The sequence below is a fragment of the Telmatherina bonti genome, assembly GCF_933228915.1.
Source record: "Telmatherina bonti genome assembly, chromosome: 15".
In the NCBI taxonomy this organism is placed as follows: Eukaryota; Metazoa; Chordata; class Actinopteri; order Atheriniformes; family Telmatherinidae; genus Telmatherina; species Telmatherina bonti.
The window spans coordinates 31,484,526-31,545,473 of record NC_136613.1 but is presented as its reverse complement, the minus strand read 5'-3'; the positions used below and the strand labels follow the sequence as shown (position 1 = coordinate 31,545,473).

The window sequence follows — 60,948 nt, the reverse complement described above, 5'->3', positions numbered from 1 at the left end:
TCTCGCGCTCCATCCTTCCCTCACTCCCCAAGATATTTAAACTTCTCCACTCAAGGCAGGACCTGACTCCTGACCCGGAGAGGGCAGTCCACCCTATTCCGGCTGAGGACCATGGTCTCAGATTTGGAGGTGCTGATTCTTATCTCAGCCGCTTCACACTCGGCCGCAAATCGCTCAAGTGAGAGCTGGAGAGATGAAGCCAACATGTTGTAGCTCTTTTTAAAGGAGAGAAATAACTGCCCAAACACAGATTTACTTAGAAAAAGAAAGTTAAAATCTTCCAAACAACCCATCGCAGGATAATTTCCTCAATGGCACTAAGCAGGGAGCAGAAACAACCTGAAGCCTTCCCTAAGAGGAAACCACAGACTGCGGTGAGTCTGTGGGAAGCTGCATTCTCCCCAATAAACCACACTTTGATTATGTAAAGCATTCCCACGAGTCTGAGTGTGGCGAATGGGAGCTGCTGGACCATCCTGCGCCGTGGAGAGTCCAGGTCCTCAGCTGAAGCGCGATGTGACGTCACAGGAAGCAGTGGGTTGACTTTCAACGTCATCCTGACAGCCGCTTCAGCTGCGCTCACTGAGAGCTGGAGGTCCGCCGTGGTCGGTTCGTCTGAGCCAAAGCCGAACACTGAAACACCTATTTTCCCTTCCTGTTTGGAGGTTTCTGTCAGAGAAACGCGTCTGGACCCGCTGCGCTGCTGCCGGACCGGACCGGACTTTGGTTGGACCCGCCGAGCTGCTACCGGACCGGACTCTGGTAGGTTGTATTTCTCCCCGTTTCCCCTCCTTTACCCCACGGAAATGTAGTGCTGGGTGGTGTAGAGCATGTTTAATGCCACAGGGCACCCGGGGCTTGTTTATCGAGGTCAGCTGGATCTGCAGGGATTATCCAGCCGTGGGATGCGGTCCACGATCCATCAGAACCTGATCCAGTTCATCTGCATTCAGTCCAGAGTCTGATGTCGGTTTCTTCTTTGGGTTTGAACCCCATTGAACTGTCCAAGTGCTTAGTTTCCTGACAAAAAGACAGACTCGGCTCATTTGCAGACTGGCGGTGGTCGGCTCGCCACGCACGCTTTATTGTAAAGCTGGAAATCACCTCCGGAGGTTAAACACGCAGACTGGTCTTCCTCAGTATTACACTGATATAATTCTACATGCACTGCTGACTCAGCTGTGCTCCTGCACAAGCCACACTTGTCATCCTCCCCATACATTGATAAACTGCTGATATTAGAAGAGCTGAAACGCAGCCAGGTTTCCACATTGATTAAAGTGGAGAGCAGCGGGGCGTTCAGCTTCAAGTAAAGCTCTGAAACGGTGCTCACTGGTTGCTAAATCATCTGCAGCGTTACATAAGCAGCAGATTAGGACATGTTGGAAGTTTGTGGGCTTGCCAGTGGAAAAGGAAAAGGAAGATGATGAAGCTAAATGATGGTGATAGGGATGGTTATGAGTTGGGAAGGTATATGGTGATTGGCAGAGAAGAGTGGGCTCAGGAAAGGTTGACTGGAGTTACAGTGAGGGGGGTGGCAGAGCAGAAATGACTCCCAGTCCACATAGAAAGGACTGACTGGTTAGTAGGATGAGTTTGGACGTGAGGGGACTCTCTCTGCCATGCTTCAGATGTTTTCCATTCCAGACTTAAAGCAACAAGAAAGAGCCGAAGCGGTTGTGCAAATGATTTACATTTGCTGCTTTGTCTTGATATACTTTGCATTTACCCAACAAGAAACATCCATTTTCTTTTCATAAATTTTCCTGTCAACTAAAGACAAAGTGACAGAATTAGACACTTTGGGAATGAGAGCAAGATAAATGGGATTTACATTGTTTCAAGCACACCTCAATGGTTCAGGATGTTTTTGTTCAGTTTACTTCAAACATCACACAGTTGCTGCACAGACAGTGAACTCATCGTCATGATGGAGATGATGTGAGCTTTGTGACATGGTGCATCATCCTGCTGGAAGTTTCCATCAGAAGATGCTACACTGTGCTCAGAAAGGGATGGACATGGTCAGCAGCAGGACTCAGGTAGGCTGTGCTGGTTAAACCATGTCATGTTGGTACTAAGAGGCCCGTTACATCAAGCAGCAGTCTGAACCATTGATACAAGACAGGATGGATCCATCCGGTCATGTTTTTCACTAAATTCTTACCTTACCATCTCAATGTGGAGCTCAAATGGAGACTCATCAGACCAGCAACATTTTTCTTTCCTCTATTGAGGTGATGTTCTGCATGTCTTGGTTGGAACTAGTGTTTCTTTGACATCCTGTTGTCTTTCTATCATCTCCAACCAGTCTGTTTATTCTCCTCTGACATCAACAAGACATTCTGGTCCATACAACTACTCCTCTTCTTCAGATCATCTCTGTAAACCCTGGAGATGGTTGTTTGTGAAAATCCCAGTAGATCAGCAGTGTGTGAAGTACTCAGACCAACAACCATGTTACGCTCAGTGACTGAAATGTAAATGAAATGAAAATTTTGTATCCCAGAGGGAAATATCAGCTCAAAATGTTTGATTCAAAGTCACTTAAATCTCCTTCTATCCTCATTCTGATGCTCCGTTTGAACTTCAGCAAATCGTCTTCACCATATCGACATGACAAAGTGCTCTGACTTGCTGCAATGTGATTGGAAGTTTAGTTCCGTTAAACAATTGAACACGTAAACCAAATGATGTGGCAGGTGTACATGTTTTATGATGTCACGATTCAGGCTTTGCGACCTCTGATCTGTTAACAGTCTTCATCTGTCTTTTAGAGACTCAAATATTGCAGTTTTCTTCCGAAGGTTTTAATCCAAAGGAGATTCAGTGGTATTAGATAACATGCAATTAAAAAGCATTAACAGTTAACTGCTTAGTCCAATTAAGGCTCGCGGGGAAGCTGGAGTCTATCATCAGCAACCATTGGGTGAGAGGCAGAGTACACCCTGGACAGATCGCCTGTCCATTGCAGAAAATACATTTTATTTATTTTTTCTAAAACCTTTAAATAAATGTGTGCATTGCAGCAGTGTGTAGAATACCAAATGGAAAACAAAAATGGCTCCATGAAGAAATGAAGTATAAGAAAGTGGTGTTATGATTTTTGCTGGAGAAAAGCATAAATTTCCCATTTAATGTCACTTTTCCATCCCAAAAATTTATCACACGCTTTAAGTGCTTCTCAAACTTTTTAAATTAAAAGATTTATGCATAATAACAATTTCATTGGGACAGCCACGTTTAAAATCCCAGAATGATTTGGTAAATGTAGGCTATGTATTTTTTACAATTATCTGGTAACCCCCTGAGGTTATCTCACAACCCCCATGGGGGTCCCAAACTCAGTTTGAGAGCAATTGCTTTAGTTGATCATAAATATTTCAGTTTGGCCTTGGAGACCATTTTGTCTCCTGATGTACACGAGGTATTCGAGCAGTGCAGTTGTCCTGCAATCCACCACATTCAGTGCTGAAACTATTATGCTGAAAGTTTACAGCCCGTGTCAAGAAAGCAGCCATTAAATGCGAGCGAGACAAAGGTCTTGTTAGCGCTGCTCCAAAGCCTTCTCATCCTCCACAATGAAGGCGGTGGGATTTCTGCTGGGAATCACTCGGTGGTTCAGGCAGGGTAGCTTATCTGAACTCAGCCTGTACAAGCATGATATTTTTTGTTGATGTGTGTGCAAATGATGCCTTCAGGAGAATCTATATTATCAGAACTGGTGGCCTACTCTGAGTGCAAAGGCCAGTCGTAAGACTAATGATGATTCTCATGAAATCTAACCTCGCATTAATCATCAAGGCCCAGCGAGCTCCTTTGGCCTGCCCCTTATTGATTCTCCTGTTATGCTTCTTGCCCTGTTTATGACTTTGCAGAGTTCCTACGTATTGCAGCCAATTTCAGAAAGATCCAGCATCCTCGTTTTAAACCTACATCTTCCCAGGTTAAATCTGCAACCCTTGTTCTGCTCACCTCGGGCTGAGGTTATCATGTTACACAAAAGCATAGCAATGTACATATGCCGTGTTCCTCCTTTGGTGCTGGGTTCAGTTTCAGGGAACTGAAACCTGTTGAAGTCGTTTTTTTCCACTCATACATTATGAAGAGTAATTTTATTTTTTCCCTTCCGAGTTTAATTTTAGCTCAAGTCCGCCAGTGGGTTGTGGAGTGGGCTGATGTTAGTGGTGATTGGCACTTAGAGCTCCAGTTGCTTGTGAAGGATAGAGAATACTGTGTGGTTTTAAAAGCCTTGCGTGTTGCGCGAGCTAAACAAACTGTCAGTGACACACATCCTTATTTACTGTGTGGGATGGGTTTCTGTTATACAAATGAAAGGACGGTTCCTGGGAAGCTCTAAATGTTTGTCTTCTAAAGGTGAGCCTGTGTTCTGGTGTATTTGTCGCAAATGAGTATACAACCAGTTCCAGTGTAGCTGCTTTGACTGTCCCAGAAAACAAAATTAGCATATTATTTAGTAGAGTATTTGACAGAAATGGGACGTTGATGAATAATTTGTTTTACAAATGCAGTGATATCTCTTTTTCAAAAGCCCCCTTCTCCAAACACTTCAGACAGCTTTGAACCCTTCTTCCACTTTGCATTTTGTGGTGCTATGAACAAATGTCTGCGGCAGACATTTCTTTTGGATCTCCAATTAGCTGACTTACTCTACTGTGAAAGTATGACTATTATAATTGCCAGGCTCATTCTGCTGCAAGCTGTGCAGAAAATGTATCCATATTATTGCAGTTAATTGGTTTCCAGGGTCGTTAAAAGTCTCAAGTTGCTTGGTTCCCTTTTTGCTAAACAGCCCACTGTGGGAGGGGGGTGAAGCGGGGATGTGGTGAAGCTATTTTTTGTGAACGTGCACCCTGTAGTTACCAGATGAATAGCTAGTCTTTGGGTAATCTATCAAACTTGTAGATTTGTGATTTGGCTGTTTCCTCGAGCTGGTCTTCAACTCGTTGAACTTCTCCTCACAATTTTTTTTTTAGTTTGAGTTTCTTTTTTCCAACGTAAACAAACATCCTGTTAGTTAGTTAGTTAATTAGTAAAAGCCAGTATCCACACAGACTCCCAATTGGGAAAATGCTTCCACCAACCGTTTGCAAGCCAGGATGCTAATCAGCATAATGAACAGCCCAGCAACTGTGCTTGTAAATTGAATTTTATACTTTGACAAATATATCAGTCTGTTGTTTTCGGTCTCACAGAAAACCTTTGTTGCACAGTCAAAACCTGACAATATGTGTCCCCTCATAGCGGATGCTAAGTATTGGTCAAATGTTGATTAGCTGACAGCTAGCTTGATGCTGGAGGAGCCGACTCTGGTTGATAAAAAAAACAGTTTAATATCATAGATAAAATGTCATAATCAATAAGTTTCATAAAGTGAGTTCATATGATCCTGAGAAAAATATTAATTTTGTGTTATTTTATTGGTAGTAGCGAATTTTAAAGTCACATTATGTAACTTTTTGATGTTCGAAAGGGTGCTTTATTTAGATGACAGTACTATTTTCCGTGTAGGTCCTGGAGCTTTCATTGCCTGCAGCTGGGTATCAATGCACTGGCCATTTTGAACATAAACTGTGGCTGCTTCAGCAAACAAATCAAACATGACAAAAAAAGAGAGAAGGGGACTTAGCAAAAGACAAAAGACAACATCTGACTCACTGGCAAGAGCTCAGAGTGGAGGTAAGTTGCAAGATGGATACCAGTTAGCCATCTCAAGGGAGCACCTCATTAAAAAAAATAAAATAAAATAACAGCCAAAGTTCAGTAGTGCTTATTAGGAGCAAACATTGGTTTCAGTCAGAAAACTTGCCAGACTATGCTGATTTATTTTTTTCATCAAATCAATGATACATTCCCAGATAATGTAGTGGAAAGTTAAATTACTCTTGTCTGGACAATTGTTCAAATGTGCTCGGTCTACTGTCTTTACAGACTCCCACTTCCCTTTCAGGGCATTGACCTTGAAGTAACATTAAAGCACACATGAATGGTGATAATAGTTGTGAGAAGAAGAAAAGCAAAAGAAGATGACGGAGAGATAACAAGAAAGCGTAACTGCAAGGTGTAGCCTACATGCCTTTGTAAAATAAATATAGGAAACAACAACTCGTTAGCCTCATAGCGTTATTGGCTACATTATTTGTCTAACTGCACTTACGTATTGCTGATTGACTGTGATCATTGCATGTACATATTTAAAATATGACGTAGGCTGTTATACTATAAGGCTAACAATTTAGGTAACATCAACAGAGAATGGCGGGGGCCAACCTATAGTCTGCTTCCATGGATGCTATGGCTTGTTTGGAGTAGTGTAAATGCACATTCTGGTGCAAGCCAAGGAAGAAAGCTCCTTTTGACTTGAAAGCTGGTGAACTGTGTTCATTTGCATTGTAAAAAGGTAGTGTTGCCTGTAGCACCACATGTTGGCTAGCTCACTGCCTCCCTTGCATCTCATGCAAGACGGATTGTGGTTAAAATTTTAACACCATAGTAAAAACAGAAACAGATTAACAAGTAATGTAGAAAATACTAAGCTGATCATGTAAGATTATGTAAGAACTGATTATGAAAGAAATACATATAGAAATACTGTGTAAAGTGATTGTTATCAATGATAGCAAAATTTACAAAATCTCATTATGAAACATCTGTAGTTTATTTTTTTTTTAGGTCAACTTGCTCATATGATTTGGTAAAGGCATGTTTTTTCTTTTCACATGAAGGCCTGCAGAGCAACGTGAGACTTCTAAGTGATGACGACAATAGCAGTCTGTGAGGTCGCAACTCTGGTTAGCAGTCAGCATATGGAGGATAGTTCTCATCCTCCTCAGGGCCCGTTTGACCGGGCTTCAGAGTTATTTTTGTTGTGGCATAACCCACTGGGAACCACTCACACCAGTGCATGGAAAGCCTGACTTTACTGTTGACGTTGTCAGAGTTCAATAAGAGTCTGTACATAGTTCTAAGTGTTACCAAAGGAATAAAAACTGCATTATTTCCATCTTTTTTGTAAGCTGCCTTACTACAACTTGTAAATGTTGAGTCTATGTGCGCAGTGTATGTATGGATGTCCATCATAGCTTGCCTCGGGGTATTGAGAATCTTTTCATACTGCGAGAGTGGGAAATGTTCAGATGGATAGAATGACATAAAAAAACAAGAGAGGCTGGGGAGTTGGGATTAGCGAAAGTGGCTTGACTTGCTTTCAGAGAATCCCAAAGCACATCTTCCCGGGTTTATGATTTCTTCACTGTCAGAAAGACAGAGCAAAAACAGACAGCTAAAGCATTTTTGGTCAAATCCACAACTATAGCATGAAGAGCTGTTCACTCAATCCCAAAGAAAATCTGAAGGATGCATGAACAGATATTTAAAGGCCTTGGGGGGGACGTTTTGGCCTGAATATCTCCCTCTGGTTGCATGCCAGTTAAATGACTGCTAATCACTGCAGCAAACTGAGTCATGAAAGAGCTTGGCAGGACCCAGAAGGAAGCTGGTTTTCAGTCTGGTGACTTGTGAAATGTAACAGAGAATTTCTGCTCTTGGAGACATATTGTCACCAGACTGTACTGCATGACCCAACACAAGCCATGTGCACATGCTCAGAAGACCAGCCTTGCAGCTTTATAGTATCAAAACATCAACGCAAAGGAAAACTTGTAGCTATGCAGGTGCAGGCCATGATGGGGCCGGATTTATTTTTAACCTGTGTATTTTTATCTAAGTATTTGTACTATTTTTTCTTGTGCGTAGACTAGAGGCCTCATGAATTGGATCATCTTTCTATGGCAACACCTCTCATACTCATACCCAAGCCTCTTAAACTGAAGACAACTATAGTGTTTTTACCTAGGTGTTCTATAAGAAATGGGATTTCAGGATCACTGTTGCAACGCTGCAGCACATTCATGCATATGTTGATGCTTTAACTGTATGGTAGCCATTGATTTGACATTTTGGGACATATACTGGTTTGCTTTTTTGCCAGAAGTAAAGCGATGCATGATGAATACGTAACTGCAGTCAGCAGATTGATACAAGCAGCCTTGGCTTGGAGTAAATATGTTGCAACACAATCTGCCTTGAAAGCTCACCTATTGACACAAAAATTTTGATTTGCCTAGTTTGTGTACAGAACATAAAGTTGTGGTCTCATTTGTAAACTGGATTATGGGAAAACCTTTGTTTTAGGTAGCTGATCGACTGGATCATGTGAGACAGAAATTTAAAGCTGCTGATTAGATTTAATAAGATCACATTCTCATAAGAACGCGGGCATTGCCAAGCTGTGATTCTAGTTAAAGCCATTCCAACCAATCAGTGTGGGATTACTGAGGTAAAACTTAGCACAAAGGTTTTCCGTATGGTCAGTGTTTTTGTAAAGCGATCCTGCGAACTCTGGATACTTCATCACACACAAGTAGAGTTTGTGTGTGATGAATTTTAGGAAACTTTTCATCATAGATTGTAGCAACTTTGATGTGTATGATTTTTTTTTATTCAAAGAAATTCGATTCTCTACTTTCCTTTAGCTTAAAAGCAAAATGCTGCTATATTTGTTCATTTCCACTGACTTGGTTGTGCTGGTTTTATTTCTCCCAGTTAACTAGTAAAAGTATGTAAAGGTGTTTAAAAAAAAAAAAAAAGAAAATTCAAAGAATTTTGAAATATTATATAGTTGATGACTGAATAAAAAATGGTTTTAAACAATCTTTTCATTAGCAGTTTGAAGAATGATGTGACTGGAGTTAATTCTGATTAATAATACTGTTTATTAAAGATTAAATACCAATATATTTATATAAAAACACATTTATTATTGTAATGATAGTTTAACCCATTTTTGGCTATCAGTGGGATTCCAAAAGTAAAAAAAGGAGTTGTAAGTAGTCACTTTTTTGCAAACTGTCACCTCTATATTGTAAACCCTGTCAAATTCTGGATTCTTGTTTGCACATACTAATACTTTTCATTAATGATTTACTAAATATCTTACAATAGCTCAATCTTTTTATGTCAGTTTTATGCTACTAGCTTATACTATAAATTGACAATTGAGTAAAGTACAGATAATTAGGGTTTAAAAAAATATTTTACTGAATTTTGATGAACTTTTAATTTTGGATTATATCAACTTTGATGTCCATGAACTGCTTCCTCCAAGTTATTTGGCTTTCTAATTCCCGATTAGCTTAAAAAGAAAATGCTATCATGTTTGGTCATGTTAAGTTGCTACCTTGGCTATGCTAACTTTTTTATTTAGTCTACATATGTAGTAGTATCAAACTACTGTTGTGATCTAGTGGTGTTTCGTAGTTGATAGCTTAATAACATGGTGAGATTTTGTACCTTTTCATTAGCATTTGGGACAGTGAAACAGTAACGAGTTGGTAAGTTTTGATTCTCTGAAACAACATTATCGGTTATCTGTTACCCATGATGGGTATTAAATTTTGTTTTCCAACCCTATTTACCAATTTAGCTTATGAGTTTGATTTACTGTAGGTCTACATGCAAGATGTTTCAGATGGATATACAGGCAGCAGGGGCCACGGATACTGATGAATGCAGCAAAAGTTAGCAAATGTTCTCTCCTAATATCAGTGTCTATGGTATGGCAGCTGTGGATTGCAGTTTTAGTGCAGTGACAGTAAGGCTGGTTCTGTAAAATAAAAAAAGAACCAAAAAATGTAATAAATTATTGCTTTTTAAAAGGGGGAAAAAAAAACTCAGATGCAGTACACGTTCCTCCACCAACCAACACTACACATATTTATTCACTGACTCAGTATAAAAAGGACTCATGCTATGCACAGCCAATGAACGTAGGCATTGGATGAAGATAGTGACTTAGTCTTTCAATATTCCTCATTCATTGAGATACTTTGCTTCATCATCTGTCCTTTGACCATCCAGCTCCAGGGCTTGACAAAGAACAGTAAAAATCTGTATAGCATGTGACCTTTTTTTTTTTTTTACCAATATGAGACTCTACTGTCTGTCTTTTTCTTGTGAGCTATGTGCATTAGAATAAGATTACAGGTTTTTCCTCTTTTCTGCACCATCCTGTAAATGGATCCATGTGCTTGCCTTGAGGATGTTGGCATGTTTGGTGTGAATGCAATGACATGAATACTTTGGTATCTCTGTTGTTGTTTCCCTAAAAACCACAAAAACACAACCTCCCTTTTGCTTTGTAAATGCAACACACAGTCCATGCATCAGGAAGGGTGGGTTTCGTGAGACTTTGGTTCTTGTCACGGGATAGTAATAGCTTCTCCTTCATTTCGACAGGATTGCTTTTGCTTCCCCTGACATCTGGTGTTGCCCTTGGCAACCTAGAGATGTGCTCTCATGTGCTGTGCTACAAAGCATCAACAGCTGCAGTCTTAAACTCTAATGTAGCCATTTATCAGTCACTAGGGAATATGCACAGCTGAAGCCATGGGAAATGTCCATGAGTTATATGCAGTCTTGCTGATTTAGAGAGGGAGCCCCAAGAGGAATCCTGATTTCATATCAGTCTTTAATCTGTATGCTTCTGTTTCTTGTATTTGGACACTCTACAACTATTAAAGACCCTCTTCTTTCCAAGTACTCATTAGCTCCCACTGTGTTTACAGAAAGGCAGAACAGATCAGTCAAAGGCCAAGCTGGTTGGAGCCTGTTTCTTCCTCCTAGGGCACATTGCGACTAGATTGAAACAAGGTTTTTTTGGGGGTTTTTTTTTTGGCTTAAATAAAGTTCTTCTGACCCAGATGAATAGCATACAGTAGCATATCCATTTAAAAGATGAAAGCCAGACGTCACAAGGCATTTGTTTGAATGTTAACATGTTAAGATCATTAACAAAATGAACCACACAAGCAAATAGGGCTGGGCGATATGACCAAAAAGCTCATATCCCGTTAAAACTCATTTTATATCCTCATTACCACATACATAACGATAGAAAATTGTTTGTGTAATTTTGTGTCAGACATCAGTTATATGTCAGATGTGCTTGGCAACAGCAGCAGTGATCTTCTTCCATCTGGGGGAACTATGGCTGGATGACGTTTCATGGGTAAATGCCCGTTGCAGTGTTTACGTCTGGAGTTTATTATGAGCGTTCACCTTCACTTGACACTGCATTTACGGCTTTTGCTCATTGACTCTATTCTTTATTCTCTATTCTCTATTCCTGCGCAGGTGATAAAATGAGTTAGTTGTGTCAGAGTCTGTTGTTGGGACTGTGAGCTAGTCTGTTGTCGGTTCCACATCGGTCTTTTTATATCTAAACCGCATCCATGCGAAAGAAATTTCCCCTTTTTTAGGAACAAGCTCATCGGTTTGGGTAAGCTGGTCATCTTTTAGTGAATTATCCTGATTTGAAATGCATCAATACCGTCTTTCTCCATGTTCCTTAATATATTGCAGCGTGCATACCGTTAAGCACATCTTGACATAAAATACTGCGACAAAGCACCTAGAGCCTACATGAAACAATTGACAATTTCTATCGTCCAAATGAAATACATGTCATATCACCCAGCCCTACAAGCAAATACAAGGTTCAGCTGGTTGCAGGTTATAATGTTTTTTGACTTGCTGATTGATTCCACCAACACCTGCACAAACCATGTTGGTTTCCAGCAGACATATTTGATGTCAAGGTAGCTAGCAGAAGACAAAAAAGATGGGACTTGAATGTGCAACGTGTCAACAAATGTCAGTGACAGAAAAATATCATATATCATTAAAACTGTTTCCATTGGTATGTAATCACTTTATTAATAAAACAAAAAACATATTTGTATTACTTTTAGAATGAGACTTTTATATGTAATAAATGTGGGTCCACATATATGGCTGCTGCCTTATTTCCCATATTTTATGGTGTTTCTGATTGGACAAATAATGTGTGAGTTGAGAACCCCCTCATGTAGTATTTAGCTTTGTTTGAAATGCACAAGAGAAATGTTTGGTAAAAACAATGCCTTAATAGGACCATAGAAGAAGACATTATATATAAGTACCCAACATTGAAGTACTTAACCAGTAATGCAGTCATCGGTGCAACTGGATCCACTTACAGATGATAGCGTGTTTATTCTACTATACATACCAAGCTGTGCTTGGTATTTAAATTAATTTCTGTGCACATCTTACCTCTGCGATGGACTGTGTCATGGAGAGGTGGTGGTGGTGGTGTGGATCCAGACGCAGGTTGGTGAGACATAGGCAGAGGAAATGTTAGAATAGTCTTTAATAAACCAAGGGACAGAGGGAAAGGCTACAGACAACAAACTGGCAAATGGGAACTCAAACCAAGGGGACACAGGTGAAATGAATCAGTAAATCAAAGCAGGTGAGCTAATGAACAGGAAGGGCTACAATGCACAGGGGAGTTAAACTACAAAATAAAACAGGAAAGAACAAAAGGCATAAAAAGTTCAAACCATGACAGACTGGTCCAGGGTGTACCAGCCTCTCGCTCATTTATTGCTGGGAGAGGCTCCCTGTTAGACTAAATTGGACTAAGCAGTTAAGAAAATGGATGGATCTTTACCACTAGATGTCTACTTCTTACACATTATAGCTTGTAACAATAAACATTTGGCAAATAAATAAAAACTGTACTGGCTTTTGCATCATTACATGAAATAAGCAGAAAGTTAAAAGTGGTTATGATGTTTATCCTTGAACCCAAAATAAAAAAGATGTGATGGTATGGAAAACGCAAACAGCTTGGATTTTTACAAATCAAGATAACTTACTAATATATTTAGATTTGTTGTTGTGACTTTTTTACTCCGTTGTAGATTTGCTGCTGTGTTTGGGATAATTTTGTTGTATGATTCACTTTCTGCCACCAGGTTAAGCTGTCAGATACATAATTTTACATTTAACTCTAATATTCTTTGCGGTGCAGAGTTTAAACTTGACTCAATGACTCCAAGGCATCCATGCTCTGCTGCAAAACAATCTCATTGCCTCTCCACCACCGTGGAGTCCAACTGGTGTGAAGTGTTTTTGGTTTGTTTTTCCAAATATGATTCATGTAGAATATGTATAAAAGCCAAGCATCTCCTTCTTGGTCTAATTTGTCCAGAAGTAAATTTGCAAACTTCAGCCACACATCCTTATCCGGTTCAAAAGGGTTTCCCTGAAGTTTCTTATCACAAGTGAACTTTTTGTCTTTTTAATTGGTCTGTCATGAAGATTAGCTTTCAACATGCTAGCTCTGCCCTGGGGAGTGTAAAATGTAGATCTTTTATTTTGTTTTTTATTAAATCTTCACAGTCTGACCCTGTTCTCAGACTCATTGGAAAATTGGTAACTGCATTGATAATTTTCCATTTGAATAATCTTTCACACTGGAGAATAATGGATCCCAGATTGTTTGTAAATTATGTTATAACCCTCCTACGTCTATTGGGCACCAGCAGTGCCCAAAATCTAAAATCTTTATCAGACCCTTTATCTGGTAAAGTGTACTTTCTTTTTCACTGCTCTTTAAATCGAACTGCATCTGCTATTTACCTGTAAAAGTAGTTTTATTTCTAAATCCTTCCTGTCTTTGATAAGCTGATGTTATTTACCACACATATTAATTCTTCTCTGCATATCAGTTATTGGCTGAGTAATGGTTTAGAAACTAAATTGTGACATTGGAATTAAGTATTAAATGTGATTAACTAATTTCAAAAATTGCATCTGACTTAAAGTAAAGCGAATCATGACTGAAATTAACTCTGCTGTTTGGTAATTAACTGATTATAAAGCTATGATTACTAACTGTTTTGTTTCTTTAACGTGTCAAATTTATTCCACAAGCAGAAAAAAAAATCATTAAGTCATTGTGTTTGGAAATTAAAAGGTTCTTTAGAAAAAGCAAAATTTGTATTTATTTTTGCCTTCATTTATCATTTAGGAGGAAACTTTGCTTTATTAGACAGTCTATTTATTTAGTAAAACAGGATTTTTTTTTTTACTTGCATTTGTGCTGGTTCTCTTTCCTACTTCTGGAACATCTCAGCTATCAGGGGATTATAGCATGTGCAGTTTCCCATGTCATCCTGAAGAATTTAGTTTATTATATTTGTCATATGCTTCAACCCTCTGATGCCTGAAATATTGAAAAAATAAAACAATATCACATTTTTTCACATACAGTATTTTACTTCTACAGACATGTACAGAGATGCTTTTCTGTGTCTTTAATATTTGACTTTTCATTAGTTTATTTTTATAATCTATAATCTGTATTTATAAAATAATATATTGCCATATGTATATAATACGAATATTCTATAAAAATGGACTAGTGTCATATTTAAGTATCAAATTTGATACTATATTTGTTTATTCTTCAATGAGTGGTTATGTGTTGGGTGACTCTCCTTATAATGACTGAAGTGGCAAAATTGCAAATATACCATCCCTATTCATGAATATACTAGAAAACAGCCTGTAAATAGGTGTACATTGTGGTGGACAATATGCATGAAAAAAAAGGTTCAATATATACATAATATTTATTGTCCCCAGGATATGTCTCGTTGATGTTTACCTGCATTAGGAAGATACATGAAAACAGAGACAATGACATGTTTGCATGTTGATAATTATTTTTATTGCATAAAGACATTCAATCAATTTTAATAACCTTCTCTAGTCCAGTAGTCTCAAAGCCTGTTTCCTGCTCCAGAATGAGGCAGTAATGAAGTTATTGGTCTTTGCCAGCTTAATGGACATCCGAATGCCATCGGGCGGCACTTTGTGTAACTTGGAGAATGGAGGCCCAAACATCCTGTGATTGGAAGTGGATGTTTACAGCCAGCAAGAACATCTCTGCAGGGACATTGGGAGTTGATAAGTACAGGCAGGGATCTGGCACAGGGTGAGAAGACAGCAGATGTTATGCACAGGCTGTTTTCCTGGATAACTTCATGCATGCCAACAGATGTAATAGATGATGTCATCGCTTGTGTAAAGTTTACATGACTAACCACTTGAGTGAAACTCTCAGAGGTGCTACAGATAATAATGGGCCACCCACAGTTTGCACTGCTGTGTTGGATTTCAAACAGATCGATAATCAACTGTTGTACTTCTGTTGAGGCTCCTCACACAGCTTTAAACTGCATTCACCAAATAAGTAGGTAATGTTGTGATCTTACATTACTTTTGTCTTTACAAGCAATTGTATGCTAAATTGTTTTAAATTGTTTTGCCTCATGTATCTATTTTGCACTACAATAAATGCCTGTTGACTTTTCTATTAGTGCCTGTTGCTTGTTTAGCAAAGTTTAACAATGTTTTAAGTTGTGACAGATTTATAACATCTGTACAGCTTGAGCTCTGCAAGTCAGTATCTGACTTCAGACAGGAAAAAGCAACAAACGTAGAAGAACAGAAGTAGTTTTAATGATGGGCAAATTATTATTATTTTTTTTTGTTCATTTAAAACAAAAAAAAAACAAACAAAAAAAAACAAAAAAAACAAGATGCATGAAAGGTCCAGCTAGCGTTATTGATATTATGAATAATGGGAACTTCCAGGTGGCAGCTTGTGTGTGTCAACATCAGCAAAGCCAGAGATTATGGTGCACTAAAAGCGACTAATTTGGGAGTTTTAAGCAGCTGGCAGAGGCTACAGAACTATTTTTGTGGGAAATATTAGAACCTAACTAATGATGTGGCTTGTGAGAATCTCACACTGGCAATCGCGTGGCTGTTGGTGGCAAATGAAAGTGTGACCTTGTTGGTGGTGAGCCGTACAATTTGGGCTGCTAGCAAAATGATAACTTTTACTGTACATCACATGGATATTAGAATAGCGAGATTAGCATTTAACATTGGTCAGAAACCTTCTACACTATACACAACTCTGTTAGGCCAATAACAGGCCTACATTAATCTGTAACTGCTTTGGTTGTTAGCATACCAAAGCTAACTACGTTAAATGTTGAATTGACCTTTTTTTTTTCTTTTTTTTAAATATGATTATTATTATTATTTAGAGGCTGAGTGTGCGCTATAGCTGCTACCTTGTTATCATATATGGTTGTTATTTCACATTCAGTTTTGTCCCTTTAACCATACCATAAGAAGAATATTAGGCTAAGTAAATAAAAAAGCCATCCCCCTTTCTGTTCAGTCAAATAGCAAAGAGAAACAATACAGAAATCCTCTTATTTATAGAATAAATGTTGCACCCAACTGCCTCTGAATATAAATGACCATTAAATATGAATCCTCATGAATTGGTTTTAAATTAAAATGGCTTGCTTGGAGCAAAGCAACCTGCTTATTCATTTGGCTTGAGCGAGGACAAGTTCATTTCTGGGTTAATTGAGTGCAATATTTGACTAAAAACCCAACATAATTCATTTTCAGTGGTTTAATTATTAAAAAAATGTTTCCCTGTTGATATTTCCAGCATGTGTCTGTGGAGTTAAAGTAGGTCCAGTTTTTTCTTTATGCTAACAAACAGGCCGTTATAAGGCAGACAAGGTTAATATAAATACTGAACTCATTTAGAAAGTTTCCATTTAAAAGTAAAGAATGTTTTCTTGTTGTTGTTATAAGCTGCACTGTCATTTAAAGGATTTTGTAAATGGTGTTTTGTAACCAGTCACTTTGAAGTAAGAAACAAACCACAACTGCAAAGTGAGCCGCTACTAAGAAAGGCTTCTTTGACGTCTGTTTTTTTGTTGCCATCTGACATGATACATCATCTGTATTATGCATGACAACAGCTCTTGCCAGGAAACAGCTGTGGAACTTGGCGAAGCAGAACCGAGTGTCTGCATTGGAGTGTGTGGTGTGCATTTGTGCGTGTTTTGTGAGGTCCATGAAGTATAAAATAACCTGTATGAGCCTTAAAGTTTAGATTAGATTTTGCATTAATTCGCAGTGATGTTGGAACATGATGTATAACAGGCAGAAACTAAAATTAAAGAAGAAAGTATGCATCCTTCGTCGGCACTCAGTTGTTTTAATTAGGAAATAGGAACCCCAACATTTTTTTCCCAATCTAGCAGGTCTTCCATATACTGTGAGGATTTTGAACTACTAAGAGGAGCTGTTCTAGTCTATTAATCTAATTTTACTAAACAGAATACCATAAAATCTACTCTGTGGAGCACAAGGAGGTCCAATAATTAATCTTATTTAGTGGAATTTAATGCAGTGGTCGTTTTGTTTAAACAAAGAACACTGATCTGATCTGCAGCATTAGCAGCGTTGCCTATTCATGTTCTTTTCTACCCAGATTATTTATGTTAAATGATTTGTATTTTTTTCTGTAAATTTCATTAAGAAATGTTGGTTTAACTGCTGTGCTAGGATGGTGGTGGTTTTGAGGGTTCCACTCCTCTTTTTCTACTAATTCCCTTCTGCAATGTTTTGTGTTGTACCATAATGTGCCAAATTCATTCAATCTAATATTTTCTGATTGATTCAGGGGTTCATGTTTCCCCTCGCTTGCTTGTTTGCGTGTCATGCTGAAAGCACTGCTGCCACGTGAGCATCGTCCACGTTCTGTAAAAATATTGCTTGCATTGAGACCAGTGCAGAACTCTTGGCTAACGATATGCTGCTTTCATGGAAAGAAATGTCCAGTTGACTGTAAGTCTACTTGAGTAAAGACAATAGCAAATCAGTTGTTTTGCAAAGCAAATGTGTCCTACCTGAGGGATACGTTTCTATTTGAATTCTGGCTCATCTGCTATGCAGCAACCTTGAAATCTCTGTGGCCCCCAGCTTGGCTCCAAACAGCTCTGCAGGCCTCTGCTGTGCTGACATGTAAGCATAAGCTTTAAACGTGAAGCGTCTGACACAGTTTTCAAGTTTTTTTGTGACTTAGTGCGAGGATGTGTGGCTTAAAGTGGAACTATTATGTGCATTTCAGGCTAATTTATTTTTATTTCTGAGACCAGAAGGGCTGGGATTGATCGAGTTATTGTCACAAATCGCTTTATTTACTTCAGACCGACCCTCTCCGTAGGCTGTCAGATCAACCTGTGGGCAAAACGAGTGGATTGAGACTCTTCCGCATTAAGCCCCGCCTCCCGCCACTGCACTACATCGGGAGCGCGCACCGCACCTGCTTTCGCCGTCATTGTAACATCTCATAAACAGAAGGATTAGACTAATATGAACCCAATAAAAAAAAAAAATACAATGTCAACACAAAGCATACAGCCCTACATGTTGGAACCTGAATCAGAGCCTGAAAACGAAGTGGAAAACAGCAACCCACAGCAACGAATGCAGCAGGATGTCTCTCTTTGGTAAACTCACCAGCCATCGTTGGAAATAACTTTATCCCACGTTTTCCACCCGCCTGATGTATTTGTACATGCCCTTGTTAACCAGTAGAAGGTAACCAATCACCGAACCTTATCCCCCGGGACGTCACAAGGATTTCCAAGTAGAAAAAATTCTCTAAAACGACGAGTTTTTCGTCGCCGTGGAAACTGAACGGAGAGCGTGCTGGAACTCAAACTCAAACATGCGTTTAGGTGATAAAAAACAGTGTCGTCCACATGTCTGATGAGGATTCAACACTGTAACACTGTAGAAAGCTCAGAAAACTCCAAATACCATAATAGCACCCCTTTAAGCAGCAGTAAGCATGCGAGTTGTGCTCGCATGACTTTCGGCAGGAAGCTGAAGCTTCCTCGGACCGGCAGAGTTGCATTGGCCTCGTTTGAGCAGTTTGTTTCTTCAGCTGTGTTGTTCTTTAATCAGCAAGCCAATTGCATTGTGGGGGCATTTCATTTCAGACTGACCTACAGTAACACTCACATGATAGCATGCTGGGCTGTCTGTTCAGACGCATGCTGCGTTGTCACTGTTGTCCCGCAATCCAGCCTTTGATTGCCCTGAAATTTGAGCGCAGTTGTTTATCAATCATTTGGATTGATCCAGAAGTGTATTGTTGTTATGTTCAAACAGCCATGTCTGGGCTTTTTAAGCCTGGGCTTCAGTGACCTTTTAGTCTGTTACCAGGTAAAGTGACTGATGGCGAGTACAATAGCAGCGCTTCAGGAGAGATAAGTGAGATGAGATGAGTGCTGTGAAGTGACCTTTATGAGGGTTTCACTCGTTTATTTTCCATTTCAGATCTGCAGCCGCTGAACTACTTACTGGTTCTGAAATGGCAGAGAAGAAACTGGAACGCTTTGGACAGAGGTGGATGGTGGCGCTCATACTTCTGTGCAATCCAACAATGGTAGGACGAGGTTTATCTATTATTTAGTAACTTATTTGAGACTAATTTCCTGTATATTATTTCATGTCAGAAATCTATTACATAATGGAAGTTGCTTAGTGAGAGGTTGGCCGTACGTCTAGCAGACAGCAGCGTAGATTTGAAGTAAAAATTTATTTGAACATACATTTAAATTGAGAACAGGAAAAACAAAACCAAAAGAATATAGAAGAGAAAGACAATGTCTTCCCCGGCTTCTTCAGTCACCCAATATGATCAATAATAATAGCAGTGGTTAGTAATGGAATAACCAATAACCATTATGATGATGAGAGGGAGTTGATTGTTTTTTCTTTACAAATACAACAGACACACAGTTGTGAAACACACAATGTTGCAAAATAAAGACTAAAAATGTGAAAAAATGCATTTACAACAATTAAAAAAAGGTCAAACTAAGGTGCAGCCATTCGCATTGACCTTGTTCACATCGTACATAAGACCACATGCCTCAGCTTCTTCTGATGGCATGATGAAGAATAGGACTTTTTTTTAAAAATCATTTTTAAAATTTGTTTGTTTTTTCTTTTCTTGTATTTTAACAACAACCAATTTAAAGATACAATATGAAAAATAAGAAAAGAGAGAATAAAGTATAAAAGAAATTAAGAAATTAATTTATTGTTTCTTAGGTTGAGATGATGATGATGGGCTGAAGGTTCTGAGAACATTGTGCTACAGAAAAATATGTAGCTAATTATTCAGCCAAACATAAATGATTAAAACAAAAGAAAATAACTGAGATTAAGTTGCAGATGCATGACAACGGACAGTGTTTTACGCTTTCCGATAGCACCAATGTGCAGTTAAAGACAGGATACATTTATTAGATAGTTCTAATAAATTTATTACATTCATTATTAACATTATTATTAATAATAATAATAATAATAATAATAATAATAATAATAATAATAAGATTTTATTAATATATTATTAGTTATCAATAATATTAATATTATTAATATTATTTTTGTTGTTATTATTATTATTTTTGTTGTTGTTATTGTCATCATTATTACATTTATTTACACTGCTGTCAGATAATAATTATGAGCATTGTGGGACAGATATTAGTGACTCACCTGAAGTTGATGTTGTCACATTTTTATTTGTGTTGTATTTATGCAAATTTCCAGCAGCTTTTGTTTTTATCCTCAGTTGCAGTTTATGTTTTTTTGTGTACTTATGAAGTTTAGCACGACTTGAGGTCTTCGTTCTATTTGTCTTTTCTTAATCATCAGATTCATGTAGATTAATCCATGACTTTAGTCTCAGACAAACTAAAGCAAACTTAAACCGAGCCTAACAAAGTGACTGAAACGAGGTGGTTTAACTCAGGTTGAGGCCTACTCCTGGTTCACTTGAAGATCTGTCTCTGAATTGAGTAAGACGTGTAAGCATTTCTTACAAACTAGACTTCATGTATATTTCAGGTATGCTTGCTTTACTTAACTCATCTCGCAGCCTTTCTTTCTGAGTGCACACAGAATCTCTTATGCAGATGCATTTATTCATATGCATTTGCTTGCTTATTTATTTATTCTCCTCTTTGTGTGCCATGTCTTGTCAGGTTTCTCTCCTAGCTACTGGAGGTTTAATTCTTTTTGTAGAAACAGATGCTAATTTCCCCTTTTTCTTCCTTTGACTGTTGTTTTTTTTTAAGTTGTACCAAAAAAAATATTCAAACAGTGTATCTGCTCTCTGTCTGTCTTGCAGTTTCTGGTGAAAGCAAGCATAGACCACAACGAAACCCAGCAACAGCATCCAACAAATGTCTACCATGACATGGGAGTCACCAGGAACAAGATAGTAACCGCACAGTTTGAGTGCTATCAAAAGATAATGAAGGAAAATACCCACAGCAGACAAGGTAGCTTTGATGGCTGTGAATGTTAAAGCTGACTGAATGGTGGCAAGAGATAAATTAAATACAGAATATACACTGCTCAAAAAAAAAAAAGGGAACACTAAAGTAACACGTTGTAGATCTGAATGATCTGCCGCTCATCCGGGGGTCGGGTCACAGGGGCAGCAGCCTAAGCAAGGAAGCCCAGACTTCCCTCTCCCCAGCCACATTTGCCAACTCTGCGGGAAGTGGGGGGGCGGAGTTCCTCCCAGAGGGATGTGTCTGGAACACCTCACCAGGGAGGTCCAGGAGGAATCCTGACCAGATGCCCAAGCCACCTCAACTTAATCCTCTCAATGCGGAGAGCAGCAGCTCTACTGTGAGCCCCTCCCGGATGACCGAGCTCCTCACCCTATCTCTCAGGGAGAGCCCTGCCACCCTGTGGAGGAAATTCATTTAAGACACCTGTATGAAATATTTTTATTAAAAAAAAACTTTGTTCTTTCCATAGTTGAATGTGCTGACAACAAAATCACACAAAAATGATCAATGAAAATCAAATGTATCAACCCATGGAGGTCTGGATTTTGAGTTATACTCAAAATTAAAGTGGAAAAACACACTATAGGCTGATCCAACTTTGATGTAATGTCCTTTAAACAAGTCAAAATGAGGCTCAGTAGTGTGTGTAGCCCCCATGTGCCTGTATGACCTCCCTACAACTCCTGGGCATGCTCCTGATGAGGTGGCTGATGTTCTCTTGAGGGCTCTCCTCCCAGACCTGGACTAAAACATCCACCAACTCCTGGACAGTCTGTGGTGCAACTTGGCGTTGGTGGATGGACCGAGACATGATGTCCCAGATGTGTTCAGTTGGATTCAGGTCTGGGGAACGGGTTGCAGGAACTGCTGACACACTCCAGCCACATGAGGTCTAGCATTGTCTTGCACATCGAGGGCTGTGCGGCCCTCCAAAGAAATACCACCCCACACCATTACTGACCAACTGCCAAACTGGTCACGCTGAAAGATGTTGTAGGCAGCAGAATGTTCTCCACGGCGTCTCCAGACTCTGTCACGTCTGTTACATGTGCTCAGTGTGAACCTGCTTTCATCTGTAAAGAGCACAGGGCGCCAGTGGTGAATTAGCCAATCTTGGTGTTCTCTGGCAAATGCCAAATGTCCTGCACAGTGTTGGGTTGTAAGAACAACCCCCACCTGTGGACGTCGGACCCTCATACCACCCTCATGCAGTCTGTTTCTGACTGAGCAGACACATGCACATTTGTGGCCTGCTGGAGCTCATTTTGCAGGGCTCTGGCAGTGCTTCTCCTGTTCCTCCTTGCACAAAGAAGGAGGTAGCGGTCGTGCTGCTGGGTTGTTGTCCTCCCACGGCCTCCTCCATGTCTCCTGATGTACTGGCCTGTCTCCTGGTACCACTTGAGCCACTTGTGTGGGTTGTAGACTCCGTCTCATGCTACCACTAGAGTGAAAGCACCGCCAGCATTCAAAAGTGACCAAAACATCAGCCAGAAAGCATCGGAACTGAGAAGTGGTCTGTGGTTACCACCTGCAGAACCACTCCTTTATTGGGTGTGTCTTGCCAATTGCCCATAATTTCCACCTGTTGTCTACTCCATTTGCACAACCGCATGCGAAATTGATTGTCAATCAGTGTTGCTTCCTAAGTGGACAGTCCGATTTGACAGAAGTGTGGCTGACTTGGAGTTACATTGTGTTGTTTAAGTGTTCCCTTTATTTTTTTTAGCAGTGTATAATATCTGCAGGAGTACTCGACATGTACTTTGCTTTTCTATGTCCAATCAGCTAAGATTCAGACTGTTGACTCACTAAATCTGCTGTTCCTGAAATAATTTCATGTTATTTCAGAGGCCATGTGTAATCGCACTTGGGATGGCTGGCTGTGCTGGGATGACACTAAAGCTGGAGTAATATCAGAGCAGCACTGCCCGGACTACTTCCAGGATTTTGATCCTTCAGGTGGGATCTCAGCTTACACTAGCCAAACATGCTGAATAGGCAGCCTTTTTAGTATATTGGCTTTCACTCTGAATAGAGGTCAGGTTTTAATCCTTAGTTTGCTTTTTTAAAGTTCAGCTTTGCCTAGATTGAGATCACCTGATTTCCCTTGCTGAATAATACAACACTACTCATGACTAATCAAACAATTCTCACAGAATTCCTTCTAAAGTGCTTCTAAGGTTTCATACACTCCAAGGTTCTCTACAGATTGTTTTATACTCAATGTTTTATTTTTAAATTTTCAGCAAGTCATTGCCATTTTTCAATGCTAAGTAAACAAAAACATTCACTGTAGATGCAGTATTTTGTAGAAGCAGGTTTTATTCCTAAACTGTGTTTTGTTGAGTATTTTTTAATTTGTTTTATAGTATTTTTAACTAAACCTTACAAGTGACACAGAAGTGACAAAGCACTGATTTATATCATTGGCGGGCTCCATCATAACCTTGTGGCATTTTACACAATGGAAAATGTCTTCCTGCTAGGATTTTAAATGTTATTAAACGAGCAACAATCTTGGAGGCTTGAAATTGCATCATTTGATCATTTTAATGATAAGAGTTCTTATTGGAAATGAATGTTTTCTGTGGCAGATAAGTGTGCTATTAGTTGGCTTGATGATAAAGTCATTTTCATCCCTGATCTTTCAGTTTCGCCACCAACAAAATTAAATGAAATTCTGAACCTGTGTACATCACATTTGCCTCTTGCATTTTTAACTGATAACAGCTTGGATCTTTGCTATTTTGGCTTATTGTTTCTGGATGTAATAGCGCACTTTATTCAGTTAATGAAAAGATAAAACCTTTTGATTAATGCTCCTTTTATAGTCAGTTGTGGCACCCTCACCTCCCCCGCATCACTTAATTAGGTGATTGTATAAACTTCCAGATTTTTGTTAACTCCTTTATTCAGTTAACTTTTCTTCTTTTTTGGCCACTTTCATTCCTGTTGTTTATTTTGTTGCTGGTATGAAACTCTTGATTTTGTTTAGATTATCCAAATACAGTTAAATAACATGATTTAAGCTGTTTTCATGTCTATGACGGTGTTTATTTAAGTCACTTCAGTGAAATGCGACAGAAAGTAAACACCAGAAAGACTGTTAAAAAGAAATTAATACTGTGAGGAAGGTAATTTGAGTTATTTTCAAATTATTTCCTTCAGAAATTGTGACAAAGATTTGCACTGATAATGGACACTGGTTTCTGCATCCTGAGAGCAACCGGACATGGACCAATTACACCCGCTGCAATGAGCACACCAACATTGGCAGAATGGTAGGTCTTTTCATTAAACCACCACATATACGGTGGGAAGATGTGACTCTTGATTAGCACTGACCTTTAATTCAGTATCTGGACAATTACTGTACATTTGCAGTGAGAAGACAACACTTAAAGGTCATCTTGTCACTCCAAATCATGTTGCATTAAGTTCAGTAGACAGTTACTTCAAATACCCACAATATACTGAACTGCATAATCTGAACACTGATTTTATTTTTGCTCTAGATTAAATGTGCTGAAAAGATTTTGTAGTGCCGCTAAATATGTTGTTTTTGAGCACAAAGAGGCATGAACACATGGATGACCAGACTTAATCAGATTACGTCACTTCTATCTCATTTGCTTCCAGACCGCAATGAATCTTTTCTACTTAGCCCTCATCGGACATGGACTGTCGCTGACCTCGCTCTTCGTCTCCCTTGCTATATTCTTCCATTTCAAGTGAGTCTTAAGTTCCTGATGTCAGCGTGTTTCATTGATGGGAATCTTTTCATGTATTATTCAAGCTGTGAAGTAAAATCTTTTTTTTTTCTTTTCTATATCTTTTGCAGAAGTTTGAGTTGCCAAAGGATCACCCTTCACAAAAACCTCTTCTTCTCATTTGTTCTCAATTCTGTCATCACCATTATTTGGCTGACTGCAGTGGCAAACAACCAGGAGCTGGTGCAGAGGAACCCGGTTAGTTTATCAGTTGATTTTCATCTATTACTCTGGTTTTCACAGTTCTTGTCTCTTTCAGTGTGTAAACTGACTAAATCAGCTAAAAAAAACACTGCTCCAAAAGAGCCCTGCTGTTTACTGCTGCCATCTGCCTTCATTATGGGTATGTGTTTTTCTTCCTCAGACCAGCTGTAAAGTTTCCCAGTTTATTCATTTGTACCTGTTTGGCTGTAATTACTTCTGGATGCTGTGCGAGGGAATTTATCTGCACACACTCATCGTGGTGGCTGTGTTTGCAGAGAAGCAGCACCTGATGTGGTACTACCTCCTGGGTTGGGGTAAGTGAGGAATTTTGGCACATCAAACCCAATTAAAGTCTGTGCAAGCCTTCCAAGATCTCCTGCAGTCTTTAAATTAAATCCTCACTTTCATCTTTTCTTCACAGGCTTCCCTCTTATTCCAGCTTCCATACATGCCATTGCTCGGAGTTATTACTACAACGACAAGTAAGCTAACTGTCTAGCTAACAAATAAATTGCCTAAATGCAACAAGTGTAGCACTGACAGCAACCTCTCTGATGAATCCCTCTGCTGAAATGTTCTAGATTACTTTATAGGCAAACCCATCTGTGTAATAGGTTGCATGCCTCGTGATGCACCAGTAATGATGTGTAGACCTTCCTGTTTTCTTCTTCTCTTTATTGTAGCTGTTGGCTTAGCTCCAACACGTCGCTACTCTACATCATCCATGGTCCCATATGTGCTGCTCTTTTGGTAAGAGGGCTCACACTTTCTCCTGACACCAATCACTTGCAACATATTAAATCACAACATGTTTATTTAACCAAATGAAACAACCGATCCCTTCTGTGTTTCTCTTGCTACACTGTTTTTCTTGCGCAATGAGCACAATAATCTGCTTTTGTGTTCCTGTGAGTGGAGTCTGTGGGGCAGGAGGGGGGGGGATCTAGGCAGAACAGTTTCATAGCTTGTTTAATTGTGTTGTTCTTGTGAAATCTATTCATCTGCTCCTCTGAGAATCCACCTTGTGGTCCCAGGCCTGGGGTCTGTGTTAGTTTTTACCTAATCACTTCAGTGGGATGTGCTTCAGTGAAAACTGGTCCCATAAGAATCTCTTGCCTTTAAATGTTCAGGTTTTTAGAAGAACAGCTAATTATACAAGTCACTGTGGAGTTTCATTAAATCTTACCAAGTTTGTTAATAAGTTGTGCAGCAGACAAATTTCAGGGCCTTAAAGAAAATCATAATGCTGTCAAATGATGTTTTGAACATACGTGATCTCAAAAGCATTTAATTCTGTTGAAATAAACCAAAATTAAGACAGTCGATTTGGATTTTAACCGTTTTTAAAGAGTGACTGTAAGAAGCCATCACTTTTAACCTTTTGATATATTGGGCCTGCTTCGCTGTTTGCTGATCAAGTGTTTGGTTTCATCCTGCCAAAATCTACAAAGCTCTCTACAACACTGACGTACATTCATCTATCGGCAAAAGCAATTAGTCTGTTTTGACAGTTTTATACATGTCACTTAGACACAGGATGAATGGACAGGGTGTAAATTTCAACTTTAAAATGAAATGGTGGTCTCTGGACCGACAAGTCATAGAAAGCTTTGTTTGGCCACAGTGACTGTTCAGCAGAGACCAGCTTCTCATACCAGCTGTGTGGCATGAAGGTGGAAGTGTTATGATGTGGGACTCTTTCACTGAATTGCGGCATGGGCAGTGTGTAGGCTTTTATTAAATTATTAATGTAGCACCTTAGCAAGAAGTGTTCTAAAAATTAGTTTAATTTCTGAAAGAAAAACTCACAATGATCCCAGAAATAACGTGATTGTGACAAAAGTAATAATACATACAAATTCTAATAAATTTAACCAGTGAAAGTCAGACGTTGCTTTTCAACCATGCTTTAACAGAATTCCATAAAAAAATAAACTCCTGAAACAGGGCTCATAGAAGGCCACTTTAGAATAGTCCAATGTTTTCCTCTTGGCCATTCTTGGGAGTTTTTAGCTGTGTGTTTTGGCTCATGGTCCTGTTGCAAAACCCATGTCCTGAAAGACCAAGCTTTCTGGCACTGGCCAGCATATTTCTCCCTACAATCCCTTGATACGATTTCATATTACCCTGCACAAATTCAAAACACCCTTTGCCAGATGCAGCAAAGCAGCCCCAGAGCATAACAGAACCTCCTCCATGTTTCACAGTAGTGTTCTTTTCTTTGTGATCATAGAGCTGATTGTTATGATGGAGTGGAGATGTGGACCCAAACGCAGAGATGAGTGAAGCAGGGGTGTAGGTTCCAGAAGGTTTATTTAAATCAAAACAAGGAGCTCAGAGAACGAACTACCAGGCACAAATAAAGGGCAACAAAATGATCCAACAAACACAACTGAAACAGAGGGGTATAAATACACTGAAACAAAATGAGACACAGGTGAAACAAATGAACCCAGGTGAAACCAATGAACAGAAAATCAATTAAGCTAAACAAGAACCAAGAGAACTAAACAGGAAAAACTACAAAATAAAACAGGAAACTAGAAACTAAGGCACTGAATGAAACCACCACATCATAACAGAAACCACCACATCATAACACTGATGTGGTGAAAAGTTCCATTTTTTCTCATCTGTCCATCTGTCTTATTCTCCCAGAGTTTCTTGGCTTGTCAACATGTAGTTTGGCAAATTCCAATCTGGCTTTTTGATTTGTTATCAACAACAGTGTCTTCCTTGGTCGTCTCCTATTAAGTCCACGTTGGCTCAAACAACAACGGAAGATGCAATCTGACACTGATGTTGCTTGAGCTTGGAGTTCACCTTTAATCTCTTTAGAAGTCTTTCTGGGATCTTTTGTCACCATTCGTATTATCTGTCTCTTTGATTTGTCATCGGTTTTCCTCAAGTGACCACATTCAGGGAGATCGGCTACAGTCCCATGGATCTTAGATTTCGGAATAATATGTACAGCTGTAGTCACAGGAACATCAAGTTGCTTAAAGATGGTCTTATAGCCTTTACCTTTAACATGCTTCTCTACAGTTTTATATATATATATATATATATATATATATATATATATGCCCACTGACTGATTACAAGATTGTAGACATATGTGATGCTAATTAGTGGACACACTTTGGATTAACATGTCCCTTTGGTAACACTATTATAGTGTTTTCGAGGGGTACAATAATTTTGTCCTTGGTTTGTTTCATGAGTTTATTCTTTATATAATTCTGTTGATGCATGGTTGAAAAGCAATGTCTGGCTTTCATAAATTTCATAGAATTTTTATTATTGCTTTTGTCAGATTTAAGTTATTTCTGTGACCATTTTGAGTTTTTCTTTCATTGATCGAAGGATACCAACAATTTTGTCCACATGTGTAGCCTCTGATTTGTGCCAGAGTGCACATATGTGTTCACATAGACCAGAATGCCAGTGTGAATGCACTATTAATCCCACTGAAAGGCCTTAGTTGGGATTTAAAATGGGAAGTGCATGCAAGAAAATGTTTAAAATAGTACAGCGAAAGGGGTTGGGGAATTTCAGGCGGCATTTGTCAAATAATGGGACACAAAGAAGTCATCTTAGGCAAATGTAGGCCCTACTTTTCCTAGAATGTACCATCACATCTTTGTTTTTGTTGAACAAAAACATAAGGACCTGAATATAGGTCCACCCCCATTCACAGCATATTTTGTTCTGTTCCAGTTTCTCCAAAAATCTGAATATAATGCAGATTTGCTCTCTCCAGGTCAATTTGTTCTTTCTTCTAAATATCGTGCGAGTTCTCATCACCAAACTGAAGGTGACCCATCAAGCAGAATCCAGTCTCTACATGAAGGCAGTGCGAGCCACCCTCATCCTGGTACCTCTTCTAGGTATCCAGTTTGTCCTGCTTCCATACAAGCCAGAAGGACGTGTCTTCTCAGAAATATATGACTACATCATGCATATACTAATGCATTACCAGGTGAGATGATGTTTAGTGGTCATTGTGGAGGCTTGGGTTGCAGGGTATTTTTAAAGGCTTCTATTATAGAAAACAACAAAAAAAAAAACATTGTTATGTAAATACATGCCCAGTTTATATTTTTAGAATGGTATTCAATGGCCGGCGCCTGTTTCCTGAGAAAGCTCTTTTGTCTTTTAACAAGTAATTTATTAGGAAACTTGATTTCAATGTCTCTCTCCCCCATTCAAGGAGGCATTTATTTTACTAAAAGGACTGTCTCCTGGACTTTGACTTTATTATTTCCTTTGCTTTTAGTGAAAGCTTAACATTCTTAGGAATGAGACATTGTTTATGTTGTAGTCCGTGGGAGAACAGCAGGAAGGAAGACATGAATTATCTGCGCTGAATAGAGCTGAAATGTTGAAGAGTTGTTATCGGGTCATCTTGAGCTGTTTCAGCTTGGCCAGTGCAGGAACAACATCTTTAGCAAAAAGGCTGCATTAAAATGCATTTATTTGCAGTTTCAAGCCTTACGTCTTCATAGCACTTTTAGGATTAACAGTGTTCTCTGGGAAAAGACAACTTGCTACGGAACAGTAGTGTAGAACTGAGTCATTCCTTTTGCTTCAATTTCAGGGTCTGCTTGTGGCCACAATCTTCTGCTTTTTCAATGGAGAAGTAAGTAGGGGTTATGCCCTGACATTTTTTTTTAGACCTTCATGCTCATGTACATACAGTACTCGCCACCCATCCACAGACTGCGATTGTAGTAACTTTATAAAAATATGTTTTTGTTTCATAAAAATATTTTATATTTCACTTGAAAAAATAACTAGATAAATAATTATTTATATAGAAGAACAGCAGAGAAAGAGGTTTTTTAGTTAAGAAACGACCAAACAGGTTGTTGTCCTGTACATCCAATCGTATGCTAGGCTAACCTCTTGCTGTTAGCTTGATCACACACTCTCTCACCTATATTTTCAGATGCATAAAATATATAAGGATATTGGTACTTCAAACAAAAAGAGCATTTACAACATAATTTATAAAACTAAAGCCACTAGGCAGTTATATGGCTAAACTAGCAAGGCTAGCTTTAGCTATCTGAAAGTAGATAGATAGATATATGGATGGATGGATAGATAGATAGATAGATAGATGGATTTTTTTTTCAAGATGGATTATCTTATTCTGTTTTATTTAGTCATTGAGAACATTTTTTGCTTGCAATTATGACAGTGAGTATTAATTAACTGAGGACATATCAATGTTTTTCTTTTGTCTGTAATTCAGAAAAAGTTCCTTTAATACTGTGAATATGATTCTTTCTTTTAGGTCCAAGGAGTGTTGAGGCGCCATTGGAACCAGTATCATATTCAGTTTGGCAACAGCATAGGGAACCACTCGGATGCCCTGCGCTCAGCCTCCTACACGGCTTCTTCCATCACTGAGGTGCAGGGCTGCTACACCATTGACAGCCACACAGAACACATGAACGGCAAGGGCTTCCACGATGCGGACGTCTCCATCTTTAAATCAGACAGTCCCTTCGCCTGACCTCATCCCCCTTCTCAAACTCATCCATCCCTAAGATCTGCAGCATGTTTGGAGCTCCGTGGCATGTAGGAAAACTCGCCTCTTCCTGCAGATACAATGTCAGAGGAAACAAGTGGGGAAAAGGATTGTACACACAGACTCTCACCCACCAACAGGAAATGAACACTTCTGTCATATTAACACAGGCCCTTTAACAATACCGCAAGGTGAGCTTGGCACAAGCATTCCTGCACTGTGTTTTGTCTACAGTTTGCAACTGCGCAGCTACATTTGGACAATGACGCATTCTAGTAATCTCAATATTTTTTGCTATCTTTCTGCCTAAAAACCATTCTGAATGAATACATGGTGCCTGTTTGTTCCTTTCTTTGGCATCAGGTTGTTCATAAAAAGCATTTGATTACACTGTAAATTCTTTCAACATAGTCGGTGCCAAACTATGAAATCTACCATTAACAAACTTTATATTTCAACAAAGAAAAAAATGAAGGTAGGAACATTAAACAGGTGTATCATAATATATTAAAGTGCTATTATATTGCCTATTTCAAATGTTAATTTATCTGAACACGCTATTGTCTATTAAATAGAAACAGAGTAAATACCAAACAGTATTTATTAAGGACAATTCGCTTCGTTTTTCTCAGATGTTGAGTTAAATACTGATGTGACTTATGGCCAGCTATAAATTAACTTTTAAACCATTTGTTTTTCTCTTCTTAGTTTGATTATTTGTGCACAGTCAATGTAGTATAACACACACACACAGGTTACAGAGATATAGATGTGGACATGGCTAATGATTGGGCACAGCCCAACATGCTAATTGTTTAAAGTAATTGTACTGTTACTTGTAGTGCAGTCTTCATTTTTTTAACGACATTATCAGGAAATGACTTGTTTTGTTTATGCTCATTACACTTGAATGTACAAGGTAAATTTAAGGAGCTGACTCTATTGGACATGAGCACATCACATTCCCTTTCACTGCGGTCTTCATCCTCATTCTTCATGAATGCAGACATGTAACTGAGCTATGAGCCGCACTGGGTGAAAAATGACAGCAGCACAATGTTGTGAACATCCAGGTCCGAGGATATGATTAGGTTACAGGAGTCTTGCTTAGGCGATTTTAACATTTGTGAGTACGTATCCGTACAGTAGCTACTCACAAGTAAGGGTTAATATTTCCATCTGCTTGCAGAAGTCATGATGTAACTCCATCGCTGTGCAGATTTACTGTGAAAACAGACCGTTTATGCTCCGTTTTATGCTAGTTTATGCTAAGTGGGGGAGTAAAGTTTGATGACAATGCAGTCTATTGATTCAATTGATAATGAGTCAGTGTTTGCTGATGTCACAAACTATGATTTGGATTTACATAGATTCTGGATCCAGCAACTGATATATCACATGCTAATTGACATGATCACTTCCAGTCATATTAAATAATGAAAAGCAACTAAAAGATCAAAATCTGATTGTCTTTCTGAAATCGGAAAATTAAATTAGAGGGGTTTTTTTTTTCAATCCCAGACTGTCCCGCATTGTAGCTTTAAAATGTTCACATCATGTCAAAGATAATTCAATGAATTAATTTCTTTTCATACACATTAATGCAGGGTATAATGTGAACTTTACTCCTATGTGAAGTCTGAAACCAAATGTTGTTGGAACTTGCACAGTCTGGCTTAGTTGTCGCCCTCAGTACCAAGCTCCTGTTTTAGATTGACTTGAAGATAAAATAATTACCGTATTTTCTGGACTATAAGTTGCTCCGGAGTATAAGTCACAGGAACAGCTAACCTATGAAAAAAAGCGTGACTTGTAGTCTGGAAAATACGGTACCTAAGATTTTGAATCTTCATGTCTAAATATGCACTTGTTCATATGTTTACTGCCTTTAACTATGAAAACAAATTTATGTCCATTTTTAAATGGCCCCATCATGTTTTGTAAATTCAGGTCACTGGAGTCTCAGCAGACTGGCTGCTTTCGACAGACTTTAGGTGGATAGTGAAAATACAAGCAAGCTTTAAGGCCAGCGAGGTGATTCCAGTGGACTTATTTTTCACTTTAAAAGGAAAAGAAAATGATGAGCTGCATCAGTAAAATCTGGATGTGAAGCAATCAAAACATGTTTACTAAAGATTGGAATACAGGAATGTCTAACTCTCCTTAATTTAATATATTAAAAATCATATTTTGTCCCTTCATGTGTCGAATGAAGCAACATATTTATAAGTTGTTGCTGCTCTCTACTATGGAAAGTGAAAAGGGGATGCATCGGTTCTTTGAGCTGCATTCTCTCTTATTTTGTCCAGCAATGGTCTACATTAGCAAAAACTGACTGCTTACTTTAAACCTGATAAGAAATATTGCAATGCAGAAATATAATAAGATTCTTCAGCTTTCACAAGACGGTGGCCATGGAAAGAAAACTGACATGAATAAAAATGCTTTTTCAGCTGCACAGTTTTAACAGACACATTGCCGTTTCACATTGTCACATCCCACACATCTTTTCCTTTTGTTTTGTAGCGTTTTCATAACATATTGTCCACAATGCTGGGAACAGGAGTCACTGTCGGCTGATGTAAATATTGTTTTTGTAAATCTAACTTCTCTTAACAGAGAAGTTAAAGATGTGAGAGTGTATGTGCATGATTTCTGTATGCAGTATTTATGGGTATGCTATACTCTGGAGCATTCAACCACTAGTGCAGTGTTTTAGAAGGTGAGAGGTGACGTTCTGAATCATAATATCTTAACATGCTACTGTATCTGTCTCCCCCTCATCACCTCTTATCACCACTGATTGATTGCGTCCGCTTTCCTACCGGTATCGATTTGCCTCGGATGTTGGAATTTAGATCAGGGTAATTATGTCAGATTTAATTTGACCACATTCACATTGCTAGCTATGATTTATCATACTTGTTATTATATTGTGCTGTCTTTGGTGCCATGCAGCTCCTTCCCAGCTCTCCCGGCTTATATTTTGTTGAATTTTCCAGTTTGGTAGGGAAGGAACTACTCAGTTTGCCTGTTAGAAAGCACGAGGCGAATGACCTTGAATTGGTCCAAAGAAACCATCCTCCAACTGAATGTCGGTGGCATTTCCGTATAGCTGGCTGTTGGCTCATCAGACTCTAGGTCTTTAATATAACTGTGATTACACAACAGGAAGAAACACATTTTCTTGGTAAATAAAGTCCAAAGGCAGTGGCTTCATATCAGACGTGTAAACATATTGATTCAAACAGTGTGAGATCAGCCTGACTTTTCCCACGCCGTTGATGTCTTTTTATAGCACACACGAAGGACAGTTTGTCCTCATAAATTTACGACCTGCGTTTATGCCTGTCAGAGTGCTGATTTCACCATGTGGTTCATTTGCAATGATAGAATTCTGATGTCTTCATCGAAAGTCACGTTTTGTTCCTGACGCATCAGAAGCATTTATGAAGCTAAAGTAATGTCATTAAAACCTGTGGAAAAGCCAGAGACTTTTGGCAAGTGGAGTAAATCTTGTGTATCATTTTTGTTGTGTATTTATGTGTTCAATGTTTTCTCTTGACTCTTCTGAGAGTTTGTGACACTTTAGTAAAATGTTGCAAAGTATAACAAAAGCATTGAAATCGTCTGTAGTTTTTTGTTTATACTGTACTGTATCTAACTTTGATAGTCTTGACACATCGACTCCACACTGCTTTTTGAATGTAAATGGTTTTGTTTTATTATCTGGATGTGAACAACATCTATCTATCTATCTATCTATCTATCTATCTATCTATCTATCTATCTATCTATCTATCTATCTATCGTGTCTCTTTTTTTTATCATGTCAGCGACTTAGACAGTGTTGCTATCTTGTGTGTATGTGCATACAAATACAGTATAGCACAGAAAAAACCCTCAGTTCTGCGTTTTTCTTGTTTTTATTTCCATTTCCTGCAGTTGTCTGTCCAGGTTAACTTGGCTAAAATGATACCATTGCAGTGATACGTGGTCCATGTTTGAAGGCCCATTTGTGAATGTAACATAATTAATTAGGCCCTTAGGGAATTCACGATATTGCAACTATAAATGCAAGTTCGGCCCATCCTCATGGTTTCTGCCCATCCTTGCTGTTCAATAACCACAGCTTTAATAAATCACAGCTCTCCATCTTCTTTTCTGAAATACGTCATGAACTTTGCTTCTTGAAGCATCAGTTGTCTAAAATTGTTCTATAAAGATTATTCCTGACACTTTGTCAGTGTTCTACATGAAAGTGGAGCAAAGTGTTTTGCCCTGCTTGGGACGTTGTGGTGGACGACAAACCAAAGTTGTCAATTGTCAAACAATTTTTCTTTAGCAAAAAACACAGTCGGAGAATCACTGAAATGCATGAACAAATGAGAAAACTTACCTGGATTCAGTCCATATTATCCAGACCTGCTGAATGGATCAAAAAACTCTTCTTTTCAATTTCCTTGATTTGTTTAAACTAGAGATGTCCGATATAATTGGCATACCAATATTATTGGGCCGTTATCGACATTAAAATGGAACACTGGGAGTTTTCAGTATTGGTTTTTACTTTTTTAATGACACAACTGCACATGTTATATATCAAACTTTTTAGCTAAGTCTCGTCTTGTTTAAAATGACAAAATACAAGAGATGGCATGCATAGTTTTGCAGATAATTTTGTTTAGCACAACTCTTCCCAAAAAATATCTTCATTGGTATCGGAAAAGGGACAATTGGAATTGGACAAAACCGGTATATTGGAAACCAGTAAAAAAGCCTGTATTGATCATCGCTGACAAGAACACTTTGCCAGGAGGTGTATTACGCAGACCAGTGTGCTTTGTAGATTCAGAACTTTTAAAGATTTATCTCAAATACCACCACAACTTTTGTGGCAACCATCACAATTTATTACAGCGAAACCCAGGAGGCACCAGTACTGCCATCTAGTGGTAAAGTTGGAGATTGAACGCCACCTCGCATTGCTGGGATCCCTGTCTCCTAGCCTCCTGACCACCGACCCGTGAAACACATTAACATGCAGCCCATTAGTTCTTTTTTGAACTAACACCGGGCTGAAGCAGATACCTTACCCTGTTTGGCGACGTGCTACACGGTGCAGCTTCCTCTAGAGCCAAGGAGAGAAAACAGAGAAGAGGCAGCATGAAAAAAAATCTGCTGTAGATGAGGATGAAGATGGTTGAATCTGAGGTGAGCTACAGTACTTTCTCCATGCTGAGGTCATGTCCTGACAACAAAAAGCCATTAAACCCAGTAAACCGTATCTATATGAGCCAGTTAGCGGTGAACACACTAGCTGTTCACAAAGTTGCAATAAAGTGATGATGCCGCCTCAATAAAAGCTGTTTTATTACCCAGTGAGTTTGTCTCCCTACACTTATTAAATGAGTTGATGATGACATAGTTTCCACCTGGAAAAAGCTGGTTAACTGGTTTTATTGATTGGTTAACTAGTTAAAGCAACAGGTCCTGAATACAACTCTTTTATGTCTTCCTGAATCAAATCATAAATCAATTTGGATCAGTTTGCAACATCTGCCAATCATAGATGATTGAGCAGACGGTACACTGTTGCCTTGTTTGTGTATTTTATTTATATTGATCTTTATCTTTTTATATTATGTTTTATTTAATGAATGAGGCATCAACTGAAATGGCACTCTAAATTTCGTTGTACTTGTTGCAATGACAATAAAGTTTATTCTATTATTCTATTCTACATTTTGTTGGAAGGAAAACAAACAATCCAGAGGAGAGTCAGTGAGGAAGAGGAGAGCAGGCATCAGACACAGAGACACCGTTTCTACACGTGGTTTTCATCTGATACATCATTTCTCATGTCGATTCTATTTTCTTTCTCCCTTAAACACAAAGTAGGATGAAAGCCGCTTTAATGTTTTATTTATTTATCTATGTGTATTATGTGTTTAAAGGATTTGCACAGTTTATGTCACGTTTAAGGAATAGCAGAGATTTTTGTTGTACATGATCCACTTCTGTTCCAGTCTGCCTCTGATATGGACTGACAGCAAGTCAATGTTTGAGGCGTATTCCTGGCTCTCCCTGCCACATGCCGAAGGGTCCTCGGGCGAGACACTGAACCCGTTTCCTCCCACAATGTCTGTCAGGGTGTGGATGTGTGACAGGAGACAGCTTATTCTAGTCGTATGTAACAACAGATGGACTGAATGTGTGATGAGAGCAATGCGACATGTAGTATAAAAGTCTTCTGAGTGGTGAACATGTGACCAGAGATGTGCCATATGAATATATCTCATTTACCATAAATAGGTTATTTAGACAGTAACACTTAGTTTAATAAAGTGACAGACAGGAAACTTCTTTCCCAAAATATGACATTTTTCCTGCAATGGACAGGCGACCTGCCCAGTATGTTCCATTCCTTGAACTGGACGAAGCCGTGTAGAAAATGACTGAATGTATGAAAATTTTCAGATATTAATAAAACTGTATTTTAATGCACTGCACATTTAAATCTTAAACATTGCCTCACATCTGTTGTGAAAAACTTGGACAGACACGTTTCCATGCAGTTTGAAAGCAGTCCAGCGTTGATCTGAGCAATAAGATTTTCTTTATGTGAGCGTTGCTGTGGTAAACCCCACTGAAGCCATGCCTTGCATGGTTTCATACACTCTGAATCCAGTTAAATTTGCTCCCACAGTTCATGTACAACCAGACAGACTTGGAAAAAGCTTAGCATCAGAAGCACCTCATGATGCTGTATTGCTGGTAAACAAAATGCTGTTCTGAAAGGATTCATGTTGACAAACATTTCAAGTGAGCACGCTTCAAATGGAATATTTCTATGTTTAATATTATTTATGAGATACATGCATTTTCAACTTCTAGTTCCCTAACAGCACAGCAACACACTCCAGTTCAAAGCTTTGAGCATATTTCCTGAAACACAAATAATCTGTGGAAAGTTTCTATTATCTGCTATGTAACGCAGAAGCCCACAGCTGCAAAGCAGAGAGCCGCTTTTTAACGTTGAACGATCTCTTCACAAGCATGCATTCATAACGTCGCTTCAAAAAGCTGCTCTCTAATGAGTTCAAAAGTTCATCCACTGCTGTTTAACTGCACAGCAACACAAAGACATTCCACCAGCAGCCTGCTCCGTATCTCACCCAGTCCAATTAACACTCCCTGCACAACCCGTTTTCTAATGCTTCACTGCATAAAGGAACCTGAGCTGACATGCACAATTCCTTCATCCAGACTTCCAGCATGTGGTTAAGAGATAATGTCACCCCAGCAAAATCTGTACAAATATGTTTTTCTCCCGGTGCTGACAGTTGTGAAAGAAGACATTCCTCCAGTTTTATGGAGGCATTTTGTAAATCTTCTGTCTCTGCTCCTTATGTGAGCAGAACAAGGAAGGGAGCCCACTGCTGGCTGGTAAATGGGGAGGAGAAGCTGCTGTAGGGAGCTGCCACCTGCATTTTGTCTCAAAAACAGACACTATGTTCGCTCCACAAACCACAAGAAGGGAAACAAGACTGTTTTTCTTATTCACAATGTTACAAAATTAAATTTAGAAAGATATATTCAAGATTTTCCAGATGAAGAAATATTAATTTCCAACAAAATCTCAGCACTGCTTTAAGTGTTTATGATTTATTCACCCATTTATAAAACATATATCTGCATAACAATAATATTTCATCATGGTGGCAGCATAAGTCACCCAATGATGGAGAAGTTACATCAAACCATTGCATTATTCAGGCTTCATTGAGCTCTGTAATAAACGTGGAGTTTGAGCTCACAGCAGTCAACTTTTTAGTTCACATTTACTCTCTGGGTTTGTTATTGACTGCAGCTGCTGTTTCCAGCTTTACCAGCTACTTACTACGCAGCAACAGTTATCTAATGAAGAAATACCTCCAATTATGTTGTTTTATAACCTGAGACATAGAAGAATGGCTTTCCACGTCTTCAGGTGAGGTAAATACGGCCATGTCATTATTGATTTAAATATACTGAAGCCAAAATGTAGAAGCAATGAATGAAAAGCTGACTATGCCCCATGATTTAGTACTTTATGATGCCATTTTAGCAGCAATAACCATCCTTCTCTTGTCATTCTGGATGAAGTTTAGCTTCCTCTTCTGTATGTGACTTTTTTTTGCATTTATTTATGTGGATTTATGCACTTCAGGTCCAAACACAGCATTTCAGTCACGTTGAAGCTACTTTATGTTTTATCATATTAAACATATTACTATTACATATTATATCTTTTTTTCCATGCAATGAATGTGAATATTCTTACATTAATCTGTAGTTTAAACTTTTTTTTTTCATTTTAAAAAATATTTAGTCCTATTTTACTAGATTTACTCACCAGTATAATTTATTGTTGTATTAAAAGCATTTATTTCAAGTCCTGATGTTCTACAGTTTTATTAATATGTCATACTGCCCTTGTAATAAAGATATCAATGCACACTGTTTGGTCCTGCATTTCATTTAAAGGGGTGAAAATAAGTGCACACAAACCAATGGTTTTGTTGCAGTTAAAATGTTGGTGTCGCTCTTCCCTGCACAGGATAAGAGGGGGATGATCGTATGTGTCACCAGTAAAACGCCCCAGTAAATAGCTCTGAGCCCTGGTACTGTAGAAATCTCAGAGGAATTTAGCATCAAATGATGAGGAATACAGTGATTTACGCCTAATCACAACAAGGACCTAAGATGGTTTTCTTAATATGTAAAGAAAAAATACAGTTTAGTGAAAATACAAGCTTGAATTTTGCTTTAAATCTTATAAATAATAATTATGGATGTTCTCTGACGTCCTCTTCACCCCTTAAAAAATGTCAGTCAAAAAATGTCAAAACACCCAGTAGTCTGTACTTTCACTGGGGATTTTAACTGAGTTACGTAGAATATAAAATGCTATGACATCCATAGTTGAGAGGATAAAGTCATGATTTGCCTCAAAGAAGGAATGTCTAGCGACTTTCTGAAAAAATGAACGAAGGTGAAAATCAGCAGGGAAGTAGCTTGTTCCTCTTGAGAAGAAAGATTAGCAGTTTTGTTAGCAAGACACACAAATAAATAAACATCAGAAACTCAGATTTATTACCAGAAATCATCTGACACAAAGATTTTGTGGACCAAAACAGAAAGTAAACTTCATATCAGGACTTTCTCCCTTTCCAGTGATCGACAATGAAACATTTGGTATCAACAGACTTCTTATAATCTCAGAATGATTAATATGTCACTGGCATCATTCTATCTAAAAAGATTAAGGAATGAGACTTCAAAAACCAACTGACCTAAGATAATTACAGTGTCCAAATTGGTCAAACAGGGAAAGACTATTTCAGTGAGTGATGAGTAACATTAAGTCTCATACTGGTGGCACATTGGAAACCATTGGAAACCATTGGAAACCACATTGACTTATAAGAGCTATGTGAGTTTGAAAAAGGGCTGTACCCCACGGCTTGTGTTTGGTTTACCACTGTTTTAGTTCATAGTTTGCTATATTTCCAGTCTGCTCCTGCTTTATTTTGTAGTTTTCCCATCATGTGTTCAGCTTGCTTTAAGCTTTCTGTCATTGGTTCACCTGGTTTGCTTTGTTACTTCAGCGCACCTGTGCCTTGTTAGACTTCCTGTGTATAATTACTCCTTGGATTTATTTACTCTGCACCGGTTAATCATTTAGGTCATGTCATGTTTCTGTTCACATGTCTGTTTTGCTTAATGTGAGAAACTGATTTTCTAATTAGTGCCATTATTCCTGTGTTTTGCCTCTGGAGCCTGCACCTGGGTCTCCTCCTCTGCTGAATCACAACACCATAATTATTACTTAATCACTTAGTTCATTGCATTAATTAGAAAAAAAAGCCAAAGTTATCAGATTGTCCCATCAATCAGAAAGCTCCTCCGCCTTCATGTTATCACATCCAGACTAGAATAAGTTCAGTCAGAAAGGAGGTTCAATGGCCCAGTGGGCATTTAGTGGATGATCCATTTCAGAGTAATGTGTTGAACAACACATTGGTTTGAACACATTTCCACCAAATGATTCTTTTATTTTTCTGCAAATGACAAAGTAAAGTAACTGAACAATTTACTTGAATTATGCTGCTTTTTCAAACAAGCCCCAAATTTCAGCTCAAAATGACAAGACCTGAACACATTTTTACCATGGCAACCACAGTTTCCAAAATTGAATCCATATTTGTAATTTATACCCCTGATTAGATAATGAATTCTCTATTTGTTTACTTTATTTTTGGTTGACAACAGAAATAGGATTTTTCATTTAACATGCCTTTTTTCTTTAACCATTAAATGTATTATTTGGTGTTTCAGCAGCAGGTAAAATCAGCTGAGCAACGACCAGCAGTTGGAAAATAACGTTGCTCATTTCATAAACATAATAGGTCTTCATGAGAAAAAAAGATCAGCGTGTGGGGACCTGTGCCCCAGCAGAGGCCTATGTGTAGCAACGCCCTGGGACCGACACATGGACTCAGTGCTATCTGATCACCTCCCTCTTTCAACGCCCACGACGGAGGAGGAAGTAGGGCGGAGATCTATGGCCAAATAAAAACATTTACTGTGACATATAATGATAATTGTTGTTGTACATAAAAAGGAAAACAGCCAAGTTCACAGGAAAGATGATGACCAAGACTGATTACATTTAGAGAAACTCAGAAATAATCAGGCACAGGTCACACAAGCAAGATTTAAATGACAAAAGGAAGAGAAAATATGGAGAAATCTAGGTCACTGCATCTTTTTCTTATGGCATGTGGGGACATATCTGACTGAGACACGATCAGGGTTTATCTGGTAACAACTACAGGACTCATTTTCCTCACAAAACAACATGTAGATGTCATCCTGTCTTGTTCTCCATCAGGGTAATCTGGCTTTCTGCACTTTATTTACATCTGAGTGTTTAATTACTGGTTTTAACCCACTACAGCTGCTACAGAGCACATCCAGACTGGTTTCAAGGAAATGCTGTCTGGAAAAGACTCCAAGGGATCAGACCTCTTCAACAATCCGTAACTGCACTGTGTTTATCTCCAACTCTTTCTGAAACCTGACATGCTTCTCTATATGTCCTGCAACTTCCAAACACCCCCCCCCCCCCCCCCCCCGCCCTCCAAACTTCACTTCACAGCTTTGACAGGTGCAGACATCTGAGAGTCTTAGTGTTGCCTCTCCCTGAGACTGTGTGTGGGGTGAGGGGTCCAGCAAGCCTTTACATTCCTTGGGAAACCCTCAGGAGGCTTTGGTGTACAGGAAGCAACATAAAAATGTGTTCTGTGGGAATATGATGCATCACTGCAGACAGTTAGATAAACTTATTGATGTATATCTATCTCTCTACAGAGGAGTCAAAATTATTCACTAGACATGCATGTTGGGTTAAATTTCAGCTTACTACAGGCAAGTCGCTTTGGATAAAATAGTCTGCCAAATGACTGTCAAATAAAATAACAACATCCACTGCAAATTAGGTTTATTGGCAAAATGTGCAAACTAGCAGCTGTTTGCATTAAACACAACAAACAAGAACCATTTAAACAACTCAACACAACCAATACTATGAGTAGTTTCTCCAAATTCAACAGGAAATGACAGTTTCAATGACCAGGACTGTGATATAGATGGAGTGGAAAATCTTCCCACAGGTCAAGTACTCTGAGTGCTGAAGAGATTGGAGTCAGCTGATGTGACCCTGCAGATGGACTAAACTAGTAAGAGAAGAAGAGGACACGCCATGACCCTTTGCTCAGAGGTAATTTGAACTGAGTAGTTTCGTCAGAAAAGGACAGTTGGACTGAGTGGGCAGTGGTTCGGTCAGTAGAGATCTATTTGTTTGCGATACTGTGGTCTTATGCATCTTTTGCTGTTGCAATCAGCAGCAGGTACACTTCCCAGCAGTGTTTTTCATGAATACATATTAGGGAAACATGTCTGCCCATATTGAGGATTTCTTCTGTTAAGAAAGGGGGAAAATTATATTGAATACTTTTGGATAGTTGTGTAAATTTCAACCCATGCTTATTGTTTGATAAAGTCATGGTTAGCAGCTTTCAGCTTTACTGGTCAGGCTGTGAAACTATTTTACGTGTGTGAATCTAAATTCAGCTGGTAGAGCTTCCAGGAACTGCTAATGCACATCAGCCAGAGAGCCATTTGGCAGCTGGTGCTGGAAGGTGCACTGACAGGTGTATCGTAACAGTGGCACAGACACTGCAGAAAGTGAGAAAAGAGGGATAAGCTGTGACTGAGCCTCTGCATGTGTGAAATTAGAGCTGTGTGTGTTTGTGTGTGTGCACAGGTGTGTGTTACATGTTCCTGTCTTTTCATTTAGCATAGTTTTATATGTGCATCTTGTAAGTATTTTGGAAGTGTCAGGTTTGTGCAGTGCAAATATTTTGTTTTCAGTCGTAAAAACTGCACGTTGGCAGCTTTGCATGTTGCACATTTCATATCCATGGCAACAGGGACACACTCGATGTATAATGTAACAGCCATACTTCCTTTGCCCTTGGATTTGACACCAGAGGTTTAGGGATTTAACTCCTTGCTAAATCCGTCACTTGGAACCCGGAAGAGATCAGCACTTCAGCTGGCACCAGAACCACCAGGACTTCTTTCATCTGCTCCAACAGAGTGGGATCAATTCCAAGTCTGCTTGTTTGCTGTCAAAAAATAGATCTGAGAGATGAGAGGTACTGAACTTAACCCTGAACTGATGCATGCAAACTTTAGCCACAGGTTACATTAACCAATTATAATGTTCTAAGATGCAGATGCAGAAACTATAAATACCTTTAGTTTAACTGTGTTGTAGTTTTAGCAGGGAGCTCGGGATGAAGGGGCGACATTGTAGGTTAGCTGGTCGGTTTGCCAAACTTTATGCCATCCATCCGTTTCCTCAATTGTCTGTTCCAATTCAGGATTGCGGCGAAGCTGGAGCCTATCCCAGCAGTCGTCAGGCGAGAGGCAGGAACACCCTGTACAGGTTGCTAGTCAACAGGGCAACACAGAGATACAAACAACCATTCACACTTACTATGGAGAAGGAAGCGACCGAACATCTTGCTGTGAGGAGTGCTAACCACTGCGCCACCGTGCAGCCCCAGCTTTGTTCTAAATGTATAATCAGAAGGTTAAAATTTAGTATTTGTGGATTTTTCTTTTATATCTTGGATTTGAATCTTTCCCACAAATATTTGTTTCTTAACCTTAGAGCTGCACTACATACTTTCTCTCAGAGATGCTATCTGGCATTAATGTTTCATCTTTCAAATCCTGTAGTGTGAACTCTCTCCAGCCATTAAAAACAGTTTTTGTCTTAATTCTTATTTTATCTTTCTTTTGCTGTCTTCCTCTGACAGTGGTTTCTTGCATGCCCTTGGTGAATCAGCCACATTGCGTGTTCTAAATGGCAACTGTGCTTATATTCCCTTGCTAGCATGCAACATGATGCTTAAAGCTGCAACATCGGGCAGCGTCCTACCAGGAAAAGTTGTGACGTGTTATTTCTCAGCCTTGGGACACCGCTCATTGAAGCCTCCATTAAATGTGTCTAACTTTACTGTGACATCAAACGAGTCAAGAATCAAAGTTTTAAGGTTTGAAAGTTACAAGAGCATCTTTAAAAAAAATGAACATTTTTTTCTTTACAACCCATCTCAGAGACTTTTTGAATCAACCAAACAACACCAGCTAAACTAGTGACATCACTCACTTGGTGATGTTTGCTAGTTTTACTGTAGTTAGCTTAGCATTGTTTAAAACATAGTTTTTTTTTAGTCTCGCAGAGTATTAGACAGATTTTGGCTTAGATTTCAGTAAGTAATGCTAAGGATGCATCTACACTGCTTATGTGTTCCTTTAAAGATACACTACAGAACTTCTGCCATTTTCCCCATCACGCACTTTTCAGCGGCTAATTTAGCATTTAGCATCCATCTTACATCCTACCTTACCTGTTAGCTCTCCCCAGCCAGCAAAAGATGATCTGACAATGACTCTTAATATATATATATATATATATATATATATACATATATATATATAAATATATATATATATATATATATATATATATATATATATATATATATATATATATATATATATATATATATATATATATATATATATATATATATCCACTTTCATACACCTATTTGTTTTGTTTTGAGTTTAAATTTTTTGACCTTGTGCGTGACTAAAAGATCTTTACCCAAATTATTATGAGAACATTGTATCTTTTTTTTAAAAAAAATCTGGTTCTATGTATTTTTAATAAAACTACCTAACAAGCTGCTTTTAACATGTTTAGTTTTTTAACAGCCTCATGTAGACAAAACAAGGTTATATCAACCTTGAAAAACAGTTCAAATTTTGAGACAGAACTTCAATAAAGATGCACCCAGCTATTTTACTTAACATTTCACATTTTTCCATGAAATTATCGACAGACAGGCATCATTAGTTTTACTTTAATATGTCTAGACAAGCTGTAGATGGATTGCTGTTAACTTTACAACCAATGATCTCTGGATATTATCAGGACACCGTATCTTTCTTCTTTTGCTGTCTCAAAGAAATTTTTGTTAGAAAAAAATGTGACTAAAAAAAACTAGTGACATCATTCATAACTTGTGAGCTGAGGGTTTTAGCTTAGTTAACTTTGTATTGTATAAATGTTTGTTGCTCTTGACTCTTGTAGACAAAACAAGGTTTTTCTAAGTGAAGCCTTTCATTCTGGTTGTCACACTGGAATGTCCAACAAGTCACACACTTCCTTTAGTTCAGCACATAGACGGGAGAAGAAACTTTCTCATGGTGCTGATTGTTCAGGACGTCTGCAAACAAGACAAGTGGCAGAGCGTAGCTCTCCAATCACATGCGGAAATGTGTGGAGATGTTTGCCCACTACTGAGAACACCCGAGTCTTCCTGCCATTGTGAAAAAACTGTCCCTCAAAGTGCAGACTTTCTTTGCTAATATTCATAGAGATAACAATACAATGGTATATTTAGTGAGGAAACCATATTTAGGAAGAGCATTAAGCTTGAAAACTGATTGAATATATATATATATATATATATATATATATATATATATATATATATATATATATATATATATATGTATATTTTAATGTGCATTTAAAATGTGAGTCCAAGAAGTGAGGTGCATTATGCTTGTTTCAGCAGATGTTGATTAAAATTATTTGTTGTTATTAGCTCTTGTCATGATGCATTTTAATTTTTTTTTTTTTTAAATCAATCATGTACCAAGTTTTTACTTGTAATTATTTAATATCTATTAGAACTAAGGCTGCTTACAAGTTCACAACAGTGGAAACAATTCCTGTGATCCCTTTTGATGTAAGATTATCTTTAAATCTCACAGTGTAGCAAAGCAGGAGACACTTCTAATGTGCAGAGTGAATTGATCAACATACTGTTTATTGTGTAAACATGCACTATACGGTTTTAATGCACACTGCAGGGTCTAGAACACTGCAATGTGGAGCTAATGTAAAAGAACTCTTTTATGTTGGCCTCGATGTACTTTTACGCTAAACTGCATTGTCAAGCTACAGCGTGTTTGTTTCATTCATCCACCAAAAGCCAGCTGATCCCAGTCAGTCCCCATGGTGAAGCCCATAACAGAGTGACATAACAGTGACTTAACTTGCAGAACTATATGCAAAAATAATGCACGTCGGTTGGCATTAAAATTCGTACTGATTATAGTTTAAATGGTATTTTATCTAAGGAGCAAAACAAATGTATAATCTATGCTTTAAATCTTGACTTTGACAATGTATCTCACAAGATAGAGATGTTAAACTATCCCCAGTTACAGCTTTTAAAGACGGACCCCTCCACCTCAACCCCCAGCCCAGGATGTCAATATTAAGGCCTGCTAGATAAACATCCTGACCGCAGCTAAAGAGCCTTGTCAGGCACAACCCTTGTCAGTTCAAACTAGATGAGGACTAAAGTCATGCTACTAAACTCCACAAGGATGAAAGAGACAACGGCACTGGGTGGTTGTTAAATGACCTGCCACCAGTCCTTATCTTAATCCCCTTAAAGTCTATTAAAGTAAATGATACTGATAGGAGGAGACACTGATCCCATGTGAGAGAACTGGAGCATTGAAAGTTTGTTGGAGTTAAACCACCAGCTAAGTAGAGACGAGATCTCAGTAAAAGAGAAAAAAAAAAAAAAGAGTTCAGGACCTTGGTGTTCTTATGCATGCTATTTTCCTCTTGTGTAGCTGATTAAGAAAATAAAAATAGAATAGAGTGTGGTGGCTGCAGATATATTTTCTATGTAAAAGATAACAGCTATAATCCTGAGATTGGGCTGTTTCCATGACCAACCTTTCCAGTATGCTGAAGGACATTTTCCCACAGATTGTTTGTTCATGCAAGTTATTATGACTCATAATGACAGTCTAGGAAAATGGGACTTTAATTCTTCATGATAATCTATATCATTATAAACAAATAATTAATAATTGATCCACTTCATTACACAAACCCAATCGAGAAGAGACAAAAATGTTTTCATTTATTAATGTGTCACCAACTCATTGGTTTCCATTTCACATAGTAGTTGTTTTGTTTTATTATTTTTTAAGTCTTTAATTTCAAGCTGTCATCTGTTCATCATCTATGCTTCTTCCAATGCAGGATCACTGGAGCCTATCCCAGCTGCCACTGCGTGAGAGGCAGAATATACCAGTCCATCGCGGCGTAAACACAGACAGACAAACAACTACTCACATTACTCCTGGAGAGTATTTAGAAACACCAGTTCACCAGCATGCAGGCTTTTGGACTTTGGGTAGACGGGTTAGAGTTAGGGAACCTGGAGAGATCCTGCAAACTCCACACAGTATGATTGTGTTGGAGATTTGAACCTACAACCTTTTGGCACCACCATGCACTCCACCAAGCTCATTTTAGATTCCAACCTTTAACAAGGGAATGGTGTTGCCTAAGAAGTAACAAACATGTTTTGTGTCTGGTCGTTATATCTTAGCACTGAACCGGTTTCCATCTCTGCGTATCATGATAGTCTGCTTCCTCCTGCCTCTTCTCTTGCTTACAACGGAAACTCTATAAAATGGTGTTTGCTCAAATGTGAAAATGGTGCCCCATCCAGGGTGTACCTTGCCTTTTCGCAACAATGATAACATGGATAGATTCCAGCTTCCTAGCGTCCCTGAATTGGACTGAGCGGTTAGGAAAATGGATGAATGGATGTAAAAAGCTTATGGTCACTTAGCAATGAGTTCTGCATGACCTCCTGCCTCCTGCTCTCCAAGAGAGGGAGGAAACACATAAAAGTGTATAGATGTGAGGACATGTTGACAATGAATTCATCCCTGGCTGAATGAGGACACATTCTGTGCCTTTGTGGTTGCTGAGCATCAAAACAACACAAACAGAAGATGACTGACAGTGCCACTCTTAGTTGGTATTACTTAATTAAATTCCCCCTCATGGAGAAAATGCCATTTCATCAGCAGCTATCTCAGAAATGTGTTAAAACCCAAAGGTGTGAAGAAGGATCAGGTGGTGAGTGTTAGACAGACCTGTGGGATCACTGTTACAGTTAGATGAATGTCACCGCAGGACATCGTTGCCGAGTGACAGACTGTAACATCCAGAAATGATAAAGATTGTTTGCTCTGGACCTTTTAGTTTTTCACACAGAATAATCTGTTCTTAGACTCTGAAAGGCAGAGCCACTATGTCCAATCTGAGTCTGACAGAGGAAACAGAAATCCAATCCTGTGGAGTGTAGGATGACGACGGTGATGGATAAGGAGATGACTGAGATGGCTGAGACGTCAAGGAACATCATATGAAGAGGAGATGACCGTGGCAGTCTACAAAGCAGGGAGACGGAGTTACATTAATATTTAAAGAAGGCTAAGGGCCGATTGACTCAGAGAAATTAGGCAAATCCATTTCAGGAAAATTGATGATGAAATTCCTCTGACTAAACTGGTCAAATGAAAGAAAAAATAAAAATTATAGAAAAATTCACACAACTCTTATTTAACAGACACTTTCATCCTGAGAAACTTACAAGTGAAGATACACCAGGGGCCATTATAAACTCCTAATAAAGGATGTTTTAATATGCTCTGCTTCTGCTTTCCCGAAACACTCCCCTCCCGTGAGTGGTTATTAACTCATCTTACTGACCTGTGACTGGACGAACTTTCCACTCCTTATAAGCTGGTTCTGCTCCCCATTCAGCACTAGTTCATCTGCTTTCATGTGCTATTTTGGAGTCAACCTACGTCCTGTTAGGAGTTCTGGCCTGTTAAGGATTTTATTAGTAATCTTTGTTTTTCTTTTGCCGGCCCAAAACTGTGGAATAAGCTCCCCCTCCATGTTAGACAAGCTTCCTGACTGTCCACTTTTAAAATAGACCTTAAAACCCAATTTAATTCTGTGGCCTAGCTTGGTTTTCATGATTGATTATAGTTACTTTTTAGTCAATGTTTTTTTGTTTTAATTCCTTATCCCTTGTATGACCTGTTGTTTTATTGTGTTATTTATTTGCCTTTTAACTGTTTTAATATGTTGTTATTTTGGCTGATTGTGTACAGCACTTTCTTTCAACCCTGGTTGTTTTATAGGGCTTTATGAATAAAGCTGATCCAACTTTGATGCAACATCCTTTAAACAAGTCAAAATGAGGCTCAGTAGTGGGTGTGGCCTCCGTGTGCCTGTATGACCTCCCTACAACGCCTGGGCATGCTCCTGGTGAGGCGGTGGATGTTCTCCTGAGGGATCTCCTCCCAGACCTGGACTAAAGCATCCAACAACTCCTGGACAGTCTGTTGTGCAACTTGGCGTTGGTGGATGGAGCGAGACATGATGTCCCAGATGTACTCAATTGGATTCAGATCTGGGGAACGGGTGGACCAGTCCATCAATGCCTTCGTGTTGCAGGAACTGCTGATACACTCCAGCCACATTAGGTCTAGCATTGTCTTGCATTAGGAGGAACCCAGGGCCAACTGCACCAGCATATGGTCCCACAAGGGGTCTGAGGATCTCATCTCGGTACCTAATGGCAGTCAGGCTACCTCTGGCGAGCACATGGAGGGCTGTGCGGCCCTCCAAAGAAATGCCACCCCACACCATTACTGACCAACTGCCAAACTGGTCATGCTGAAAGATGTTGCAGGCAGCAGAACATTCTCCACGGCGTCTCCAGACTCTGTCACATCTGTCACATGTGCTCAGTGTGAACCTGCTTTCATCTATGAAGAGCACAGGGCGCCAGTGGTGAATTTACCAATCTTGGTGTTCTCTGGCAAACGCCAAACCTCCTGCACGGTGTTGGGCTGTAAGCACAACCCCCATCTGTGGATGTCAGGCCCTCATACCACCCTCATGGAGTCTGTTTCTGACTGTTTGAGCAGACACATGCACATTTGTGGCCTGCTGGAGCTCATTTTGCAGGGCTCTGGCAGTGCTCCTCTTGTTCCTCCTTGCACAAAGAAGGAGGTAGCGGTCGTGCTGCTGGGTTGTTGTCCTCCCACAGTCTCCTCCATGTCTCCTGATGTACTGGCCTGTCTCCTGGTAGCGCCTCCATGCTCTGGACACTACGCTGACAGACACAGCAAACCTTCTTTCCACAGCTGGCATTGATGTGCCATCTTGGATGAGCTGCACTACCTGAGCCACTTGTGTTGGTTGTAGACTCCGTCTCATGCTACCACTAGAGTGAAAGCACCGCCAGCATACAAAAGTGACCAAAACATCACCCAGAAAGCGTTGGAACTGAGAAGTGGTCTGTGGTCACCACCTGCAGAACCACTCCTTTATTGGGTGTGTCTTCCCAATTGCCTATAATTTCCACCTGTTGTCTATTCCATTTGTACAACAGCATGCAAAATTGATTGTCAATCAGTGTTGCTTCCTAAGTGGACAGTTGGATTTCTCAGAAGTGTGGTTGACTTGGAGTTACATTGTGTTGTATAGGGGTTCCCTTTATTTTATTGAGCAGTGTATTTGCATGTGCATATCCACAGATTTTGACTGAGTTTAACAAAAGGAGCCCAAGAAAAATTTCTGCATGCTAATGGTTCAAATAACAAATGAAACAAATGCCTTTTATCTGCTGTACACCCGCACTGCCATCACCACAGTAAGATAATAATTCCAAGCTCACTTGGAAAACTATTCACAGACTTGTTTGCGCTGGAAGTTCGGTTCAGTTTTGGAGGTGTGTGTGAGGTCGGATAATGTGAAGCCAAACTCTGGACCGCATCAAAGAGGGAAACTAGTTTGTCAAAAAAGATAGACCTCAGTTCGCTTTCAGTGAACCAAATGCAGGAAGTAGCATAACAATAATCCTGATAGTACCATAAAGTGTTGAAAATGGAGGTTGTCCTTCATTTATGAATAGATACGCATGTTTTATTTTTTTCTTTGTTTTGTCTTCTTTTTATAGTAATTCTTAAGGCTGCACTGCCTCAGGTGAGGAGGAAAATACAAGAAAGGCAAACTCAGACTGGAGGAATCTGCAACTGAACTGAGTCTCCAGTCGTTCTGAGTTGAGGGAATATTAGATGTGAATATGACCTTGGTCACGGGGAGACTAACTTTTCAAATTCCACTTCCACTTTTTCCATTTTCCAGCTAAATCTTTGATGTTGACTTGTAAACAAACCTTTTTACAGTAGTGCTTTAGTATTAATCACTGTAAAGGGGTCCTGATATCACCAACAATAGACACTCTTTCCAGTACAGGAGCACTGGAGAATATATTGCAATACATTATAAAGATTATTTCAAATATATTCAAGGCCTCTCTGGTCAGACATCTTAAGTGCTCAGCCAAACATTTTTTGCCAACTAATAGCGGGAAAGTGAATTAACAAGCGCCAAATATATAAGCAGTTTCTTTAAACTCAGATCACGTTTCCAGGAAAGCACCAAGTTTACAGAAGTAGCAGAGCTTTCCCACGCTGACTGGGAGCAAATACATCTGCGTTTATCAGTCATTGCAAGAAAGAGATCATCTGCCACTTCAACCTTCACAACTGTCTAATATGACTTCAAGACACTGAATATTTGCCAACAAATGAGGTAAAAAGAGAAAAAAAAACCCAAAAACAATAGATTAGAATAGACTTTAAATGTCATAATGTGTCACACATTCAGACTGTAATTGCAGAGAGAGGCTCGTAGCAAGTCTGAGAACAGGATGTCTGCATAGCTGAGGTCAGAATAAAGTGTATATCACAGCAAGCAATGTTCCACATAGCACTGGCAGGGCATTAGAGATCAGCTTACAAAGCTTCAGCCTGCATGTGTACAGCAGTTTGTGTCGTGTACCAGCAGTTCACTTTTAATGGACTGCAGTGACAACACACACACACACGGCTTTTTACATATTTATATGATTATAGTCAAATTTCTGTGAATGCATATGTAAAGGCTGCCTCCCACCGTCCAACCAATTGGATACTCTAAATTGTCTTGAGGAGTGAGTGTGAATGGTTGTTAGTCTCTCTGCATGTCCTGACAAAATGTCCAGGGTGTATTCTTCCTGCGGAGAATATATATATATATATATATATATATATATATATATATATATATATATATATATATATATAGTAATGAGTTACCGTGAGGATCCATAATTACAGCCATACACGAGGAGTTCTGGACAAATGACCAATTTATTGGCGAAGGAGTATGAGCAGAAGATCAATCTGGGTGACTGGTCTGCAGAAGAAACCAGGCTCCAGCTGGGAGGGAAACGGAATGGCAAATTACTCGTCCAGGCAAAGACAAGGTTCGGAGATCCAAAGACAAGCAGGGTCGGTAACCAGAAGATCCGAAAAGTAGCGGTGTTCGTCGAGGGCAAGGCAAGGAGGGTAATCCGGGGGCATAAAGCAGAGGGTCGGCAACTGAGGATCAATCCGTAGAATGCTGGAACACAACTAGACATGGGTCTGATTATTATCTGGCAGAGAAGGAGAGATTGGAGGGAGCTTAAGTAGGCAGTGAGAAAAGGAAACCAGGTGAACTGAATGAGACAGCAGAGGCAATTAGGAAGCCAACAGGTGGATCGAGTTACCAATGATGAGCGCCAGGAGATCAGGGTGGCAAAAACATGACATATATATTCATTCATTCATTCATTTTCTGAATGAAAATATTTTCAGGGTCGCGGGGAAGCTGGAGCCTATCCCAGCTGGCTTTGGGTGACAGGCAGGGTACACCCTGGACAGCTCGCCAGTCCATCGCAGGGTCACACAGAGACAAGCAACCACTCACGCACACTCCTATGGGCAATTTAGAGTAACCAATTAACCTAACGTGCATGACTTTGGATGGTGGGAGGAAGCCAGAGTACCCGGAGAGAACCCACACATACACTGGGAGAACATGCAAACTCCACACAGAAAGGCCACTGACTGAACCCCTCCCCAGCCAAGGATTGAACCAGTGACCTTATATATTTTATAGTTGTACAAGCCAGTTTAAAATGGAAGCAGTCATTGTGCTCCATACCATATCGTTATTATTTATAAAACACTTTAAAACAACAACATGGTTGACTGGTGGTGTTCAGTTTCTTTTTTCTTAGATAAAAAAACAGACACAATTACATTATTAAAACCAGATATAACCAAAGAGAAACAACTGTAACCAGATAAAATAATAACAAAGACAATTATTGGTCACTCTCATCACACTAGGTTGAAGAGCAGGGAATACAAGTGAGTTTAAAAAGAAGAAGAAAATGAAAAAAAGAAACAGAAATTGAGTAAGCCTTTGGAAAGTCCTGATGAAGATCTTCCTCAGGTTCCGATTGGAAAAGGCATGATCACCTCTGTGTTTCCTTTATTGCTTTTAACCCACTAGCAATATCTAATTAGCAGACCACACTCTGTGACCAGTTATATGGCTGCAGCAAGACGTACAAGTAAGCACCAGCACAGGCATAGAGATAAATTATTAAAAAAAAAAAAGAATTTTTCAATGAATTTACAGGAACTCAATGAAGTGAGGGAAGGGTATATGATATGCTAGCCCAAAATAAATGTTCTGATTGACAAATAAACCCCACTTCCACGTTTCCTTTTGGCTGAGATGCAAACTCGAAGCAGCTGACCACAGACATTTACTACAGTGTTGCTGTGCATAAAGTAAACGAGAGCATCTAACCAGCAGGAAACACTAAAAGTGCTTTCCACAGCTGTTATTTCCATTATTTGAAATGTCTGAAAGCACAATGCAAGATCACGAATGAGTATTAAAATGCAGACGCCATCATTGTGACCATTATGCTGAAAATCGTTCCTCCCAACCTTTAAGGCCTTTGAAGCATCAGTCAGCAAAACAAAAGACCAAAAAATATGTAAATTGGGGAAGAAACGCATGTCTAAAAGGAAAAGGAAAAGCCCATAAATGTTTAGCAGACATGTATGTGGATGTTATATTTGTGATTGTAATCACTGTTTCCTGAACGGCAAACCATTTTCCTTTCCTTCTCCCAAACAAATCAAATCTTCATCCATTTGTAATCTTTTGCACATCCCCCTGATAAGATGTTTCTGTAAACACTGGATGGACTGCTTACAAAACCCCTACTCCCTCCTTTGTCCTTTGCTTGTACTTGACTTCAATTAAGGAAATGATATTGAATTCATGTTGACTTTGACGTAAAACCATTAACAGGCTTTTTAGTAGACGACAGTTGGAGAGAAAATACTATTCCTTTTACACGTCAATCATAGAGGTCCTTTTGGCTGACTCGAAGCATAAATGGTATATGATGAACATCTCTGACAAGAAAAATACTTGTAGAGGAGGCATCTCTGCAACACATATGGATTTAGTTAAGAAGTCACAGAACCTCGAATGAACATGGCCTGCAGATGGTTGTCTTTACAGCTTACAATCCTGCACCATGCATGAAGAGCCCCGTCTAACCCCAACTCTTTCCTTTGGTGTTCCATCCATCCAATAGCTAAACCTGCTTCATCCTGTTCTGGTTCCCAAGGGGGAGGAGCTTATCTCAGCGGCCATTGGATGAGATCAATCTAATGTGTTTAAACTGTGGGAGGACACTTGTGCACACTCATCAGACCCATAAAGACCCAACAGAAAATCCAAGCAGAAACTTGCTTCCTGTGAGGTCCATGCTGCACCAACTACTCTGGAATTAGTTCAGTCCTAAAATCCCTGGGATTTTAGCCAATTTTAGTCTAACTGATGACAGGTTCAGAGAAGTTTGTCTCTAATGAGACATTTTGGCCACATTTACATGGGAGTTTTACTTCCTCTTTAATTCCAAATGAAAATGAATCCTCTTTAAACTGATGAAAAATGACCATGTAAACACCTAAAAGACAATTCGGAATTAAACTTAATTAAAATTTATTAAACTTTATTAAACTTAACAAAAGTAAGTGGCTGGTTAATTTGCATTGTAAATCTGAGTTGCATACTTCCTCTGTCATGTAAAGGTTTATTCTGCTCTAATTTAATTCTGATAGTTCTGTGCATGCTCGTCACCTTGTCCCGTCCAGATGACACCCACATTCTGCGCGTTGTTTTGCCTCTTGTCTTCGGAAGGCCATCTTCCTTCTCAGCTACTGAAATTAAGTGAAGTGTTTCAAAATTAGAAAATAGCAGCAAAACTGGTACATATTATGTAGTTTTCCATGTTATGACCGAAAAGACTAAAAGCAGGAATTAAACTTTGTTTTCCATGAGACGTCAACACGTCAAATCAGCCCTCCGGCCAATCAAAACCCTTCCCAACCCACAGATCTAAAGTGGAAGGACATGTCCATGCAAATCTCAGTTCAGAAGAATTATTAGGTCCATGTAAACTCACAGGACAGTTATGTTATTCAGAATTATTTAATTCAGAATTATTAATTCCGAATTAAAAAGCATCATGTAACTGTAGCCACTGTGGTACTGTCTCACAGTCGACAGCATTTCCTGATATCATGATCAGATGTCTGTGACATGCATCAGCATAAGCATCACAGAGGCGTTCCATCTGTTAACCATGTTTTTTTTTGCCTTTAATCAGATTTTAGGTGGGGAGTGATCCTGTCGCTCCACACCACTCCTGCCTTCTGCTTGTTTTGAGGCAAAGCCTGCATTAACATATTGCAGAGCCTGTAGCAGAGAATGCAGTCAGTATGCAGTCTAAGAGCTCATAGTTCCATACAAACTGAGCTCACATTGGCACAATCAAACTGAAACAAACATACTTAACTATCAGGTTTATTCTCAGATGCCTGAATCTTCGACAGTGATCCCTCTTTTAGATGCAGCCTTGTTGTAGATCATGTTGAACTGGCCCAATGCTGTGTTAAAACAAGTCTAAGTGTGATTCTGTGTCCCATATTAGCTCCTAAGATTAGGATTTTAGTGTATACCCCTTCTTCAACTTTTATATTTTTACAGACTATAAAAAAAAACTTTAGGCCCTTTACTACCCATGTGGCATGGTTTAACCACCACAGACTGCCTGAGTATTATTACTTCACAAATTTCTTTACAAATCCCAGCCAAAGCAGCTGACTGTTCATCTTCAGCCTTCCTCCTTGTTACTTCCATGGAACTCCTGATAGGATTTGTTTACAGATAATGTTTATTTTTTCAGCACTATATGATGGCATAAAAACAAAAAAACCAAAGGACAAAACGTCTGCTGTCCACAGAACGATCATTTTCACATCCAGTTAGTTCCATCAGTGCTGCATGAATGACTCATCATAACAATGACTAACACAGCATGACCTGCGAGCACTTTGAAATGACAGTCAACTCAGGGATAGAAGAGAGTTTGCTCTCATGATGTTGCATTATGAAAAAAAGAGACGTCTCTGCCAACCCACGATTTTAAACACTCACAGACAGGCTTTAATGGCTTTCAGGAATAGTCCGGCCACTCTGTGCTCATGTGAATGTAAAGTCTTTTTCAGAGTTGAGTTCTGATTTTTGTCAGCCTAAACTTCCCTTTTGTTAACAGGACTTATCTGTTCTTTTTTGAGCATTTGCTGCATCTGTAAATCTGTAAAACGTAGGTGTCAGTGAGACCCTCCAGTGTAAGCTGTGCTGCTTTTGTGCACGCTTTTAATTTTCTTCCAATTTCAAAGGTGAAAACATGCCATCACATCACTGCAGGAGAGCTGAGGGGCAGCTGAGAGAAGCATTCAGAGCGGGTCAACTTTGTTTAGCTCCAATTCACAATAGAGACACAGAAAGGCAGTTTTACAGCAAAAGTCCACATAAATTCGTTGCAATCCAATAAAATGATTTGCTTCATATTACTCCAATTTGTAGAAAACCAGTTCATAAAAAGAAATGCCTTGCTAAACAAAGCTCTGGATGTGAAAAGGTCTATTTAACCAGTGTTTGGCTTGTTACTTTAAAAACGTAATTATAGTTTCTTATTACTTCTCGCAAAAAGTAGCATGTTAGTAACAGTCACAGCATCATAACAGTAACAAATAACTGGGAAAAGTAATTTTTTGTTACTTTTTAAAACAATATTTAGAACTTTCCCTTTTACGAAACATATCGTAACAAAACTGGATGTTGCATCTGACTGATGAATGAAAAGGAATAAATTACTAACAGAAAAGTCATTAAGATCTCATGCTGTTGGATGTCGTGTCACTTCCCCTCATCTGGAGAGCGCATATGACTTCTAACTGCTTCCAACCAACACCAGTGGTGTAGTGGTCCCTCGAGACGTGGGTATACTTTAAATTTTTTACCCTTGGTTTAAAAAACAAAGAAAAGAAATAGCCCAGAAACGCATTGTTTCATAAAATGTGACATTTATATTTAGTTCACTTCAAAAATCCATCAGTAAATGTGCTCATTGTCACATAATTTGTGCTGTTCGGTTTCAGAGAGAAAGAGTTATGAAATGACTAAACCGATACTGGCACATAGAGCTGGTGAGAGACAGGCTCATAGACTTATGTACATATATCCTTATTATGTCTGTGTTCAAGCTAAAGTTAATACAGCTGATGGTTAACTGCACCAGTGTAGCATCGGTAACCTTAGCTGAGCAGCTGGGCGATGTAGCTACATTTGTAGAGACGTTTGTATTTGTAAAAGCAACATCACATGGAGCTTAGAAAATTAGAAGTGGGTAAACTCAATTCTAACTGGGAAAGAAGTGGGTACACTCCATTTTCCCAGTATACCCTGGACTACACAACTGACCAACACCTAAACACTCTGGACAAACTGGTTCTTGTCTTTTATCCCAGAGGTAAAATTGACATCTGTGTTTCCAGATTAAAACTCTTCCTTTGTTTTGTTTTTTTCTGTTTTCGCTGTTTCTGCATGGTCGTGTGCATGTGTGTTGGGCTGCACACACTGTCTGCCATAACATTTTACTCTTCAGCGATTGAACACCCCTGCTTGACTGTCTTAAAGATGTCAAGGTCTGGTTGGCTCAAAATGTTTTAAATCTGAATTAAACCAAGACTGAGGTGATAACGTTTGGGCCCAGTGTCAGCGTCAGCTCTTTGTTTGACCCGGGCCCTCTCAGTCAGTATAGCAGACCCACAGCCACCAACCTGGGCGTGATGATGGACCCGGATCTAAAACTTGATAGACAAGTTAATGTGGTTGTGAAAAGTAGTTTTTATCATCTTCGCTTTTTAACCAAAGTTAAATCTTTTTAATCCTTCTCTGATTTTGAGCACATCATGCATGCGTTTAATTCCTCATGTCTGGACTACTGCAACACACTTTATTGTGGAATTAATCACAGAGCACTTTATCGACTGCAGTTAGTCCAAAATGCCCCTGCATGCCTCCTAACAAGAACCAAATAAAATAGGCACATCTCCCCGATTCTTGCGTCTTTGCACTGGCTTCCTGTTTGTTTTAGAGTTGATTTTAAGATTGTATTGTTTGTTTTTAAGGCATTGAATGGACTGGCCGCTAAATACATTTCTGATCTCATCCATATTTATACTCCGCTGTGCGCTCTGAAGTCAGTGGGCCAGCTCCAGCTTATGGCCCCGAAGACGAGGCTTAAAACTCGGGGGGACAGGACCTTTTCTTAAGTCTCATCTTCAGACTTACTTTCATTCTCTGGCTTTTAATGCAGCGTGAGTTTTGTGGTCCTCTGTATCTTTTTATTTATTTATTTTTTTAATTTAATTTTAATTAAATTATTTATTGGTTTTTGATTGGTTTTAAGTTTATTACTTTGTATTTATTAATAATTTGGTATTGTAACATTGTTTTTTGTTTCATTCTGTGCAGCACTTTGGAAACTGTTACACTAAAATGTGCTATGTATATATATATATATATATATATAAAGCGGATTGGATTGGATTAATCATCATCAACTAGACCTCCAATCACCCAGTCAGACGAAGACGCCATCTGCATATTCAACATTATTAACTGAATCTGGGGCTTGTGTTGGAGAAATAGTTCAGTTTCACTCCGCCTCCACTCCACAATATTGTCCCGACCCGTGGTCGTCAGTAACGTTTTACCACCAGTAATGGCAACATGGTAATGATGGAAAGAGTCATCAGTTTGATTACCTGACACTGAAAAAAAGTTTATTTTAACACTGTTATCCCCATCATCAGCTTTAAATCATAATATCTTAATTACAATGAAGTAATTTAGTTGCATAAAAACACAAAAAGTTTAAAAATAATGGGTTAAGATGGAATTAGTAAAAGGAGGGGAAACCATATCATTCAGCAACAGGCAACAAGCGGATCGTTTACAATGTGGTCATGTAACTGAAAAAGAAATAAAAGTTGCATTGAAAATGCTGAAACCTTCCAGCCCTCAGTGGTCACCAGTGGCTACACAGTTGATGGGAGGTACATGCAGATTTTACGTTTCTTTGTCTGACTTCATGACATGATTTCATGACAAGAATCATGACATTGTTTGACTTTTATGTACAAAACTTTGTCCATCTGTTGAATGTGACTGACTAACATACTGTAACTCAGCGGTCTTAACATTTCTTCAGACCATCTCATTGGTTAGTACGGTCAGATGGTTTAATAATGTGATACCTTTCACATGTTTACAGTAAAACTATCACGTTATTAGATCATTAGATGGTCCCAATCCTCTTGTCCTCTGTAAGTTAGACGTGTGGCTACTATACAACCTTAAAATTTACAGACTTACTGCTTTGTAGTTTGTATGATTTGATGCTGATTGTTTAAACTTCTAAAAACCATAATGTGCCAGTTGCATACATTGTATGTCATTATGTCACACTCTTGTTCCGTAATTCTGGTTCGGTGAATGAAAGCCCACTCAAGTGGGACCCTTCCACCTCAGTTACGAGTCCCCCACAATCTCCTGTAAAAAAAAGCTTTTCACCTTATTTGTGTAGAATTCCCAAGCAATTCCATCATATGGTCCACATTAGTCCCATTTGTTCATGTAGGCAATTATTAAATACAGCTAAAACCAAAGAATGCTGTTTTGTTCAGTCACCCTCTCCTGAGCATGCAGACAAGACTAAAGAAGAGCAACTCCTGTTTAGCAAGACAGAAAAAGCTCTGACAGAACCATAGTCAGGAAGGGCGACTGTGCATCTCAACTGGTTGTGGGTGGAGAGGACAGCAAAACAACTCTGTCAAGGAAACATGCTGAGACAGAAAAGAGAAGTAGAAAGTAGTCACATTTATACTGTCATGGAGACTAAACACTAAAGAAAGAAAATGGATGGAAATGCTCAATGCATTATGGGAAGTCCCCCATCAGTCTAAACGTATAGTAGCATCGCTAACAGTTAAACAAGAAAGTTTTGAACCTAATTTGACCCCCTTCTCCCACTTCTATTCTGTCTTTATCCTTTCCAAACTCCCAATGATTTGCAGAAAATGTGCATCAGGTTCAGCTTGGAAAGCCTTGTGAAAGGACTTGTTCCACTCATCACACACCATTCTGATCGACTTGCAGCTTGGTGATGTGAGAGGCTGAATTTGATGGTTTTCCTGTGAAAGACATTCTAGCTCTTAGGTTTTCTGTTTGGTGGCTCTGCTCATAGCCTACGTCATTCTACGTTGCTAGGCAACACCAAAGGTACTGAGGTTTCCCTGACCTGAGTTACAAGAGCTGATGTCCTTCCAAGTGACACTTTTCATG

General features: G+C 39.0%; 1 protein-coding gene across 1 annotated transcript; it reads left to right on the top strand.

Moving 5' to 3' along the window:
* Window positions 1–597: 597 nt before the first annotated feature.
* LOC306766276 (calcitonin gene-related peptide type 1 receptor) lies at window positions 598–34,970 on the top strand. The gene is made up of 13 exons (XM_079253931.1): window positions 598–762; window positions 19,141–19,249; window positions 21,008–21,161; window positions 23,028–23,138; window positions 24,348–24,460; window positions 24,819–24,910; window positions 25,021–25,147; window positions 25,314–25,467; window positions 25,575–25,635; window positions 25,837–25,903; window positions 28,917–29,135; window positions 29,754–29,795; window positions 30,456–34,970. The coding sequence occupies exons 2-13, from the start codon at window positions 19,175–19,177 to the stop codon at window positions 30,675–30,677; spliced, it is 1,437 nt and encodes a 478-aa protein (XP_079110057.1). The 5' UTR covers window positions 598–762; window positions 19,141–19,174; the 3' UTR covers window positions 30,678–34,970.
* The last annotated feature ends 25,978 nt before the right edge of the window (window positions 34,971–60,948 follow it).

Bases quoted from the DNA above. Each gene is read 5' to 3' on its own strand.
- LOC306766276 (XM_079253931.1), top strand. From the start codon at position 19,175: ATGGCAGAGAAGAAACTGGAACGCTTTGGACAGAGGTGGATGGTGGCG. The intron at 24,911-25,020 runs GTGAGTCTTAAG...TATCTTTTGCAG, and splicing joins GCTATATTCTTCCATTTCAA to AAGTTTGAGTTGCCAAAGGA. The intron at 25,636-25,836 runs GTAAGCTAACTG...TCTTTATTGTAG, and splicing joins AGTTATTACTACAACGACAA to CTGTTGGCTTAGCTCCAACA.